Source organism: Pinus tabuliformis, chromosome 6 (assembly GCF_031772625.1).
Source record: "Pinus tabuliformis cultivar Carrire ecotype Pingquan chromosome 6, CPIR1, whole genome shotgun sequence".
Classification (NCBI taxonomy): domain Eukaryota; kingdom Viridiplantae; phylum Streptophyta; class Pinopsida; order Pinales; family Pinaceae; genus Pinus; species Pinus tabuliformis.
This window is the reverse complement of record NC_142292.1, coordinates 736,469,074-736,541,162: the sequence shown is the minus strand read 5'-3', so window position 1 is coordinate 736,541,162 and position 72,089 is coordinate 736,469,074.

The following is a 72,089-nucleotide window of genomic DNA, read 5'->3' as shown; positions in this document are numbered from 1 at the left end:
ATTGATATTGGGAGTGACTAGTAGCTCATATGGTACTATTATCTATGTCTGAATTCATTCTTTTCATATGAATTGTTATTTGATTTCCTTTGCTATTATCGAATATATGTATGTGTTTTAACAGCATTTCTTTATTCCTTCCACAATTGGATGTTTATGGGATGCTTTTCTTTTGATCGTATATGTATCGATGATATATAAGTGTAGCAATATTGCGCTAATCCCTTTGTTTAATGATTTAAGCAAAGTAATCCTTGAATGAATAAAAGTCCATGTTTATTAAATAGAGTCATCTACATGCCTGTTTATAAACATGGATCATTAAGCGCTACACTTTAAAGTACAATAGTTCTCGGGATTAGTAATAGTTCTTTTATTTCGCTGATAAATTAAGTTATTCGCCTATCATTAGATTAGTTAATCAATCATTCATTCATCCCGTTTACTCATTGCTGGGAAACTGGTCCCATTATCCCCAGTCGGAGCCACCATTCCAAACGGAAAAGGAGCTGTATTAAGGTCCGGACCGGGTGGTTATCCCCCAATGTTGATACAACGATTTTCGGGGCATCAACAGACATATATTACACATTTCATGAAGATGACGATAGATAGAGAAAAGGTGTAGTGGTTCTTTTCTTATTGTGCACCACTTAAATCATGCGCAACACTTAGCTATGGGCCTACACACACCCATAAATCATCTAACCTTACTACTCCAAATGTGAGAAGTAACTGCTACTATTATAGGCATGTTATTCTTCAACAAGTTTTGAGGTTGAACTTTGTCCTACATAAATCATCCAAATTTATCTCTAACTCTTATTCTAAATCAAACTTCTTTTCTTAGGAGTTGTTGTCCCTAATAGTTTCCTTGGTGGTGGAAGAAAATTATGCACTAAATTTGTACTAAGGTGTACTACAGTTACTGTCATCTTAATCTAATTCAACAAAGTTCGAAGGTTTCTAGTCTTGTAACAAATTCATTGTGCTCATGAGTTATGTATTATTTAACCTTTATATGCCAATTTCTATAATAAAATATTTAGAAGAAAATACAATGGATTCTTCTTCATCATCACATTTCATCATTAAGGTTTGTAAAGCTTTAAAATATTTACATTGAAAAATTAATAAATACTCATATTGTTAGAAAATACAAAGATAATGAACAAATTTGGATAATCATGTGATGTATTCTTATTTACAAGATATACATATAATAAATTTCATTGACCCTTGATTTTCATCTTCCAAGAGGGTCCTTAGAATTCTCATGACTGTTAATGTTCACTTGAGTCTTTTCACCTTCCTCTCAAGTAAATAAGTTAAATTTATATAACCCAAGAGGATTATGTTTCAAACGTTCACCCCTTTAATAAGAAGGGGTGTATATGAATCCAAGAAGAGAGATGGAATGCACAAGTTTATAGTAGCCAATCGCTGGATTGGTCTTTGAAATGGTGATTTAAGGAAGAACACAAACCAAATGAGTAGCAGAAGCTGAAACCTTCTTCCGGTGGTGGTTTTAAGTTGATCACCAACTTTGGAACTTGGATTGAAGTAGTTCCTGGAAAGATTATGACTCTAGCTATAAGATGAAGTTTTGTGCAAAATGGAATTTCTCTCTAAATATGGTTTAAAGATGACTATAAACTGATGAAATGGGTAGCAGAAGGAAAAGTATTCTACCAATGGTGGTTTAAGGATAACCACCAACCAGATCATGCTCATGGAACATGAGTTTATCTCTAGCTCTAACTCTAACTTTGGCTCCATTAGGGTCCTATAATAATAGGATTCATAATTTTGAATTGGCTATGGTTAGTCTTGTAATATTGTACATACTTTTGCTTTCTGCAAAATGTTTTCCATATTAAAAATTAAAAAATGTAAAGATGGTATGTCCTAAAAGAATAATCAAAGGACAAAAAGAAAGAGAAAATATCAAAAAAGTGAAAAATATGAACCCCAAACAGAAATAAAATAGATCATGAAAGTGTGCAAATTCAAATGCCACTACTTCTTACTTTACTATGAAAAATAAGGTTGTGTGCAACTTGTCATAAATGCCACAGTCCATGATGGTCAAATAGCTTAATCTTGACTCATCCATGCTTTAAATTTCATGTTGACAGATATAGAATAAAGATCTAGCCAAACTGTTTAACCTTGGAAGATCAGTAGTTAGGTAGAGAAATAAAAATTTGCTCATCAGCTTAATCTAAACCATCGGAAGTTATAAGGTTATAATTAGATAGTTTTCTTGTCAAAAGAAAAGGAGATAAAGGGCCAGCAAGCTCAAATGCACCCAATAAAGTGAAGAAAAAATGTTAGGATAAATAAAGGGTAGGTAGAAGAAAGGTTGCAGATGCACAAGGTTGTTGAATCAAAAGCACATTTATCATGCTTAATCCTATGTTTCATGTGCAAGAGCATTTATGAGAGTGAAAAGATATTCACAAGCTTGTTTGACTAATTTCCCCTCATTTCATTGCACCCCCACATACTTACTTACTAATTTCCCTATTATCCCATCATTTCTTATAAAATAACCTTTCCCCCCTTGTTTTGACCCTTACCCCTTGGTTTCACACATTTCCCTAATAATTACCCAACAAAAATCATCCCCCTACCCAAAACCCCTTTTCCCTAGTGTGAAATCCATTCCCCATTGCAAATATTACCTTCCCCCCTTATTATTTTCCCTGTTTTCCCTTCAAAAACCCATAAAAGCCCCCTTATCCTAATTTTTTATCCCCCCACATTATTTAATTAACTCCTCGCTTCATATTTCCCCGACAAACCCTTTTAACCCACCAACCTTTGGTGAAGTTAAAAACCCGTCACATAACCCCTGGTCCCACTTTATTAAACCCGCTTCTTATATTTAATCCCGACATTATATACTAATTAATTACAATTATTTGTAATTAAACCCCGGGCCCTGCGAATCCTTTTCCCAATTCCCTTTGTGCATCTTAACCACGTGACAATCGTCCGATCTCCTACCCCGAGATCTGACGGTGCACATCCATATCGCACGGGTCCATTGTCCAACTGATAGCAACCCGAGAGCATGTGAGATTCGCGGTTTTGCCTAGGCACTATTCTGCTACGTGGCAGCCCCAGGCTAGATCGCGTGCTCATGGAAAATACTAATTGCCCTCCAAAAGTGGTGCGATGGCCTAGAAAACCACCTCCCTGCCCAGACCAAAAAACTGCCCATTGTTCATTTGTAGTTCTCGCGCCAAAATGTGACCATTACTGGTTAAAAGGCTGGAAAACCCCTAATTCACTCTTTTCTCTCACTTTCATTGTAACTATTGCTCAAGCCATTCTGTGACACCCTAAACCTTTGTGACCAAATTCACCACTATCTGCTGCCCGAAGAAGCTCCGGACACCCAATTCGAGCAACCAGTTTACAATCGAAGCCACTATACCCTCTGCATTCACCATTGGACTCAGTTTGCAAGCCAAACCATTGATTTCTAGGTATTCTTGGGAAAACCAAAAGGACCATTCAATTTGAAAACGTACAATCCAATTAAAAGCTTAATTAATTGAAATTAATTAATATATTTGCCTAAATTGAAGAGTAATTTACTTGTATACCCCAAACCCTTATTTTATAACTGTAATTACCCTCTCATTATACCAGAACTCCTAAACCTCATTTCTAGAACGTCTACAAGCCTAATTCATATCCATAAACTCAGTCATGGCTTCCCAAACCTCTTTGGATGTGAGACCTGTGTCAAACCCTCACCTGGATATCGACCACCTAGCATTAGCAGACAAAGATTTTCAAATACAGGATACTACTTCACCAGCTTACCTTCTAAAGCTCCACTGCTGGAGTAAGGACCAGTTCCTAAACCAAAGCGATGACATCCACCTTTGGGAATCTAATTTACCCAAATATTTGTTTCCAGAAGTACACCCTTTCCCAGACATCATCCATTTCTGTCATGTCTGCTATATTCCTAGACAAAGAGTTGTTGTCACCCCTAACCAGAAATTTTTATTCACTATCACTGCAAAATCCATCAACCAAATTGTGCAGGTCCAACCCAGCCCTAATGAGACCCCACTGTCTATTGGTGACTTGTTGGACCTATATGTCAAGTTAGAACTGGCCAAAATAGCCCAAATATTCCAGACTTTCATCATAGAATACCACCATACTCCCACATGTTAGTGTCAGTCTTTGAAGCCTTCCACCAATGATCAAACATGCTCTTACAAAGTGGTCTTAGGGTGTCAAAGTCAAATTTTGTCATTTCAGTGAGTCTTCAAATAAAATTTGGTCACTAGGTATTAGGTCTAGGATTTGTTTTCACTCCTTTCAAAGTTTTTCAAATGTCGGTTTATGTCACCATTCAACTGAGTGTACCATCATTCAGAGAGTTTTCATCATCATTTCAGGTTCCAATGGGTCATTTTACACCTTGTTCGTGCTTCAGTTGTACTTGGGTAAGGCTCATTTCCCTCTCCTAGGGTTTTTGTTTCTGAGCAAGAAAAAATGAATTTGGAAAAATTGAGAGAGGCTTTTGTCCATAACAGACCAAGAAAGAAAAACCTCCTTCACTTTTTACACAGGTGTCAATTTTTTAGAGAAATTTCAAAAATATAGTTTCCTCAGGAGGATTGCTGCACCTCTGGAGTGACCTTGGGAAAATCAAGATTTCTCCTAGCCTAGTTAGCCAAATGAATTTCTTGATGAGTAAAATGGTAACTAGATATAGAGATATTTCCAATGAGCTATCATGAGCTCAATTTGGAGTTTAGGAAGACCTTCAAAAGTTGACTGCAACAGCACTCTGCATTCAAGCAACCTCATTATGCACATTTTTTTACCAGTCTTGGGAGATTTGACTTTTGACAGGGCAAATGAACTCCAAATTGAAAATTTCAAGATGTTCTGGAAAGTAGACTCGATAAGATTTCCAACGAGCTATCACACGCCCAATTTGGACACCGGGAAGGCCTCCAAAAGTTGTCTGCAAAAAGGCGTTGCGCATGAGGGAGGCACTGCACATCAGAGCCAGTTCTCCTTCATTAATTTACACTGGCACTGCGCATCAGGCAGGCGTTGCACATTGGGCTCAGTGCGCTGCACATTGGCCACTGAGGCTTCAAAACCAAACAAATTCATCTCAAATCCTCCCAAATGCTTCATTTGCCTTCTTAACAAGTAAGTACACTCACTTTGGAGCCTAGGTAGGGTTTTTATGCTTCAATTATATTTTTATCTCCTAAGACTCAAAACCGTAGTGTGTTTTCCTATCTTATTTTTCACCACTGCAAAATATCCTTCCTTGTCTCAATATTCCTATTTTCACTTGCCCTAAACCTACCCTTTAATCCTATCTCACTTCACTCATATTCCCTTTCCCCTTTTCCCTATTAAAATTAACCCCTTTATCAAACCCTAAGTCCCTCATACATCAAAACCCTAGCTCCCCAAATCCTTCCCTTCATTCCCCTACCTCATCTCATTACTATTGTTCCATTTACAAAATCTCTTCATACTCACCATTTTGTTCCCACCTATTATCCATTATTCACCATATCATCACCACATTATCTCATAGAGACAAGCATGGAAAGAGGCAGTGAATCAGATTTTGAAGAGGACACACTTAGTGATAGCTCAAGAGAAAGAAATTTGCAGCAGAGGAAGCCTCAAAAAGGTGGCAAGATTATCAGGGAGGAGCCCATCAATATGAGTGAACTACTTGCTTTCCAATTAAGCACCTCATGCTTCAGACATCAGTCATGTTTTGATTTTTGTGAAATGATAGAGTAGCATCCGGTTCCCTTGATTCCAGTTGAACAAGAAGTGGTTAATGAGAGAGAAATATGGCTTGAGAGGGTAAATATCCACCTTGAGGGTCTTCTAAAGAAAGCCAATAGAGACAAAAAGATGCTTAGGCATATGGCCTACCATTACTTGACCCAGAATAGGATAGGTAACATGAGAATTAAGCACCTTAAGGCAAGATTAAGGAGGGCCTTAAGAAGCAAAAAGAGGGGTGACAAACTTGAGATCTTGGCTGATGTTACACTTGCCCAACAAAGTAACCAATGAAGTACATTTGAGCCAAAACTGGGCAGATTTTGGAAAATTTGTGTAAATTTTTTTATTTTTTGAATTAGGCAACACAGGAAATTCTGGTGGATGCGGCACTGCACATTGGATTGGCTCACTCTTTTGCCAAATGGCTTGTAGTTTTGGATTCAACATGAAAAAACAACCAAACCTAGAAAATTTCATCAAATTTGGAGGAGATCTTGGCCACCAAAAGGGCAAAAAACACTTAAAAAATGCCCTCTCTGCCACTTTTTGTACCCACAAGAACCAGTCTTGGGAGAAATAATCTTTTAAGGGGCAAAGCAACTCCAAATTAGAAAATTCAAAGTGTTCCAGAAACTAGACAGGCAGAGCTTTCCAACAAGCTATCTTGGGCCTGATTTGGTGAAGTGGAAGGCCTCCAAAATCATCCCTTAAGCTGCGTTGTGCATCAGGCTCAGGGCACTGCGCATCAAGCTCAAGGCGCTGCGCATCAGGCAAATTTTTGCCAATTTTGCCTAAAACTCAGAATTTCGCCCAATTTGACTATCAGTTGAATTTTTCTCTTCTCCTTGGTAAATTTTTTATGGTAAATGATGTAATATGATGTAAATTTGATGAAAAATGACTTGAGGGGTTAGATACATTAGTTAGAGGTGGTTTGAGGTTGAAGGAATCAGTTTCCATAGTTTTAGAGGCAAGCTGTTCCACTGCCTGTTTTCTAGTTCCTAGTTTAGATGTTGTTGAAAAATATCCTTGACTCATGGATTCGACCCCAGATGGCTATCATAGGTGGTTTGATGCCTATATTATGTACTTTCTTAGTCATTTGTAAAGGTTGGACTCTTGTGGATGCTTTGAGCTTTATTGTAAATCACTTCTGCAGTTTGGCAAGGAAATGAACCAGGCTTTTGCAACATTTTGTGGGATTCTTGTGGTAATGTGTCTTGGCATTCTTTCCTCCTTTTTTATTTAGTTTATCTTATGTGTATATGTGCCAGCATCTATTTCTTTCTTCATAACTAAATGAATCAAGATAAATAGGTGGAATCCATTGATATTTAGTACTCTGCCTTGAGGATACATTTAGTTTTTAATGTTTTATGCTGTTTGAAGAGGACTCATGAACTGTGCATGCCCTCTCCAACTCCTCACTGGTCTTATACTTACCATCACACCCAATTCAAAGTGCCAAAACACTTACCTACCTTGCCCCATAGAACCTCCTGCAAATCTGAGTTGATTTCACGGACCCAAAGCTATCTTCTTCATTTGATCCAGCAACAACCCATCAAAATCAAACAAAATCCTCTGACCTAATATACCTAGCCTAAAATCAGCATTTATTTTCAGTCATCTCAAGCCCTAGTTTCCATATTCTAATTAAGATTGACAAGGAGAGAGCCCTCTCCCGACCTGGTAGGGCTAGCTACCAGGTTAAGCGTGGTTTGATGTTACCCTAGACCTGCCTTCCTTCAGCCTGAGGTAGATTTAGGCCCTAACACCACAGATAGTCCCCCTTATGCTACTACCATTTTTTCATAAAGACGCAGACAGATTATTACCATGCTCTCTTGCATCTTAGGATGTACCTCAAATGAGCATGTGGATGAGGTTGTCTTGGCATTTCTTTCCATATTTAGCCCAGGCAAGCCTCCTTCTGTTATTCACAACTATGCTCAGTTCATTTTAGACAGGATGCATGAACAATTCACAAGACTACCAACCGAGAGAGTCTTTAAGTACTCTTCATTATTATTTCATATGTTTTTGTATTATCAATTAGATAAATTCCTTGTCAGCATCCAGAAATTGGATACCAAGGGAAATCAAAGGTCAGTTATCTATTGGACACCCTTGATCCAGAAATACTCCACTGCATTCACCTATAAGGACTTCATTGATTCATTTTTCCATCCAGTCATGAACATGTTGACCAGTAGCCCTCAACCCAGAATTAGCCAAGAGATCAAGAGGGTGTTACAGTTGGCCAAGAACAACAAGGTGGGAGATTGTTATCTGTACCAGAACCACATAGAAATTAGTGTTTATGGATACCAACTTGCCCCTTATAAACTGCCCAAATACCTCCTTATGAGGATATTTGCACTGGAATATTTTAGGCAGATCATCAATTCTGATGAAGTCAACTTCCTAGCAGCTAGGAAGAAAACCCAATTTAAAATGAAAAATCAATTGGGCCCCTTCATTTGTAATAACAGAGAAGTTGGACTAGAGGCTGAGAAGATGTTGCAGGAAATGAAGTTCAAAAACTGTTTCATGTGGCAGTGTGAACCTCATGTGGTCATAAATAAGTTGAGAATCAAGTTCAAATTGGGACCTTTCATCCACCATCCTAGACCTGATATTAAGAGGTTTTCCAACCAAATAAAATGGTTGGAAAACACATTAATTGACATGGATAGCACAGTAGTGGATGTAGAAAATACATTGTTTGATGTAGAAAAACAAATTTATTAAAGGTATTTCCTGCGGGTTCCAGAACTAGGGGAACCCATGAATATTCCTCCTATTTTACAGACCCCAGAAAATGAGGAGAGAAACCCAAAAAGAAACAGGGAGGAGGGTTCCAGTTCTGCTATGGAAACCACAGATGAACATTTTGAGCTCAGGTTAAGGCCTAAGCTGAATCTTGTAACTGAACAGGAAGAAACCATTGAATCAGTGGAAATCACTGACACTGATACAATGGTGGAAAGAAGCAAAGGCACAACTGCTTCAGGAAAAACACAACAACCATCGACATCTAAAACTCAACTGATTGGGAGACAACTCAGTGTTGAGGTTTCTTCTTTCACCAGGCTAGCAGATAAAGAAAAGGACATTAAGGACAGGTATAAGGGGATCAAGCTAAGAAATGAGAAGTTGAAGGCTAAAACATATGCCCAATAATTCAAGCACACACCAGCTAATCAATGCAGGTTGATGTCAACTTTTGACATCAAAGCAGGAAAAATGCAGGTGTCTTTCATGCAGCCAACTGTCCAACAGCCAAATACATCAGTGGACTACAGAAAAATCAACTTCAAGGTGTTGGCCAGGGATGTTCATCCCATCAACCAGATTGAATTCCACAAGCAGGCTGGAGAGATTATCTACTCCACCCTAACAGGAAAGGCCATGGTTGCACATAAGCTGCAGAGTTCACTAGATAACATTACATCCTAATATAAATTGGAAAAGACCTCCTCACAGGCTAAAGACAACAAGATCAAGTCATTGGAGGACTTGGTAATTGAGCTGGGCCATGATCCAAATGACATCAAAGCTGCTGAAAGGTTGATCAAGAAGAAGAATGAGGACATTGTAGCTCTCAAAAAGCAACTAAAGCTTCCTCATTCAGAGCACCCACAGACAAAATAGGTCTTGGAGAGCCAAACAAATCGCGAGGAGATGATGGACCTGGTGCTACAATTGAATGATCAGCTAAAGGACTGACTACAAGCTTGCCTAGATTATGCACAAGGAAGAAGTGCAGAAATCCACCAGGATGAATGAAAGAATAAAAAGCTTGGAGAAGGAATTAACTTTGAAGGAACCCCTAGGCCAGGCTAAGGAACAATTGTGGGCCAATATCATTGACTTTGTCAATGATATTTGGCCATCCATCCAAGTAATTTTTTAGAGGATTGACTTAGTAAAAGAGGTTGCAGAAGCCATACAGAGAGTAAAAGCAGAAATGGGAGACATGCCGGAGGAAGCTACAAGGATCATTCACTTCCTCAACTCCAAAAATAAGTATGAATTACGGGAATTAGAGATACCTGACAGAACAGGTACAATACTGGAAGTAAAAAGGGTCCTCACCAAGAGGAATTTAATGTTAAACCTTGATGATAAGTTCCAAACCATGCAACTGGCCATAGGCAGATTCATGGTTAAGTTTGAAATTTTGAGGAAAAAGGGTTTACCAAATCCCTTAGTAATAATTGATAAGTTAATGCCACGGGAGGACTACAATAGAAAAATCAGAGAAGTGGTCAAAGATCAAGTAAATACTTCATCCATGAAAGGGGTGCCAACTAGCAAGGTCCTATACTATACTTTTGAAAACTTGTTTTACCTCTAGCATGAGGTAAAACACCTTTTTGTGAATAAGCCTACTTTTACCAAGTACATGGAGGCAGATGAGATTTACAGGAAGATGATAAATATCCAATTACCAGACGCTGAAACATGGGAGAAATTAAACGACTTACTGTAGAAATACACAATCAAAATGTAAAAATGTACAGTAAGATTAAAAAGCACAGTAAAAGGATAATGACAGGCCAGCCAGATGAAAGTGTATCAGGTGAAAGGTCAGAGTGAATAGAACATCCAACGTGAAGACCAAACAGAAAAGCAGATATTAAAAGACAAAATATCAAAGCTTAAAGACAACACAGCCTAATAAATAGGGACAACAAACAACAATTCAGTATCTGTCTCTATCTTCTTGCATGAAGATATTTCTTTCTCCTAGATTAATTCCCAAGATAGTTTGGGATATTTTGTAAATTATTTTTTTATAAATAGTTCATAATTCGAAGTATTGAGTGTGGATTTCTATACATTTGTAGAGTTATTTTGATCATAAACCTAAGGGTTATTTTACCACTTTTCAAGTCAGCATACTGGAGCAAGTAATAAAGAGATTGCATTATAGGATTCATGTGTTGAGCTATTGCAGTGAAGTATTTTCTTTGTCAAATTTTTTTATGTTCTCATGTATTTCACAAACTTAAATGTTATCTAAAGTTGAATGAATTAACTAGAAATTTATCTCAGAATTTGTTTAAGTACACTCTATTTTGAACAGTTGATCATTTCTATGTTTTCCTCTGATATCCGGATTTTAGAATCCTTAACTGCTCTCCCATCCCGGTTGACCTCTTTTACTTTCTTCATAATCCTACCTAAGGAACCCTTAATTGCTCCCTGGATCCGCTTGAAAACCACTTCACCATCCAGCCTTTGAGATCTGTAGTAACTCAGCTATCTTGCCCTGTAGACACTGTTTTTAGAACTTGATCCAGTCCTGTTTGTTTGACATTTGACCCCATAGCTTAATGGTAAAAACATCTCTCTATTCATCTAAGTAAGTGATCCCACCACCAAATCCAAATCAAAAACCACATACAATCATGACTATCCTAAAATCAACTAACTAAAACAAAGTTAAATCATAAAGAGAGAGCCCTCTCTGAGCATTAGGAAGGCTAGATCCTAATATCCAAAGTAGGTTTGTGGTTTCCGCTATCATTTCTCTCTAACAACTCTAAAGAAATTTTGGAGTGATAACAGGCTCTAGGCTATGGCTACAAGCTCTGGTGTTGGTTGTGGCTCAGGCTTTGCTTGATATAACTTTGACTCTAGTAGTTTACTATAAATTCCACCCTTGTGTGAAACAAGGTGAGAAGATGAAAATATATACACTGTAAGATTTGTCAATACACGAGAATGAACTCTATAGTCTGACTGATGTAACTTTTTGGTTGTTGAAGACCATTTCCAAGAATCAATCCATTTAAGGTGAATATTTTCTCTTGCAGGACTCTTGTGTTAGGAACATCTATATAAATGATGTGTATGTTTTCCATAATGCTCATAAGAGTGAGGACCAAAGCACTAATCTTTCATGTGGCCAACTCGATCATAACGTTGGCATTTGATAATCTGAAGTGGCTATGGATTAGGTGAAGATAAATTGTCCTAAAGAAACCCAACACTATGAAACTGGATTGGTTTAGAGTATTTTGGAATGTGAAAGGTCACATCCTTTTCATATCCAAGACCGATTCTATGCTTGCTATTGGTGACTTCTTCCCAAGGTATGATGATGGGCTTGGGAAGTGAAAGTGAAACTTCTTCATTTTATTTTTAATATGCTCCAAAAGTACCATCATCAAACTTATCATGTGTTGGATGTTATTGGGAACCAATCTCAAACAAAGAGTTGTTTTGAACAAGAACTAGCTGGGAATGTTGATTCTTATGTTTTAGTTAATGATATTGAAGTTGTCATTTGAGCCAAAGAGACTTGATATTTTCCTATGAATCTTGTAAACAAGTTCAAATATCTGAAATTTTCATAGTGACCACAAGTAGTTTCTCTTCAAGTTGCTTCTTCTCTATCATAAGTGGAGTTAGATGTTCTTTCTCACATCTAGTTTTTTTCTCCTCTTGCCTCTATTGTATTGCTTCATGCAATTCAAACTTTATGTTGGCCATTTCCTATTCTATTTCTCTCAAATGTTCCATAGTAACAAAAGATGATGGGATGCCACTAATCTCATGACGTTCTTCTTGTCATTGTAGCATATTTAGTTATGCTATCAAAGCAACTGCATCTTCTTCAAAATTATATTGTTTTTCCTCCATTTCCCCTAGATTCCTTTTTGCTAATCAAATATGTGCTAATAGATCCTCCCTTGTTATAATTGCAACTGTTGAAAAATGTAACAAGAAAGGCTCAATTTGACTTTAGCCTTAGTCAAATTGAGTAAATCAAATTTCCACATCATCTGGACAACTTGGAGGCAGTTAACTAGTGTGACATGGCTCTTGTCACTCAATTAGCTCAGTAAATTTGAGTTAGAGGGCTTGGAGTTTAGTTATGCATGTCTGATTTCTAAATTTTAATAATCTAGTTTTGAGTGTACATGTTTTTCATGTAGTCAGTGATCAATCCTTGAGAATTGCGCAAGAAATTAGGGGGAAATTCCAATCTTTTAGGAGCTAATTTTCTCAGGAATTGTGCAAGGAAATAGGAGGTTGATGGAGGCATAAAGTGGTTAAGTGATATGAACTTAAACAAGAACACAAAAGTTACAAATATAACCATAAATATATAGATGCAGCAGAATTAACACTTCATTTAATTAATATCAAAATACTGAAATATGCTGACAAACAGAATGGAAATAAACTAGCTCGGGCGATGTTAGCTTATCTCTGAGGAGAGATGTGGTGGCTACCATCCTCTTAACTGTGTTACAATAAGGCTCAAGGGTCTATTTCTTATTGAACAACAAGGGAAATCCTTAACAACTAAAACCCTAACCCTAGGAGATGGAACACCAAGAGTTTGTGGACCCCGTTGGGGTTAGCTGGGAAACCAACTTCCTAGGGTCATAACTTGGTCATATGATCTCTGTTTGGCACGTACGATACCTTATTGGAAAGGTCTCTTTGAGTACTACAATATTTGAGGCAAGCCCCTACCTATGAATATGGGCTTATTGCAAACCTAAAAATACACCGTTTAGGGGGTCAAAACTGCTCTGGAAGTTTAGGACCCAAAAAGCTGCTAAAAATAGTAAATGTTGAAATAAACAAGGAAATAGATGAAATCGACTAGAGTTATAGGTGGAATGGATGAGTGGCCACCAATGTCCACCTGGATCAGTCCTCCTTCCTTAGGAAGCAATGGTCCCCATTGTGTGTAGAGCCTCCATGAGGTGAGGAAATTTTTGTTGAACCTATTCCCTGGTGAACCACTTGCCATGGTGAAGGAGTTGGCCTGCTTTGACAACTCGATATAGCTGAATCCTTTGTTGGAAAGTGTTATTGATCTATGTGTCCATGAGCTGATAAGTTGTGGCATGTTCCATGCAGTCCCAGTTTAGCTCTATTGGTGTGAGTTGTTCTGCAATGTCGGATGTGTCCAACAATGTTGGAAAGTATGGTCGAAGGTGGTCTACATTGAATACTGGTTGCAGACCAAGGAATAGTGGGATGTTGAGCTCGAAGGCATTGTCCCCTACAACGTTGTTGATGGTGTATGGCCCATATCGGAATGGGCGAAGCTTGTGGTGGCATCCAGTGAGGCACTCCTTCTATAAATGTAGCCAAACTTTGTCGCCCACCTAGAACTTGTGCGACACTCAATGTTGATCATTGCGCTGCTTGTAATCAACATTGGATTTGTACAATATATCATCGACCTTCTGGCGGATGTGTTTAATGTGCTCAATGAATTTGTTAGATCTATCGGCATTGGACTAGATGTGAGCCAAATCTGCTTGAGTAGTTTCAAATGGTATGACCACATCAATGGGACATAATGGCTGAAATCCCTACCCTACCTGAAAGGGGATATGGCTCGTTGAGCTATGGAGAGATCTGTTGTAGGTGTGTTGGACATAGAGGAGGCTTTCATCCCATGTTGGTGGATGCTTCGAGTTGTACATGTGCAGAATGTGTACAATCATCCTGTTGACGACATCTGTTTGGCCATCAGTTTGGGGGTGGAACATCATGGAATTAGTAAGTTTGGTATCCCACATCGACCACAGACTTGACCAAAATGAACTTAGGAATCTGTTGTCCTAATCTAAGATAATGGAATGTGGGATCCCAAAGTGTACCTACACTTGCTCAAAGAAGAGCTTAGCAGTGGCCTCTATTATGATACTCTTCTTTCAAGCCGCCATGATGGCCATCTTAGAGAATTTTTCGATGACCATGAAAACACAGCAGTTGTCATGCTTAGTAGAAGGAAGGCCCAACATGCAATCCATGGATATGGATTCCCAAGGTTGACTAAGAGTAGGTATAGGAGTATATAAGCCTTACTTCTTGATGGTTGGTTTGGAAATGGTGCAGGTGGTGTGGGATCTAATGTACTTCGCAATATCCTAACGAAGTTTTGGCCAATAAAAATGCTTTTGCAGTACCACCACTATTTTCTCCACTCTGAAATTTCAAGCGACCAGACTGTAGTGCGCCTCCCAAATCATCTTGGCACACTTGCTTGAAGGAACACAAATGTGTCCCAGATGGTATAATAGTGCATCTTGGAGGAGAAAATTTGGAACTTGCTTCCCTCCCAAGAGTGTCTGGTATGTGCTATCGAATTCTAGATTGCTCTTGTAAAAATGCGGCCACCCTGAAGTATCGTTCCCCCAGGAGTCAGGCACGGTGAACAACACCATGACTAGTGGTCGGATAAGGAAATTTGCAACGTCATTGGTGTTGCCCTTCATGTACTTAATGTTCAAATGAAACTTTTGCAGGTATGTGGACCCTTTCTGATGGCGACCATTCCGCAACTTCCCTTGTGTCTGTATGAACTGCAGGGGTCCGTGGTCTATGTGGATGACTGTTTCCTTCCCAAAAATGTAATGCTTCCATTGACAGTATTCCTACACAATGGAATACATTTCTTTATTGTAAGTGGGATACTTTCATACTGTGTCTGAAAGTGTCTCACTGTGGTAAGCCACTGGATGCCCCTGCTGAGTAAGAACTGCACCAATAGCATAGTCGGAGGCATTTGTCTCAATCTCAAATGGGTGTTGCAAGTCTGGTAATGTGAGCACTAGTGCAAAGTAGAGGTGATTCTTCAACTAGGAAAACACATTATGTTGGGTTTCAAACCAAAAAAGCTTTGCGTTTGCTCCACCCTTGGTGACTTGACTTAAAGGGCAATTGATATGAGAGAACCCCAACACAAACCTATGGTAGAAATAGGCAAGACCCAAAAAGATGTGGAGCTCTGTTAAGGTGGTTGGGGCTAGCCAATCTCAAATGACATGTATCTTGGTTGGGTCCACATGCACACTCTGCTCATCAATGATGTACCCCATATATTGAACCTAGGTCATGCCAAAAGTGCATTTCTCCAAATTGGCACACAACTTGTGTTGTTGCAGAGTTTGAAGGATTTGTCGAATATGGTGGAGGTGCTCTTCCCAACTCTGGTTGAAGATCAAGATGTCATCTAAATACACCACCATGAATGCATTGGTGAAGGGTCACAAGATGTCGTCCATCAATTTCATGGAGGTTGCAGGGGCATTCGTCAACCCGAAAGGCATGACCAGCCATTTGAAAAGGCCCTCCTTGGATTTGAGGGCAGTCTTCCACACATCAAAGGGTTCAATAGGCACCTGGTGATAACTGGACTTCAAGTCAATCTTGTTGAAATATTTTGCCCCCTTGAGCTAGTCAAGAACGACATTAGTTTGCGGGATTGGTTACCTATTCCGGACAGTGATCTTGTTCAACGCCCGATAGTTAATACAAAGTCTCTAGGTCCTATCCTTCTTCTGTACCAATACAATTGGGCTCCCACATGGTGATGAGGTTGGCCTGATTTTCCCTTTCTTCAACAACTCATGAATCTGCCTCTTGATCTCATCGTTCTCCAGAACATAGCATCAATAGATTAGTCCATTGGGTAGCAACGCTCCCGGGTTCATATCGATGGAATGCTTGACTTGACAATGCAGAGGTACCCCTGTAGATGAGGCGAAAATGTCCCTATACTCCTCCACAACCTTGTCCATCTGTTGTTGCTGTGAGGAGGAGCCCTGTCTAGAAGTTGTGGCCACAACCTTGTTCATTCCCTGAGGGAGAATCATAAGGAAACCAAATTTCCTGGTTTGGGAAATGATTTTACTGCATTGTTTTGCAGTGATCAAAGAGATGGTGATATGTGGGGCTACCTCCGGTATCCTATACAACTTATTTCCCAAAGTAATAATCATAGAGCGAGGTCTAGACTCATATACAACATTCCACTTCCACAATTATGGTTGTCCAAATAATACATCACAAACTTCAAGAGGAGAAACATCACACAATACCTCATCCATGAAGGGCTTGATGTTGTAGGGAAGGCATCATTACTGGCTGACGCGTAGATCCCGTCCTTAGTGAGGCCACCCGATGGTGTACAGCTATGGATGTGTTGTTGTCGGTACGCCCAGTCGCTTCATTACCTCTATTGAAATGAGGTTCTTTTTCCTCCCGTTGTCGACAATGAACTGCAATGGAGAACCCTTCACCCACATCTGTGAGTGGAAGAGGTGTTCCCCCTCCTATGGATCTTCAGGCTCATTCTTCTGGACCTTGGTGGTAGTTGCGGTGGCATTGGACTCCATGTCAATGATCTACTTCCCTTTCTCATTCCCCTTGTCAGGTTTTGACTCAGAGTCGAAACATGCGTCTGATTCAGAAGCCTTTAGCTCAACCATTAATGACTACTTGGCCCAAAACTCACTGGTGTTGTGAGTGGAGCTCTTATGGAACTCACACCATTTTCCCACGTCCTTATTTGTCTTCTTGGTGTTGTTATTTTCTTGCAGCTTCAACGGGTTGTCCTGGGTCACGCCACCTTGGATTTGGCCTTTTCTTTGTGGTTTGGGGCACCTTTTCATTGTTTTGGATTCACAGATCCAAAGTCTCACTTCTTCTGTTTAAACTTCTACTCAATCTTGACAGTGTATCAGTTTGTCGTGCTAAGCGAGGAGATGTCCAGGAACCCCATCTCATCCTATATGTACTTGTGTAGACAACCATGGTACTTGAGTACCAAATACGGCTCAAAATACTTGATACCCAACTTCGTGTGGAGGGTATGGAAAGCATTTGTGAACTCTGACACATCTTGGTCCCTTCCCTGCCATAGTGTGGTCCACTTTATGTATTTATCTTCATAGCTTCCGACAAGGTAATATTGTTCCTTGATGGCATCTCGGAAAGAATCCCAAGTGGGTGTGGCTCAAAAACAATGAGGATTCTCTCTCATCCTTTTATTCATAGTAGGTTTCCCACCAGTCCTTGATGTGTGAGGCGGCTTTGTGAAGTGAAAAAGTAATATTTTCCCGATTGGAAAAGTCATGAATTGAAAAATATCCTCCCAAAAAATTCAACCATTTATCTATGGCGTCTACATCTATTTGGAGCTTAAATATGGGAATTTAAAAGTTAACTTGTACCTTAAAAGGAGTGGCACCTCTAGAGTGGATGTTGGAAGAAGATGCGTCACCTGTGGGTAGTCGTCGAAGGATTTGGGAAAAGTTATCCATCATCGTGTTCTTCTGTCGTTCGAGGGCTTCTTTGAGAAATATTTTGAAAGGATCTTCTACCCCCTCGTCTTTCTTTTCTTTCACAATGAGAGGTTGTCAGGGTTTGCGAGGCTGGTCTTACAAAGGTTCAACCAGTTCAAGCCCTGACTCCTTATACCTTGACCTCGTTAGGGACATGCAAAGAAAAATAGAGAAAGAGAAGACTGCTATGATACCACTGATCTGAACTTAAACATGAATGCAATAAATTAGAGATATAACCATAAATACAAATATTTCGCAAAATTAATACTTCATTTCATTAATATCAAAATACTGAAATATGCTTACAAACAGAATGGAAATACACTAGCTCGAGCGATGGTAGCTTATCTCTGAGAATAGATGTGGTGGCTAAATTCCTCTAAACTGTGTTACAATGAGGCTCAAGAGCCTATTTATTATTGAAAAACAAGGGAAAACCTTAAACAACCAAAAAACCCTAATCCTAGGAGATGGAACACCAAGAGTTTGTGGGCCCCATTGGGGTTAGTTGGGCAGCCAACTTCTCGAGGTTGTAACTTGGTCATATTATCTCCATTTGGCGTGTACAATACCTTGTTGGAAAGGTCTCTCCGAGTAATAAAGGATTTGCGGAAAGCCCTTTCCCATGGCCATGGGCCTGCTGCGAGCCTCAAAAAAATGTCATTTAGGTGGTCAAAACATCTCCGGAAGTCTAGGACCCAAAAAACTCCTAAAAATAGTAAATGCCGAAATAAACAAGGAAATAGATGAAATCGATTGGAGTTCTGGGTGGAATAGGCGGATGGCCACCAATATCCACCTGGATCACTATGTGTTGGCCAGTGGTCCTTAGTCAGTAGGAGAACCATTATTCTTTTGCATGGTGTGCTCAGTGTTGGAGCAAGCAATTGTAATAGTTTCTCAATTCAATTGATTAATGCAAAGAGGCTTGAGGGGGTTTTCCCAGTTGGATTCCCCTAGAAATCACTGTGTATTTGTGTTTTTTTCTTATTGCATGTCTATGCATATTGTTCTAAATTGTGATTTCCATTCCACAGATTTGTAGAGTAGATTTGTGTCTCTTGTTTTTCAGTTTGAAACCTTGAGCAGTTATAATTTCTATCAAATTTATACATGGTATCAGAGCCTTGAAATCACATTAGAACCAATATTTAAAACTTGTCTCTTTGGAATTTCAAATTGGAGCTTCAATGTAGCAGTTTTTCTTTAGATTTGGGAGAATGTCTTTCAACTGACTGAGATTGGAGTATGCCCTGGAGGGTAGCTCGAATTTCATAACCTAGAATGACAACATGGAAGCAATTCTTGATAATAATGGTGTGTTAGAATATGTGAAAACTGATATTGCAAAACCCCAACAGTGTGACGCACAAAAGTTATCCCAATGGAAGAAGGATGTTGCTAGAGCTAGGAGGATCATCTTGGAAGGTGTGAGAGACCATGTGGTCTCAAATATCCATAGCAAAAAGACACCATTTACTATGTGGAAGGCACTGACGGAGCTATTCAAAAATAATAGTGACCATAGAAAATTGGCCCTAAAATACAAACTTTGAAACATTAAGATGCAAAAGAATGATAGTGTTATGAAATATCTCTCCATATTTACACAAGTTTGAAATGAGGTTAAATGGTTTGGGGTGAATGTTAGAGAAGAGAACCTAGTGAACCTAGCTCTTCTAGGCCTTCCAAAATTCTGGCACAACTACTAGGACTCCGTGAATGGAAGGGAAAAATTACAAAATTGGGAAAATTTGTGGTCCAATTTGGTTAAAGAAGAATTCAGGAGACATACCAGAGATGGAGTAACATCCAAAGAAGAGGATGAGGACTTTGCTCTAGCTGGAAAAGTAATGGAGGCTAAGAAAAATAAGTCCCAAGGTGAAGATGATTCTAGCTAGAACAATGGAAAGAAGAAGAATTTAAGTAACATAAAATGTTTTCATTGCCATGAATTTAGACATAATGCAACAAAGTGTCCACAAAGTAAATCTAGCAAGGAGCCTGTAGAAGGATCAAGAGGAGATGCCTTGGATTCTCAATTTGAGCTAGATTTCACCCTCCTTGCTTGCTTGGCCAACACAAGAATAGGGAGTGATTGGTACCTAGATTATGGTGCCTCTTACCATATAACAGGAAACAAGGAATTTTTCAGTACCATAGAGGAGAAGGATCTCTAGATGCATATTGACTTCGGGGATGATGGGAGGTACAATTCTATAGGAATTGGTACCGTAACCTTTAAGAGGGAGTCTGGCTCCCATATTTTCCTTAAAGATGTTATGCTTGTACTTGGGTTGAAGAAGAATTTGATCCCTGTAGCAGTATTGGAGGATAAAGGCTATGATGTTATTTCTAGTAATGGGAAGACCTTCTTGAAACATGTAGCTACTAGGAAAGTGAAGTAGATTAGAGTTAGAGTGACAAACCTCTACAAGCTAGATAGATTTTTCCATGCATGAAACTATACCTCCAAGAGTGAGGTGGGGTGATGTAGATCCTTAGTCCCAAAGTTACGGAAATTTGGGCAGGGTCCATTGAGGTGCTTTCCTCATGGATAATTACCTTGCTACAGGGGACCACCATATTCAATAGCAAGAGGATAGATGTCAGTTAGATACTGAGGAGTGTAGAGTAGTGTTGACAACAGAGTAGTAGGCTTAGTAGTAGAGTCAACCACATAACAATTTTCCTAGTAGAAAATTGCAAACACAATTTATTCAGTATTTTTGGATGCTTCTCAGTTGTAGTTGTTGCAGTAGCAGCAACAACACTGAGAAGTAGTGCTACAGTACATTCCACAGGTGCTGGATAGGGGTGGTGAGAGAAATCCCTTTCGTGCTAAGAGGGAGTGTTGAAAAATGTAGCAAGAAAGGCTCAATTTGACTTTAGCCTTAGTCAAATTGAGTAAATCAAATTTTCACATCAGTAGGAAAACTTGGAGGTAGTTAACTAGTGTGACATGGCTCGTCACTCAGTTAGCTCACTAAATTCTAGTTAGGGGGCTTGGAGTTCAGTTATGAATGTATGATTGCTAAATTTTAGTAATCAGGTTCAGTTATTTTCAGTTGTATTCAGTTAACTAGCCTCTAACTCTTGTTAGAGTCAATTGAAGGTCAGTTGTGTAGTTGGGAAACAATCTAACTTAGAGATATGTTAGTTAACTGATCAATCAACCCAAAATTTCTAATGCATGCATGAAATTTGAATTCCTCAGCTGAAGTGGAGATGACAAGGCAGTGTAACAAGACTTGTATACTAGTTATGAGTGTACAAGTGGTGCATGCAGTCAATGATTGATCCTTGGGAATTGAACAAGTAATTAGGAGGAAATTCTTGTATTTTAGAGGTTGATTTCCTCATAAATTCTACAAGGAAATAGGAGATTGATAGAGGCATGAAGTGGCTAAATGTTGGCGAGAGGTTCTCACTCAGTAGGAACAATTGTTCTTTTGCAGGTTGTGCTTAGAGAAGGAGCAAGCAATTGTAATAGTTTCTCAGTTCAACTGATTAATGAAAAGAGGCTTGAGGTGTTTTTCCCAGTTGGGTTCCCTAATAAATAAATGTGTATTTTTTCTTTTTTCTTATTGCATGTCTATGCATGTTGTTCTAAATTGTGATTTTCATTCCGCATAATTATAGAGTAGAATTGTGTCTCTTGTTTTTTAGTTTGAAATCTTGAGAAATTGCAATTTCTATCAAAGCTCTATAGCAACATCCTTCTCTTGAGAGGATTCCTGTAAATATTTATTTAATGATGGAAACTCGTTTTCTTCCATGTTATTTACTTGTTTCTCAAATGTATCCCACTCTATTTCTAGTGTATCCAACTTTGAGGCAAATCTTTTATTTTGTTGTTGTTTCTCTCTAATATCAAATTCTAATTTCCTTGTAGATGTAAATAAAGCTTGGAATTCATTCTCAATGGATTTATTACTAATCCAATGTATAGTTTCATCTACCCGACTACTAGTTTTCAGGAGCCTTGATATGTTCGAGTTCCTAGGATGCACTCCTGTAGAAGCTTTCTGAGATCTATCCGTTACCGTATTTGACCAAAATTCTTCCAACTTTTTGTGACTAAGGGAGGCATAAAAGTATTCCATATTCAAATTGGTTGAGCATTTTTTTATTTATGTGAGTCCTATATATTGTAAGATTGGTACTTTTGTGGCCTGTAATGGGCACAATTCATTATTTTATGAAGCCAATGAGCGAAGAAGAGTATCTCCTCTTTAGATTGATATAAACTTTCAGGTATTTATGACAAGAATACCTTCAAGACTCGGGACCTTATGTTTCTGAAGCCAAATATCCCATAGATAAGGTTGGAAATGACTCATGACTCATGATTTGTAGAACCTTGTTGCATTATCAGTTTTCTCTCGATCTCCATATGTTGAATCTACTTCAAAGTTTCAACTTCGAGGAGACAAGTTCAAAGGTGGTGACTGGGACAATGAAAAATTCGACACATATATTCTTGTGATTCAGCGAAAGCCATCATCTTTGTTCACCAAATGGTTTGAATTCATCTTCCAAATTTCCTATTAATCCCCTTCATTCACTTATGAGGTCATTGAGGAGCGAGAGAGAGAGAGAAAGAGGTTTTCCAATCCAATTTTTCCATTGAATCAGATGGGATCCCTCACCTTATGATAGCGCTAACCCTAGGGTCTCTCTAAAATATGTTCAATAATATAAGCAATTCCTCCCTAAAATTTGAGAACTCCATTAGTTGCACACCCACACTTTCATTAATAAAATCATTCATGTGCTTGAGTATAGGTGACATTGTGGCAAATGAAAAGCCATTTTTAACCTTTCATTAGCTCTTGTGATTCGGGAGGGGCCATGGTCTTGTCTCAGAAGTGAAAATGTTTGGCCATTAGTAGTATGTTTGTTGATATTCCTCTAGATGATCGTTCATGAAGGAAGTATGGGAAGAAACCCATCAAGGGCTCCCCTCATTGTAGGGGATATTGTAAATGTAGTAGTGTGAGAAGTTTTCCTACTAGGAAACGTGTGGAATGTTGCTTAGAAGACCCTAACAGGAAAGAAATTGGTATAACTAGCTTCAATTATTGGTGTGAAAAATACTTTCTGCAGTGCTCACCAATATGCCAAGAAACACAACTACGCGTTCGATTTCAAGGACATCGGTAGTGAGGCCATTATTAAGGCCAATCTTGTTTTTAAGGTGTTCCAACTAGAAATGAGCCAAAGTTAGGCACAAGGGTCTTCTAAAATGGGTGCTAAAGAAAGAAAAGGTAATATGAGAAGCCATATTGATAGAGCAAAGAATTGGTGGGTCTAACATGCAAAACAAACCCGCAGAAAAAGGGGCATGATTATGGTGAGGTCATCTAATTAGAGACCACAAAACTAGTGGTTTAAACTATTAAGTAAGGTAGGTATATGCTTCCTCTGATACCACTGTTAGAACACACAAAGATGATAGAAAAATTTAAATAATCATGTGATACATTCTTATTCAAAAGATATAGATATAAATACATTTCACTGATCTTGGTTTTGATTTTCCAAAAAAGCTCTTGGACTTCTCATGACTATTGGTGTTCACTTGAGGATTCTCGCCTCCTCTCAAATGAATAAGCCAAATTTACATAACCCAAAAAATTATATTTCCAACCCATACAAGTTCACAAATCTAACTTAAATATATCTCTTTCATCTTCTTAAAAATAAAATAAAACCCATATCTAAACAATTTGGTTTTCTTCTTTTTCTCTTTAAAAAAATTCCCATTAAAAATTAACCTACATTTTACTAATCTAAAAATACGTCTCCATGTTAAAATTTGTGTTTCTACTCACTTTCAAAGTTTTTAAAACTTAATCATATTATTATTTTCAACATGGTAACCAAATTATTTTAAAAAAATTAAAGAAAATAATTTAAAATACTAGGTTATACCTATAAAATATTCAAATTCTATTTGAATGTTTCTTATTTATATAGAACAATTAAGCGTCTTAATGTTTCTCAATTATATAAAACAACTAATCATTATTATAATTAACTACTTCTATGTGACCACATCCATATTTTACCTTGCATGTTCTCCATAAAATTGAAAGAAAACATTGTATACCACTGAGTACATAAACGGAGTCACAAATTTAATCGTCATATGAAATAAATAAAGAGCATGAACATATAATAAAGAACATGTAATCATTATTGAAAGCTTCACAAAAAGATGATATAGTATGAAAGCTAAATGATGATATAGTATGAAAGCTAAATGAAAGACAATAAAGGTAGATTAATTTTCTCAATGAAATGTCTATGATAAAATTTATAGATTTGATCATTTTGTTGTTACTCGATCATCCACGTCTCAAAAGTTTTAAAATCTAGTAGTAAGACTTCCTTCGAGACCAATGTTGAGTTCTTTATTATAGAAATTCCTTGTAGATTCAAACTGCTAATTGTAATTTAATAAAACAATAGACTTGAATCTACTCTACTCATCAACGAAAATAATTAAACGATCACAAAATCACGAAGCATACCAGAGAAAGAATTCAATCAACACATTACACAATTATTTCCTAGGGAATGCCACAGCTAAAAGCCCTTGCTATATGTATATTGCATTAGTCAGAAAATATGAGAAGATTAAAATTCCTTGCTCAAACCTGAGGAAACTCTGCATTATCTCTTTCTGTCTCACAACTTCCTAGACAAACCTTGGCCAATACTTAACCAGTTTTGTGCTTTCCCAAGTCCCTATTTCCTTGTGTTGTTCAATGAATTAGACCCCTATTTAATAGGAATTTTCCTCCATTGGATTGTGCAGTCCCTTTAGCTCTTCCTCTGACTACATGCACCATCTGTATAATTTGAATGATTATACAACTGATAGTACATTGCCCTTGAACTCCAATATCAACTGGGTAAATCTCAGATCTAACATGCATCAGTTATTTATGAGTGAATCATCAGTTAACTGGTTGAACACATGAACCTCCTACTAGTTCCTCCATCAGTTGGAACTAGTTTAACTTACTTTAACACAGTTAAACTGAATTAACTAATTACAACTCAAAATAAACTCAACCAGGACTCCAATAAGGTAGGAGACACTCTACATGACTCTAGTTAGACCGTCAACTTGAATTAACTCAATCAACTAAGTCAAATTAACTTAGTTAACTCCTACAAGTGGTCTTGTAATGTGGAATTACAGTTTTATTCCTAATTTAATTCAAGGATAAAATTAATTTAGGAATTTCTTGTTGCATTTTCAAATTGTCTTGTAACGTGGAATTACAATTTTATTCCTAATTTAATTTAAAGATAAAATTAATTTAGAAATTTATTGTTGCATTTTCAACACTTATAAACATGAAACATTGAAAAATGAGTAATATAATCCTTTAACTATGAAATTTCTTCTAATAAAAGTAATAATCTCATGTTGTGGCATTTGTAAAATCTTTTAACCCAATTTATAATCAACATAAAGTCTCCAAAGACCTCTAAGTAATCCACTCATTTCTCAATTGCAAACATACACAACAATTTTTAGAGAAAAAAAATAAGTCTCTTAAAGATGAAAAACAACTCCTTCACCACATTTGAGAAACCCCATTAAAAAAACCATAGATGTGTTCTATCAATGTCTAACGCATTGAGAATTCTATTATTATTAACCTTTTGGTATCAATGTCTAACGCATTGAGAATTCTATTATTATTAACCTTTTGGTCCTTTGGGAGAGGTCATAAATAACTAAGATTTGTGTCACCGAAACCTCAATAGGCATGAAACAATCTTCGAAGATAGCTTTATTTCTAACAAGCAAATATTGTTAATAGGTACTATTGTTTGTTCTCTCTCAGTGAAAACCATTGAAACCATGCCTCTATTAACTCGTCCTCACATAAAAAGTGTCGTACCATTCAATTCATCAATTTTTTGCTCTCAAATTAATAATATTTAAAAAAAATATTTTTTCTCCCTCGTTTAAATTAATTAAAAAAAAAATACAAAACTTTTTAACATAATAATATAAACTATTAAATTATTTTTTTTTATAAATATTAAATCCGTAAACTAACATAGCAATTTGCAATCCCAATCAAGCGGTTTAATCCACCAGCTTTATGTAAACAATTATAAATATACGTAATTAGGTAATTAAATTACATTATTTTTTTTCGAAGGTACATTATCTTTTTATCATAAATATTAAAACTTGTCAAGTAACATCACAAGTTGTAACATAGGGGTCAATGTTTATCCTCCACCCTTTTATGGAATGTCAACATTTTGAGCATATTAATCGCCTCTCCTAAATGGAATCACAATATTTAAAAAAAATATTAGTATAATCAACAATGTGCAAAATTATTGAGTGTATAAGATTTTTCATATACTATCACTAATTTATAATTAATTAACTAGATACTTAATTATATAAATTTAAAATAATATTATATATCTAATTAATTTTTTTTTTTTTTTTTATAAAGTTAATTTTGATTCATATTAATTAAATACGTTACTTTATAATAATAGATATTAAACTAAAATTTAATTAACCATTAATATATATGGGTTTAATATTAAATTTTTTAATTAAATATAATTAAAACTAACTTACATTTAACAGTTAATTAAATAACTCTGTCTATATAACTTTTATATAAGTTTAATATCAATAAATTTGATTCATTTCATTTTTATATATAATAGATATTAAACTAACTCTTAAATTAACTAACTTAGTATTTATATATATAACTTTTATATAGTCTAATTAATTCCTATATACACATTCCTTATTTAAATATGGTAATAGGCATATAACCAACTCTTTTATTATTTAACCAATTTTGTTTTCCTATCCTTATCCCTTGATCCAGTCCAGTCCAGCCAAGTCACTGTTTCCCAGTCAAATATAGTCATTAGCAAGTCTGGTTGCCTAGGTCAATATAGTTGTTGCGGTCAAATTTAGCCGTTGGATGTTCTCCTCTATCTATTTATCATGCAACCAGGATCTGATTCTTCAACTTGTCCTGATGATGATTCTTCAACTTATTCTTCAACTTATCCTGATGATGAACCACACTCGTTTGTTCGAAACGCCTCAACAAATCTATTCTAATGTGATTTACATCCAAAAATCTTCCCAAAACTTGATATGGATCACAGAAGCCTCAATTCCACAATTTTTCATATATGATGATAATAAACTATATTAGTTTTTCATAAATATTATATAATTAAAATTATTTTTTATTTATAAATATATTTATAATAATAATAATATTTTATCATTATTATTATAAACTTCAAAATCAAAATAATATTTTAATAATAATAAAAAATTAAAAATTCAACTGAAATATTCTTGTCCATTTTAAATCACTGCCATTTTAAATTAAAACTTCAACTTAAATAGTTTCACTAAAATTACCTAACTTTAATATAAAATGTTTTCATTTCACATTAAAAAAAACAAGGAGCCACTGTTGTGGCGCTAGTCCCTGCCGGTTAATAGAAGAGTTTGGTGAGTTATTATTATGAGATTTAATATGTGTTTAATTTGCATTATCATCAGAGCTGGTTTGCATTACTAGTGTGTTGTAGGCATGCTTATTTGTATTAAGATTTAGTGAATTGGATAGCGAATTGTTGTATGGACTTTTTGACTTTATGCAAAGAGTGAAATATAATGAACTTTGCGTTTGTTAAGTAAGAATTGTGATAAATGTAAGATTAGTTTTAGACGTAATTTTCCAATGTGTCATGATTTAGAAAATGTTTAGATTAATAATTAAAATGTAATAAAATTTAAGAGTGAATCATGGAAACCTCGACGGAAAAAAACTATAAAAGGTAATAATAATGCATTATAATGTATGAAGAATTAGAGAGTGTTAAAGTTATGTATTTTAATAAGCATGGGGTATAAAATATATTTAAATGCATAATAATGAATTCATGGTGCATAAAAGATAGAATTTTGTTATTTTTTTACATTTGAATATTATGGAAATATTCATAAAATGATAATGACCAAATAAACATTATTATGAATATAAATTTGTTAATTAAATGCGTGGTGGAGAGTGTTCAATATTTAGATAAATGATTGTCGAAAGTCAAAGAAGAACTTAAGCATTTAAAAATTATGGAGTCTTGAACCCATAATTGAAAGATTAGATATCTAGTAACATGTTTGGACATAAGTGATTCCATTCGGGTTAATGTCAATGATTGGGGAATTATTCCATGGTCAAAAGAACAAAAGATATATTTATTTAAAAATATTGTTTATCATAACTTTAGTGTGAACTTTAAATTTGTCCAATTACTAATTAGCAAAGAAAATAAACCCTGCATCTAATTTCTAATTAGTAATTTGTTGCATTTAATTAGTAATTTGTTGTGATGCAAAAGGACATGACTTTTGGTTTTTTTTTATAGTTTTGGGTTAGTAAATATAGTATCTAACTACAATAGCAAAGTAATTTTGATAAGTTTATTTTATAAATTTAAAACTAAAATAAACAGATTAAAATTAAAAAACATCTAAACTCTACGAGTTGAAATGTAAATTGATCATGACCTGCAAGAAAAAATTCATTATAATACTCTTGCTTTCTGCAATATCTGTGTTCCATTTAAGCAAGTTAGTTTTTTTATTGAAATTTTTTCAAAGTATAATGAAGGCACTTACATCACAGATAAACAGATGCCATTAAACATAGTTGTTTTTCTATTTTGTGATTATCTTAATTAGGGAGTATAGTTTAATATAATTCATTTATTTGGCATAACATAAGCATAGTAGATATGATGACATATAGAATGACGAAATTTGGGATAATTGAAAATAATAAAAGAATGGAGATTGACTATACCACTTCAAATTACTCTATTTATTAGTTAGAAATAATGTTTTGACACTTCAAATTACTCTATTTATTAGTTAGAAACTATTTATTAGTTAGAAATAATGTTTTGACACTTCAAATTACTCTTTATTAGTTAGAAATAATGTTTTGACAGCTTGATTTTTTAAAAGTTATTATGTTATTAAACTTTATACCTGGTGACAAGAAAGGCTTGCCTTGCCATAAGCTAATTATTGCAGGTTAATACAACTGGGAGAAATGATATTACATGTTATAAATTATGAAAGTCATATTCAATTAATACTGTTTTAAATAAAAAATAGATAACAGTTCATTTCAATGTGGGAATCTTTTTATTCAAGGAATTTTATTTCTTTGTGATTGGAAGTGTAATCTTTCCATTATGAATACTGAATAATAAAAATATTATAGGAAATTTATACTTAGTTAAAACTATAAATAATTTAATAGTTATAATTAAATATGAATGGATAAGCAGTATTTAATATTATATGGGTAATTTAAATCATAAAATGCATTATTTATTTAAACAATGCAAGATAGAGTGTGATATTACAATTAAATAAAAATAAATAATAATAATATTTTTAAATAAAAATAAATAATAATAATATTTTTATATTAGATCAGAGATATTGAAATTTAATTAAACATTAGCATAATGAATCAAGAGCCATAGAGACAAAATAAAAACTGCCAATGCAATTTTTATTAACTAATAATTAATGCATTAAACATTAGCATAATGAAAAAATATTGGACCAGAGATATTGAAATTTAATTAAACATTAGCATAATGAATCAAGAGCCATAGAGACAAAATAAAAACTGCCAATGCAATTTTTATTAACTAATAATTAATGCATTAAACATTAGCATAATGAATCAAGAGCCATACAGACAAAATAAAAACTGCCAATGCCAATTTTTATTAACTAATAATTAATGCAACATTCGACTAGATGAATGTTCAGATACAAGATGATCATTTAAGAACATAGGATTTGTGCTGTAACATTTTGCCATTCTGTCAATACAATGTCATTTTGTCAGCAATGACAACACTTCATTCCAAGTCTGCATGTTTCAAAAATTTCAGTTGAAGGGGATCCCATGGAATTTGCAGATATTTATGCTTCTTTATACTAGCTTAACTGCTGAATTTTAACAAGATCATTTCCAGACTTTCCTAGAATGGCTGCAACTGTGCGTTCAGATGTTACAACTTCAACTGTAGTTTTTGTGATAAGCTGACCAGCTGCTGTCACACTGCCAAAGGTGATATACAATGCCAAGGACATTAGTACAGAAATACTGATCAGCAAAAGCACTATGATAGTAGCAATTGACAAAATTTTGCAAATGTTGTGTACCTTTCAAATCTGGCAGAAGTCTGTTGACAAAGAATTGGGTCCTCAAACTCAGAGAAATTGCCAATACTGTTTATATTGCGATTTGACTGAATTTTGAAACAAAGCATATAGTTAGTACTGTAGGGGTTCGTGTTTGCAGATAGATTTATGGTTAATTATGTTAAATAGAAATTTAATTGAATCAACGAATCTGCTTTTGTTCTAAGAAATCAAAATCAAAAAGTAGAAACAGAGGGACAGTAGACGAATTGTTGGCAAATGTTGGAAAATGTCGGAGGGAGATCAAGAACTGCATACAAAATTGGTGCACTTGTTTGCTGTGGATTGCCTGAAATTTCAATCAGTGATTCAGATTTTCCTGGTCTAACTTCAAGAAGATTAACTTTGGCATGAGAAATCTGACCATACAAAGAAAACATGATCAGTAAATAAAGTGTGTTCATAGCAAGGCATCAACAATTGAGCTTGTTATTTGAGCATGCAAGAGTCCATGGTTATTTGAGCATTATAAGTTAATGGAATTGTGGTTGAATACTGAGGGTTTGTCTTAGCTGTGGTCGGCATGCGCTGTGGTGGTCTGATTGACGGCCAGCTGTTCCTCCTCGAGATGCTGGAAAGTTCGGCTTGGGTTTTACTGTCTTCGTGGCCTTTGGGTTTTACTATCTTTGCGGCCTTTGGGTTGGTAATGTTACTTGCTTGTTTAGCTCTGCAGTCTGTGTGATTTTTCGTCTGTGGTGGAGTTCCTGGTTGCTCGGATATTGTTACTTGCTTGTTTAGCTCTGCAGTCTGTGCGATTTTTCGTCTGTGGTGGTCTTGTGGGCGGACAACTGTCCCTCGTCGAGATCCTGGAAAGTTACTCGACTTGGGTTTTACCGTGTTCGCGCCCTTTGGGTTATTATTGTTACTTGGTTGTTTAACTGTGCAGTCTTGCCTGCTTCGTAGGTCCAGCAGTATTGTCTCTTCGTTTCCCTCAAGAGTCCATGGCTATTTGAGCATTATAAGTTAATGGCATTCTGGTTAAATACTGAGGGTTTCTCTTACCTGCATGGCTTTTATGAGTGATATAAGCTAAGTCGAACCAAGGTTTTGGAGGTTGGAAAGGTTGGTTTTGGGGGTGGAAAGGTTTTGGGGTGTTATTGGGGGCCTAGCATCGTTGGAGGTGAAGGGCATGTGGTCCGGTGACTCCCAAGGCATTGTGTAACGTTGGTATGAATCGGACCGTGTTCGCGCCCTTTGGGTTATTATTGTTACTTGGTTGTTTAGCTCTGCAATCTCTGCGATTTTTCGTTTGTATTTGTTGTATTGTCTGCGGTGAAAACACAATGCGGTTTCTGCCGGCCGTGATGCTATGGACTTGTCTTAGCTACATGGGTTTTATGGAAATTTCTGTAAATGTCGGTTTCGACCGGCATTTGGAACGAGACGACCTGAGTCAAGCTATGGAGTGTATTCAAGGTTTTTCGGTTGTATAATTTATGTGTATGTTTACTTTGGTGCATAATGTTTTTTTAAGTTTGTAATTCTGTTATGGATCTATGGATATTCGACTTTGATATTACTCCTAGAACGGAAGGTTGCTTTGTTGACTAAAGCTGTATAAGACTAAAACACATGCCTAAGATGGCTTGTTGGAGCTTTGCAATGTTGACGAGATTTGTTTTGATTTGCAAAAACAATTTATTAGAAAGTGAGTATTGTACATACCTCAACCAATTGATCAGTTTCGAAAGCACACCGAGGAAGTTGTTCTCTTTGTAATATTCTAATATTGGCAGCTGTTGTGTGCCTCATATCAGAAGTCAGTACAGCACCCCTGCCAATTAGACAACACAATTTCAAAATAAGATCAAGTTGCTGAAACGTACTTTATCATATGCAATCCTATTACTGGTTACAGAACTGTATCTGCGATCAAACTTCAGATTCACGCTAACTAGCTAAACATGAGAATGCAGAAGGAGAGATCAAAAGTGTGAGGCTACAAAGCCATAAACTTTTGGAACAAGGCCTGTGGCATGTGCTTTTCAATGAGGTCTAATAGAAACATTGGCTGAAAATATTGCACAATGCTGAGGATGTAGGCAATTAAATGCAAACAACCGACTAGAAATTTTAGGCACGGGTTTCATAAAAAGTTTTAAGTCCCCTTGCCGAAGTACTCCAAAGGTAGCTTCTGCATACACAACACTGTGTCTGAAGTGCACTTCAAATGATATAAAAAATGAAATGGGTTGAGGTAAACTTACTGCTTGGACATTCTTTATCATGCTTATTTTAAAAGCTTGCGTCATTCTATTTATTATTTCTAAATAACTATGTGTCATGATCTTTCTTTTTTTATTCTCGAGTCAAATGAATGCAATTAAACTAAAACAGAATGCACACAGAATCCAGACTAGCACGTAGCAAAGTTTTAGAGACATATATGTAAAACCAAGTGAAGCAGAAAATAAACGTAGTTTCACGTTGAACTCTGAGCGGTTCTGTTTTAGAAGATAAATAATTGCAAAAATGTCATTTCTATCTATATCTGAATCCAACAGAATTTGATGCGGTGCTCCATGCGATGGAAAAATTTGACAACTTAGGTAAGCTAACAGAAATATTTGGGAAAGAATAAACACATGTAACATCATCATGATTCTCTGTGACGAGTTGCACTTTATATCATCAACTGCACTTGCTCATGCAAATAAACTAGTTGAGTCAAAACAACAGTCAAATTATGCAAGACTGAAATAACATGGAAGTGTAACCTAAAACATCTCAACTCAATTTTGCATCTAATAATATATTGACCCATAAATAAAACAAAGATGTCTGGATAAGGTATTTGCAAAAAAACCTGAAATACTTGCAAACAGAAAGAAGCATCAAATAGTTGCAGATTGCACTTGCCTTATGTGAGTAGGGAACAACACAATTTCAAAATAAGATCAAGCTGCTGAAAGGTGTTTTATCGTATGCAATGCTATTGCTGGTTACAGAATTGTATCTGCGATCAAACTTCAGATTCACGCTAACTTGAGCCTCCTTTTACCCTGATTGAAGCTGTTTTTCTTCTGATGCACCACCAAGTAAAACAGAACGTCAACAATGCAGCAGAAGATTCAAACTGATATAAAGTGGTTTCCAACATTGATGCAATTGATATATCTAGCCATTTAGCTAACCAACGTATGCAAAAGGTATCACCCCATAAACCTTGTTCAGACTCCTTTATATTTGTAGATGCAAAATAACGCATTTTATGAAGATATGTACCAATATCATTAACACCATGTAACTCGTATAGGAACTCAGGTGCTAGTTCATATTGATATGACTGTATTGCTTCAACGTCATTGTTCTTTAAGCAAAAAAGAAAGTGGTCTATTAACCCATTTCGCAATTCATTTGAAGTATAACGAAAATGTAGAAGCATTTCGAACGAGTCAAATAGACAATCTGCTACAGTATATGAAAATGCATTTAGTCTAAAAAGACCATTTCTTTTTAATACAATAGCAATGTTCTCAGGCAAAATGCATTGCAATCTGAATTTGTAATTGTCAACATCTATTATTTCTTCCATCATTTGCAATTGCTTACCAGAGTTGGCTTTTGCAATTGTCTTGTACAGCTTTGCAAAAAATATTAATGAAGTTAGCAAAAACTGAACATGACTGTCATCGATAGGCCACCAAACCCCCCTGAAGCTTCTCAACACCAAAGTGTTTTCCAAATAACGATGTCCCTTTTTCAACAAAACTGCCAATGCAAACATTGGCAGTTTCGTTGAAAAAGGGAGATCGTTGTTTGGGAAACACTTTGGCGTTGAGAAGCTTCAGGGGGGTTTGGTGGCCTAATCTGACATATATACATTTAAATATAGATATGTAAAAAGAGGAGATATATATAGTAAACATTAATATTTTAAATAGCAAATAGCATATTTGTATAGTTGCCATACATACCTTTTCAAAGAAAGTGGTTGGTTTGCCTTTCCTAATTGAGTTATGTGGTCTATTTCTTCAGTTGTTTGTTTTCCTTTTTCAGGATTTATGCTATGTTATAGAATAGCAACATATATTTAGTTCAATTTCAAAGAGCATATAGAAGTAAACAGTTAACAAGGAACATTAAAACCATAGAACCATACATATGTAAAGATAGAATGGATATATACTAAACATTAACATTCTAAATACAAATTGGCATATTTGTATAGTTGTCATAGACATACCTTGCTGAACATTATTATTCTAAATACAAATTAGCATATTTGTATAGTTGTCATAGACATACCTTTGCAAAACAAGTGGTTGGCTTCCCCTTTCTAATTGCGTTATGGATTCTATTTCTTCAATTGTTTCGTTTCGTCTCTGAAGATTTAGGCTATGTTATAAAATAGTAACATATATTTAGTGCAAACTAGAAGTAAAAACTGAACAAGAACATTAAAACCATAGAACCATACATATGTAAAAATAAAAATAGAATGCATATATAGTAGACATTAATATTCTAAATACAAATTACCATTTTTGTGTAGTTCTCATAGACATACCTTTGCAAAACAAGTGGTTCGTTTGCGCTTTCTAATTGGCTTATGCATTCTATTTCTTCAATTGTTTCATTTCCTTTTTCAAGTTTTATGCTATGTTATAGAATAGCAAGACATATTTAGTACAAGTCAAAAGAACATATAAAAGTAAAACTTGAACAAGAAGACAAGATCCATAGAAAAGGAAAGGCAAAAAGAATATACTGTGTTTGTTTATGTTGCATGTTGTTGTTCTTTTTTCTTGGTCGTTGTGTTCAATTGAAAAGGGTTTTACTAGCAGAATGTGCATGCATAAATAGATGAGGTCATATCTGCAAATTTATAATAGGATAGTTCTGTTGATTAATTGAAAAGGCTGTCTCTGGCATAAGTTGCATTGATCAATACAGAACGCCATATATGTAAATGTAGAATAGAATGCATAGTATGTATGCTGTTATCACTTCGTTTAAAAAGATATTGTAGTATGCTTTAGTAAAATAGATATGGTAAAAGCAATGAGATATTGCAAAAATGTCAAAATTTGGAATTTTGTAAACTGTTTCATGTGTATATCATAGGTCAAGGACAAGAGATATTATATCATGGTCAGACCAATATGCATCCAATACGAAAATTCTATACTTTATATTGCCTAGATTTGCCCAAACATGGTCAATCAATGATTTGTGCATGCTATTAGTTTTGTCAACTAGGAAATGAAGATTGTAGTTTTGCATGTAGGTTTCTAGCTGCTTTGTTTTTTGATTGCAATGCATCATATCAATATTGAAGTCCCCTAGTATAACTATGATATTGTTTAGATCTAACTGGTATAAGGATTTTGCAATGACGTTGAGGATATTGTTTAGGTTTGCATGTGGCAATGCATATATATTGAGTATTGCAATTTCTAATGTGTCAACTTTTATTTTTGCAAACAATGCTTCTACAAAGCAGTGTTCAAAATGGGTATGTTCAAGGATAATGATATTTTCCTTTATCAGTATGATTACTTCATGCTTAATGCAACTTGAGATGCAATTGAAAATTTTGAAGTATTCATTTAAGTCGAACTAAGGTTTACGGGGTGGAAAGGGTTGGGGGTCTTATTACGCGCTTTGCATGGTTCGAGGCGAATGGCACGTGGCGCGCGTGGGGGGCACGTGGTTGCATGTGGTCTGGTGGTCTGATCGGCGGCCAGGTGTCCGTCCTCGAGATGCTGGAATGTTCAGCTTGTGTTTTACTGTCTTCGCGGCATTTGGGTTGGTATTGTTACTTGCTTATTTAGCTCTGCAGTCTGTGCGATGTTTGGTCTGCGGTAGAGTTCCTGCGGTAAATGTCTGCGTGAAGCTATGATTCTTAGTTGTATTGTTTAGAGGTTAAGTTCGGCTACTGCATTATAAGTTAATGGCATTTGGATATGGTTATACTATATGGATCTAAACAGAATTCAAGGATCAAGGAACCCAAACAGGGCATTGAGAACCAGATACGAGTAGTGCATAAGCATAAATCCATAACGCTTCTCAAGAAGATCCATCATTATGGGACACTGCAAGTATGATCCATATAAATGATGAACATGTAATATATTCAAAGGGCAGGTTTGGCAAACACAACAACAATCTGCCTAAGCAAATTGTCCCAAGACTGTTGGCAATTGTCGCATGTGAAAGAAGATGCCCAAAAATTACAGATCTTTGATGATTCACAAATTGTGGTGAATTCGATGAATGGAACAAATTGATTGGATAATTATAAACTTCAACCTATATTTCAGGAGATTCGACTTGCTTAAACAGAGTATTTAACACATTATGTTTGAACATGTTTACAAAGACAGGAACATGGAAACTGATGGACTGTCAAAAGCAAGATTACACTTGGTAGCATGAGCTTGGCTCATTCAACAGAGAGTGGAAGGAGAGCTGATGGAATGTCTTTTAAATGTCAATATCTATATGTATAATTTTTTATGTCACTGTTTATGAACATATCTAGGACCTGATTCTTCATGAGACAAAACTGGTTTCAAATCTCTGATGTATGTCAGAATGACCATGACAGGGCTGTCATATTGACATTTTTGAAAACTGGTTATGAAGCAACATATCTTCTCAGCCATACTTTTATCACTTCCTATGCTTAAGCATATCTCTATATCTATATTTTTTTATGGGACTGTTTATGGACATATCTAGCAACTAATTTCTTATGAGATAAAACTCGCTTCAAAGCTCCGATATATGTTAGAATGACTATGATAGGGCTGTCATATTGACATTTTTGGAAACTGTTTATGAAACAAGATATGTTCCCAGCAATAATTTTATCACTTCCTATGCTTAAGGATATCTGTGAAATGCAGGAACATATATAATAAATGTAATTTTGTTTTCATAATAAAATAATTTTTTCTCTCTGAGCAGAATAAGGTAGTTGAACATCATATGAGAACCAATCTGGTTATAACTAGCTAACATGACATTTTAATCTAAGGTTTAAATAGGCAAAATGTCTTGATTCATCATTATACGGAGCTAGTTGCATGCATTACTCAACTTCTACTTGTTGGTATCATCTCAAATAATATTGTTGTTATGATTATAACAATTGATAATATTAATATTAATATTAATGTAAACACAGAATAAACAATGACAATTTCATATTTGAATTCCAATATAATTGAATGACAGAAAAGATATAAATGACTGAATACAGCTTAAATATCTATGTTTTTTAAAACAATCACAGAGTAACTCGACTATAAATCTAGAGTAACTGAACCATAAACCTACACAATGCAAAAATTAAAAGCCTAACAAATTCACAAAAAGCAATTAATAGAAAAATTGACAAAAAGCAATTAGTCGAATAACACCGTACCTGGAACAAAGCCGACTATTCAAATTGCTTCTCGTCTAGACCATATTCATGCACAACAGAGCCTGTACCAAGAACCACAGCTTCACCTAGGTCATCTCGGCCCAAATGACAAGGAAGTCACATGGTGCTCGAAACTGACATTTACGGGAATTTCCATAAAACCCATGCAGGTAAGAGAAACCCTCAGTATCACAGAAAAGCTTATAATTTTCGCAAACGAAACATTTCATCCAATATAAAAGCAACAGCAAATGAACAACATCTAGTACCAATATAGCAAACCTTCAATTCAGCACTTCTTAACAAAGCAAATGAACTTAACACTAACTAAATGAACTTAACAAAGTTGTTAACAAAGCAACCTTCCGTTCTAGGACTAATATCAGAGTCGAATATTCATACATCCATAACAGAATTACAAACTTGAACAAACATTATGGACCAAAGTAAACATATACATAAATTATACGAGCGAAAAACGTTGAATACACGCCTAAGATAGGAAACCGTGCAGTTAGAAAACATACTGCAATCTTCAATATTTTAACATTTCAAACAGTTCAAAATCCCCAATTTATTTAGATCTTCATGTGCAAAAACAGTTCAAACTACAAAAGACTGCGACTCAATCTGTACCAAGAACCATAGCTTCGCCCAGGTCCACTCGGCTCAAATGATAACGAAGTCACATCGTGGCTGAAACCCACATTTACAGAATTTTCCATAAAACCTATGCAGGTAACAGAAACCCAGAGTATCACGGCAGCGAACAACCGCATCGGTCAACCCAAAGTCAGCGATCTATCAATCGCATATAGTCCCCAGCAGGGATCACGGAGTAACTGGACTATAAGCCTAGAGTAACTGGACCATAAACCTACACAATGCAAAAATTAAAACCCTAATAAATTGACAAAAAGCAAGTAATACAAAAATTGACAAAAAGCAATTAGTAGAATAACACCGTACCTGCAACGAAGCCGAGCGTTCGAATTCCTTCTCGTCTAGACCATATGCATGCATAACGCAACCTATGCCAGTACCATGAGAAAATGTGCAAATGACGAAATTGGTTAACGAAGTCTGCACACAAAACCCTCAGTATTCAACCAGAATGCCATTAACTTATAATGCTCAAATAACCATGGACTGTTGCATGCAGGTAACAGAAACCTTCACTATTTAACCAGAATTCCATTAACTTATAATGCAGTAGCCGAACTTAACCTCTAAACAATACAACCAAGAATCACAGCTTCACGTAGACATTTACCCAAATTTCCATAAAACCCATGCAACTAAGAAAAACCCTCAGTATTCAACCAGAATGCCATTAACTTATAATGCTGAAATAACCATGGACTCTTGCATCCAAGTAACAGAAACCCTCAGTATTTAACCAGAATGCCATTAACTTATAATGCAGTAGCTGAACTTACCAAAGCGACAGCACACAGTCGAGCGATACAAGCTGCACCTGGAACAACAGAACTGCAACCAAACGTTTGCGATAGAGTTAACCGAGCAGCCAGGAACCGCATTGTGTTTTCACCGTAGACAATACAACAAATACAAAGGAAAAATCGCAGAGACCGCAGAGCTAAACAACCAAGCAAAATAATAATCGAAATGCCATTAACTTATAATGCAGTAATCGAACTTAACCTGTAAACAATACAACTAAGAATCACAGCTTCACGCAGACATTTACCGAAATTTCCATAAAACCCATGCAGCTAAGACAAGCCCTCAGTATTCAACCAGAATGCCATTAACTTATAATGCTCAAATAACCATGGACTCTTGCATGCAGGTAACAGCAATCCTCAGAGCAGGCAGGAACCGCATTGTGTTTTTAGCGCAGACAATACAACAAATAGAAAAGAAAAATCGCACAGACCGCAGAGCTAAAGAACCAAGTAACAATAACAACCCAAAGGCCGCGAACAGGGTAAAAGCCAAATAAGCATGAACTCTTGCATGCAGGTAACAGAAATCCTCAGTATTTAACCAGAATGCCATACAGTAGCCGAACTTACGAAAGCCACACCTAGCAGGCAGGAACCCCAGCGCAGATGAAAAATCGCATAGAATGCAGAGCTAAACAAGCAAGGAACAATATCCGAGCAGGCAGGAACTCCACCGCAGACGAAAAATCGCACAGACTGCAAAGCTAAACAAGCAACTAACAATACCAATCCAAAGGCCGCGAAGACAATAAAACCCAAAGGCCGCGAAGACACTAAAACCCAAGCCGAACTTTCCAGCATCTCGAGGAGCAACAGCTGGCCGCTGATGAGAGCACCACAGCGCATGCCGACCACAGCTAAGACAAACCCTCAGTATTCAACCAGAATGCCATTAACTTATAATGCTCAAATAACCATGGACACTTGCATGCACGTAAGACAAAACCTCAGTATTCAACCAGAAGACAAACCCTCAGTATTCACAATAATAATCCAAATGCCATTAACTTATAATGCAGTAGCCGAACTTAACCTCTAAACAATACAACTAAGAATCATAGCTTCACGCAGACATTTACCGCAGGAACTCTACCGCAGACCAAACATCGCACAGACTGCAGAGCTAAACAAGCAAGTAACAATACCAACCCAAATGCCGCGAAGACAGTAAAACACAAGCCGAACATACCAGCATCTCGAGGACGGACACCTGGCCGCCGATCAGACCACCAGACCGCATGCAACCACGTGCCCCTCACGCGCGCCACGTGCCATTCGCCTCGAACCATGCGAAGCGCGTAATAAGACCCCCAACCCTTTCCGCCCCGTAAACCTTAGTTCGACTTAGGAAAATATGCCAAATATTTGCAAAAATCGCGTCCGTCAACCCATGGACAAACCCTCAGTATTCAACCAGAATGCCATTAACTTATAATGCTCAAATAACCATGGACACTTGCATGCACGTAAGACAAAACCTCAGTATTCAACCAGAGGACAAACCCTCAGTATTCACAATAATAATCCAAATGCCATTAACTTATAATGCAGTGGTCGAACTTAACCTCTAAACAATACAACTAAGAATCATAGCTTCACGCAGACATTTACCCAAATTTGCATAAAGCCCATGCAGCTAAGACAAACCCTCAGTATTCAACCAGAATGCCATTAACTTATAATGCTCAAATAACCATGGACTCTTGCATGCAGCTAACACAGCAGGCAGTAACCGCATTGTGTTTTCACCGTAGACAATAGAACAAATAGAAAGGAAAAATCGCACAGACCGCGCAGCTAAACAACCAAGTAACCATAATAACCCAAAGGCCGCGAATAGGGTAAAACCCAAATAGCAATGGACTCTTGCATGCAGGTAACAGAAACCCTCAGTATTTAACCAGAATGCCATACAGTAGCCGAACTTACCAAAGTCACACGGAGCAGACAGGAACCCCACCGCAGACGAAAAATCGCACAGACTGCAAAGCTAAACAAGCAACTAACAATACCCGAGCAGGCAGGAACTCCACCGCAGACGAAAAATCGCACAGACTGCAGAGCTAAACAAGCAAGTAACAATACCAACCCAAAGGCCGCGAAGACAGTAAAACCCAAAGGCCGCGAAGACAGTAAAACCCAAGCCGAACTTTCCAGCATGTCGAGCAGGAACAGCTGGCCGCCGATGAGACCACCATAGCGCATGCCGACCACAGCTAAGACAAACCCTCAGTATTCAACCATAATGCCATTAACTTATAATGTTCAACTAACCATGGACTCTTGCATGCACGTAAGAGAAACCCTCAGTATCTAACCAGAAGACAAACCCTCAGTATTCAACCAGAATCCCATTAACTTATAATGCTCAACTAACCATCGACTCTTGCATGCAGGCCACAGAGTAGCCGAACTCACCAAAGCCACACCGAGCAGGCAGGAACTCCACCGCAGATGAAAAATCGCACAGACTGCAACTAACAATACCCGGGCAGGCAGGAACTCTACCGCAGACCAAACATCGCACAGACTGCAGAGCTACACAAGCAAGTAACAATACCAACCCAAATGCCGCGAAGACAGTAAAACAGAAGCCGAACGTTCCAGCATCTCGAGGACGGACACCTGGCCGCCGATCACACCACCAGACCGCATGCAACCACGTGCCCCTCACGCGCGCCACGTGCCATTTGCCTCGAACCATGCGAAGCGCGTAATAAGACCCCCAACCCTTTCCGCCCCGTAAACCTTAATTCGACTTAGGAAAAATGCGAAATATTTCCAAATATCGCCGCGGTCAACCCAAAGTCAGTGATCTATCGATCGCTTATAGTCCCCAGCAGGGACTAATAAAAACACTCTCCACTTTTCCATTAAAAGCATTTAATATTTTATATATAATAAAAAACTAAAAGTTCAACGGATCAAATCGCGATTTTTTAAATTAAAAATCGACTTAAATAGTTTCATTAAAATTAACTAATATCAGATATTTTCATTTCACATTAAAAAAATATAAACAATTTCCACGTTTTCATTAAAACCATTTAATAATTTATATATTTGAATGATGATAAATGGAGTTGTCTATAATGCGACTTTTTGGAGATTCCGGTGACGGAATCCGGCGGAAGAAATTGAGGTTAAATCTTGATTTGTTGCAGTTAAAATGGTTTTTTAACTGCATATTTGGATTCAGCACCCTGAAAAACCCCTGGGACGCTTTGATTGTGCAGAAACTAGCTATCAAACTTGCGATTCCAATAAATTGCTGCCGGATTTTGACCGTAAAAACCCGCCGGAAAAGCTTTCAAAAAGTCGCGTTATAGACAACTGCATGATAAATACCCCTAAACACTCGCCATTCAGAACAGTTCAACATTTTCACAATACTGTAGCTCTACCGCATTTGTAAATGTGGCATCTTGGAAATCATAATCTCTCCCGGAAAATACTCTGTTTCTCTGCGAAGAGATCCACAATACTAAAATTTACATTAAAAGGGACCAGAGTTAGGAACTGTTTTTACTGTGATTTTTTGGAATTTTTGGTTGGAATCTGGCGCAAAAAAATGTGGTGAATCTTTATTTTTGTTATTTAAACTAGTTTTTTCATTGTACATATGGCTTCAACGCCCTGAAAAATTTTAGGGCGCTTCTATTTTGTAGGGGTTACCCATAAAACTTGTGATTTCAATGAATTCTTGCCGGATTTTAGAGAAATTAGACTGGAAAAATCCACCAGAAAAACTTCTAAAAAATCACACTAAACACTACTCACAAAAATTACACTGTTCCTAATGTTCCAATGGTTCAACACTGAAGGAATCAATAAAAGTTATGGAAGCGCTGAACCTACTCTAACTAAGGTTGGAATTTCAAAACAGACTCACTTGTCAAATTTGACCCCAACCCATATTCACAATTTCAACAAAAAACCTTAATAATTTTGTAAAATTTCAAACTGTATTTGATTAGCAAATCACCCTGTAATAATCATTTTAGCCATTAAATTCTATAATATCTAACTTATAACAATTAAATTAGAATTCAACAACAAAAAAATAAAATACATAATTAATTGTTGATTTTTCTTCCTATTTAGTGAGGCAGTAAGCATCCAACGAAATGCTAGACCTACTCTAATCTAGGACAATTAAATGAGAATTCACCGACCAGAATTAATAATTGTTGATTTCTCTTTCTATTTATTGAAGTCGTAAGTATCCAACGAAACACTCTCTCTTTTGACAGATACAGTCATATTTTCACTATCCTATGAATATGTATCCGTCATGGGAACTGTTATATTTCTTATATAATACAATACAGCTTTTTTCGTTCTGAAAAAAGCATCCAATGAAACGCTGGACGCTGGACTTACTCTAATTGAGAGCAATTAAATTAGAATTCACCGACAAGAAATAAATACTACTAGTAATTGCCCCAAAAGGTGGAAGGAGAGGTAGATTATTTAAATTGGAAAAATGGTCTGAGGGTAATATTTGTAGATATGTATGTAGCTACAACGAACATTTTTGCAATTCCATCTTAGATTGCTTTTCAAAGTGTTGGTACACTAATTATATTTCCCAGTAATGTTACCATATTTTTCAAAAGCTATTGAATGGTTGTGCTCAGGATATTTAAAAGCTATTCTATTCCTTCTCAAATAAACTGAAGAGTTATTCAGTGTGCATGGAAAAAACACTTGAATGACCAGTTATGAGTGATGTACACTACCGGCCAATTGGATAAAACAATTATTTAATTGGCAAACAAGAAAACTGATAAGAGGAACAAATTAGCCACTGCAACCAGCGACTGCGAGAACAGCACATTAAGAAAAAGAAAATGATGAAGTAAAGAAATGTTGGTGTCGGATAATTCTTAGAAAGAATCTCAAATCTGTTTAAGCTTAGTGTCCAGCATTTCAAGTTGGTAAATTACTCATGTATATCCATCCATAAATGCATGCCTCCTCGAGGAAGCTAGAAGTGAAACATCTGAACCTTCATTGAGTAAAGGTAACCCCTCATTTCCAGACTAGTATACCCAAAAATAGTCTAATACTTATATTTTTCTAAAGAATAATGTAGAATTTATACAACCAAAAACCAGTTTAGTCACTGACATCACCTTATATCTTGCACAAGGTTCAATAAAAAATGGATGGCAGAAACACTTATACAGAAACAGATAAGGATGATTTTATAGCACCCTTGTACCCTTGACATAAATAGTTCATTAGCTAATAAGATGCCACAAGTTGAGAATCAACTTGCTTATGGTGACTTCAGCTTAAACAAAATATATATAAGTATGCAAGCAAGCTCACTGGGTTATCTGACTAAAGCATATGCATATATATGACTAACATTGCAGCCTACAAGCAGTTCGTTCAGCTGCCAAGGAAAATGCTCAAAGATGTATTTGTGCTTTGAGAGATTTCAGTGTCTCAAAATGTGAGTGTGATCAATAAACGATCTTGAATATCAAAATCAGCATTAAATATTAATAAGCAAATGTCTTGACAACATCCATTGCACCGACATAGCGAGGATGCTGGCCAGGAAGAGGCAATGGCTGACTTTGGAGCTTCATCTCAATTGTGTCAAAGGGATACCCAGATAATAGCTCTCACTACAACAAAACCCTATGATTAGCGTCCCTTTTTTCTTCCTTTTTTGCATCTAGAGCCCATTTTTGGTGCTATTTGTGTCCATTTATCAAATATGGTGCAAAAATTGATGCAAAGTTTGCACCGATTTTTTCACCAAGTCTTACACCAAGTTTAGCACCAGGTATTGTAATAGGTTTTGCATCAGGTTTTACACCAGGTTTTACGCCAGGTTTTATGCAAATTTTTGTGCCATCCTTTGCACCATGTTTTGCATCAAGTTTGGCACCTAATTTTGTTTCCCCAACTTTTGTATCATTTATTGCATCCACTTTTTGTGCCTACACTTGCATCAACTTTTTCATAATCTCTTGCATCCTCTTTTGCATCTTTTTTTAAATCATTTTTTCATCCATTTTTACAACATTTTTTGCATCCCCTTTGCGTCAAGATTTCCATCAAATTTTGTGTCTCATATTGCATCCACTTTTCCATAGAATTTTTTTGCATCATATTTTTCATCCATTGTTGCACCCGTGTTTATGTCTACTTTTGCATCCCTTTTTGTATCTTATTTTTCATCTTCATTTGCTTCGTTTTTTGCATCTATCATTACATCCACTTTTTTTGTGACACTATTTGTACCATGTTTTGTACTTACTGTTGTACCCACGTTTGCTTCCAATTTTGCATCCACTTTTGCATCAAAATATTGCATCTATTTTTGCATCCACTTTTGTGTTGGTTTTTGCATCTCATTTTGTATCATCTTTTGCATCTACTTCCATTGCATCCACATTTTTCTTCTAATTTTGTTTCTGCTATTGCACCCATGTTTGCATCCACTTTTGCATCCCTTATTGCATATTGTCTTGCATCCAAGTTTGCATCTTTTTTTTGTGTTTTTTATTCCATCCACTTTCTCATCCACTTTTGTTGCACCATATCTTGTGCCTATCATTGAAACCCACATTTTCTTCTAGTTTTGCATCCAAATTTGCATCCTCTTTTGTGTCCAAGTTTGCATCAAATAATTTTTATGTTTTTTGCATCCCATTTTGCATCTACTTTTACATCGACTTCTGATGCATCCAATTTTGAATCTAATTTTGTGTCCACTATTGCACCCATGTTTGGTCCATGTTTACATCCATTTTAAAATCCAATTTTGCCTCCTTTTTGCATCCAAGTTTGTGTTTTTTTTTTTTTTTGTTCATTGTTGTATCCACATTTATTTTACAACAATTCATGCTAAGTTTTATGCCTACTATTACACCCATGTTTTCTTCCACTTTTTCGTCCATGTTTGCATCCAATTTTGTGTCCAATTTTGCATCAACTATTGCATCTACTTTTTCATCCACTTTTGTGTCAATTTTTCTGTCTTGTTTTGCATCTACTTATGTTGTGTCCACTCTTCATCCAATTTTACGTCTATTGTTGACCCCATTTTTGTTTTGACTTTTTCATCCATTTTCAAACACTCATATATTTTTTGCATTGATGATATTTCTTATGACATTAACAATTATGAACATCTGATGACAATGTCAATAATTATGACGATGATGATAATGAAGATGATGACGATGACATGAATTGTGATTATTATGATAATCAAAATGATGATAAAGATGATGGGGGTCATAATGACAATGATGATGATGACAATGATGATGGCGATGCTAATGACCTTGGACAATCTTCCCAATTTTTAAATGTTTTCATGGTCATAATCATAATCATTATCTTTAGAGTCATCTTCGAAGTCATCATCATTTGATCATCATTATCATTATTCTCATCTTGAGTTGATGATATTTCTTATGACACTTATATTTATGAACAATTGATTACAATGTCCATAACCATGATGATGATGATGACGACATGAATGATGATTATGGCGATAATGCAATGATGAGATTGATGGTGGTGATGATGATGATAATGAAGATGATGACACTCCCTCTAAACTAGGGAGATACTCATAATGAGACAAAAAAGTACTCTCAAGTTGAAATATTCATATAAGAAGGGATCTGGATTGATAAGAATCAATGATAATTTACATCATCATAGCCAACATTGTCAAAATAGAAAGGCCTTGAATAAAAAGTTATATCTCTCCATTAGATCATAACACAATGTTGGGAGGCATAAATTTGGACACCACTACCTCTTTAGGCACTCACTGTACTAGGATGTTCATCAGGCATGTCCTCGCATGTTCATTTCCTAATCCACTGTCATAATATTTGACACCAGGAAATGTCGATCCTCATGACTATTCTTATCTTGGATTAATGTACTTGACTTATGGCAGTTAGTCCTAGTCAAAGCACAAATTCTCAAAGAATATTGGTCCCAGATGTTTATCTAATCCACCATTCTCCCTACTGGTGTCTTTAGTAGGCTTACGACTATTAGTCTCAGCCATAGTACATGACAAATGGATAATATGGTGTCAATGCTCACTCCCTCTCAACCAGGGAGGAGACATCCACAAGCATAAACGTTTCTCAAGAATACCCATCATTTTCATAGGGAATAACATCATTAATTTGTTTTCATCGCATGACGCCTTTATGATTAAGCATTCATAGATTTGTGGCAAAATATTTCCCCTTTTGTCATTTGTGATGAAAGAAAATCAAAAAGTGAAAGCCAAAAACATTAATGATATACTATAATGATTTATCTAAGTCTAAAATCTAAGGTTAAAGTGAAAATTTATGTAAATATTATATCTATGAGTTGTTCAAAACTTATGAAAACCTTATTCCTTAAGTCCTATATATAAGAAAAATCAAAAGAAAGAAAAATAAGGCCCAATGAATGGTAACTCATGTATTCGCACCCTCTTTGGAAAACATATGAATATATACACTCCTAGTCACACTTGATCACATGTTTGTGATGGTTAAATCATGAAGTCCTCTTTTCCCCTTTCATTTTAACTTCATCATTTAAGCACCTAATTGAGGATCTAGAGAATTTTTCTTGCCTAAGGGTTTCATGTCTACTCTTGGTTTACTTTTGTCACACTACAGTCAATCATGTGACGGAGTGAAACACTTAAGTTTGTGGAGTTATTAGAACAGTGTATTAAGTTAGTCACCACACACAAATGTATTACATGTCATTGATCCACATGTGTGGGTTTGAAACTCATTGCTTGAGAACTTTAATGGATACCACTTTAGGGCCTTGATGGTATATCTTACAAAATCTCTTGGTAAACATTGTGATTCATCCTTTCTTTTCCTCGAGACACTTGATAATATTGAAGTCACTCCCAATAATCCACGGAGATGGGGAGTATAAATTACTTGTGTTGGAAATAGAATTGAGAAATAGAGGTTTTCCATTTGCAATATTGGAGTCATAGACATTGGATACATGGTAGTAGTCCTCAATGTCAATTAACTAAAATTATATTGTCATAATGCGAAAAGAGGTAAACATTTTGGTAACCACCTTGATGTCCTGATCATTCCAAATAATAGCCATTCCGCCCAAGTATATCTAATCATCAATCTCTACTACTTGGAAATTCCTCTCCCATTTTCTAATTATATGAGGTAGAACCTCACTTAATATTTGCATTGCTTATATCAACATTATTGATGGGCGCTTTGCGTACCATTTTTCTTTTAGGAGTATTTGTTTTCCTATACTATTGAGGTCCCTCATGTTCCATGAGACTATTTTCATGGAGAATTCACACAGAAAGGAAGTATAATGTGACTAAAAAAAAATGTTCCAAGATTTAAGTTATTGGACAATGCCACTTGTGACTTCATGACTCCTATATTTCCTTAACCTAGGACTGAATGGTGAACTTGATAGTCTTAAGGGAAATATAACAATGAAAATCTCAAAAAGAGGTGAATTTTGACTTTATCACATACAAGTTAATATACTAAAAAAAATATCCATAAAAATTTCATCAATCAATGAATCTTTTAAAAAAAATATCCAAAACAATTTCATCAAGCAATGAAGCATTACATTATAAATTACAATCTATAAAACTTTGGGAACTTTTTGATAAACCATGTTCAAAACCAACATATTCAATATTAATATTTAACAATAATATGGAAAATAACACATTTTCATGAATTAAATAACATGTTATCAATCCTAAGAAATGCCACTAACATAAAGCTAAAAAGCATGCAACTAATGGGAGTGACCACTCAAGGCCACCATAAGAAAATTAATCTATTAAGACAAGGATTAATGGAGAAAGAAATCTACAAAGGACAAAGGCAAACCTATTTTAACTTTATTGTTTTATTAGGTGCAAGTTGAACATCTCAAGATATAATAAAGAGAAGAATTAATTTTATTTCATTAAGAAAACCCAAGCACATTCTATAACTTAGCAAGGAAGAGATGTATAATACCCATCTCAGTGACACAACGCATGGCATTAAGTTACTTTTTTATATATAATTTAAACTTATATCATAAAATCACAAATTTAGAATAAATGGATGTTTAAAATCCATTTTTATAAAAAGAAAATATAATTTTTGTTATATTAAAAAAAAAAAAACAGAAACTAAATATATTTTTTTAGAAAATAAAAAATACTAAACTGAATATATATTTAAAAAAAAACTAAACTTAAGCAAATAATTATTATTATTTTTTTTAAAATATTTTTTAGAATTTTTTTAAACACTTCCCTCCATTCCAAGAAGCAAAAATATAGAAATAAGGACAGACCAAAAATATTCCTTTCCTTGGTAAGTGTTTCCCACCATTCATTCCACTCACTCGAGCTATTTCATAAAACAGAGATAAGTGTTATTTCACACTCTTTTGTCAAAGCCTATTGAGCTTCTCTTATGATATATCTATTCCTTGATGGAGTCCTTGATATATTGATCAAGTTTTGATTCCTTGGAGATTAATTAAAGCAAAGAAAACATGAGTACTCTTAATTTGAAGTTCAATGCCTCTAATGGTGGACACAAGGCAAGGGAGGGGTTGTTATCGTGGTCATAACTCCAAGTTCATTATCTCTGATGGTGGACGAGGCAAGGGAGGGGGTTGCAGTCATGCTCGTGGTCGTGGAGTTTTCTCTTTTACATTATATTTAGGGAGTTCAAAGCAATTTGAATGGAATCATTGTCGTCACTAGGTATAATGGATTAAGTGTGATAATGGATAAAATGAAGTAATTATTTGTGAGCATTTGTTCTTGAACGAACATTAGGATCCATCTTATTATAGAAAAAAGTACATGCATTAAAAACAACTCAATATTTCGTGTGACATTCATATTGTATGCGACTTATTTTTCATTAAAAACAATTTACTTTTTCATGTGACATTCTTTTTTTTTTTAATTTCTTCTATTTCTAATCTGAATTACAATTGTAATTTGAAATAAAGCTTCCAGTAAATATTAATTTACCAATTCTGCATGGAAATCATAAGAAACATTCACAACATAATATGAAGAACAAATGGGTACCTACTTCATATGGATTCAAAAATGCTTTTACTACTTAAAGTGAATTACAAGTGTAACCTTAGTCAGATCTCCAGTATATCTTAAGCCATATTTTCATTTTATTTTTAGTACTATTAAATTTTATTATGTCCTACCTCATTTTATTGTTAGCACTGCAATAAAAATATGCATTTTTCTATAGAATTAGTACTAACATGTAATATTGAATTTTTTTTTCTAGAACACTATACATAATGACCACGAAGATGATGATATAAACTATGTTTAGATTACATCGTATATCAGAGATGATGATGATGAGGATGGTGATGTCATTGGTGATGATTATGTGGATGATATTATCAGGATGGTCAGGATGATGATCATGGAAATGATCATGAGGATGAGCATGACTATGATTTTCGTGGTGCTAGCTAGCCATGCGTTATTTTTTATATTTAGTTGGATGTCTTAATATGGTAATCATACATTTGAATTTTATTTTATTTGAATAATGATGATGATACTATCAGTACTATCTTGTTACCTTATGAATATGTTGAAAATTGTTTACAATTTTTTTATGAAGAATTATTGTGTATGATGAGATTCCTATTTTTTATGGATGTTGTGAATTTACCTTAGCATAATGATATCTATGAAACATTTTTATTTGGTAATCTTACATTGACTTTTAGTTGATTTGATTAAATATGATGATGATATTATCATTTTTATCTTGTTATTTTATGTATATATTGAAAATTATCAACATTATTTTGATGGAGAATTATTATGTATGATGATATTACTATCTTTTGATGGATGTTGTGAATTTACCTTAGAATAATGGTGTTCATGAAATATTTTGATATGATAATCACACATTTGAATCTTAGGTGATTTGATTAAAGATGATGAGGATATTATTAGTATTATCTTGTTACTTTATGTATGTGTTGAAACCTGTCAATATTTTTTTATGGAAAATGATTATGTATGATGATATTACTATTTTTGGATGTAATGTTGTGAATTTACCTTGGAATAATGATATTTGCGATAAATTTTGATTTAGTAGTAATATATGTATATTGAAAATTGTCAATGAATTTTTTATGGACAATTGTTATATATGAGGACACTGCAATATTTTTTATGAATGTTGTCAATTACCCTTAAATTTGTTTACAAATACTAAGTTATGAATTTGAATTGTGAAATATTCTTAAATGTGTTATACATGAAAATACCTCTTCATCATCTTGGAGGAGAATACTATGTTGTTGGTTGACATACCCCTTTCTCCTAAACTATATAATTCTATAATACAAGTTATGTAGCATGAAGACCATGGTATCCTAGTCTATAACAAGTTGTCCCCTTCATCTAACATTTGTTACCAAAATTCTCACATTAGAGGAATTTTCAACTCAAAAAATAACCACCTAAGAAAAAATTAAGAAACTAATAAAATAATGCCATGTATACAATTTTTTAATATATCATTTTTATTATTCTTTTACCAAAATTACCCAAATAAATCTCACATTTATCAAAATAACTGTATATGTATTTTATATTTAAATTAATATATTAGCACAAGATTTAATAAAATTTAAATTAAAAAAGTAAATTTAAATTAAAAAAGCAAATTTAAATTAAAAAAACAAATTCAAAATTTAAAGGAAATTTAAATTTAAATTTAAATTACCCAAATAAACGTCACTTTTATCAAAAATAACCATCTACATCTATTTTATATTGAAATTAATTAATTAACACAAGATTTAAGAAAATTTAAATTTAAAAGGAAAATTTAAAATATAAATTTAAGTTAAATTTAAATTTAAGTTACTCAAATAAATGCACTTTTATCAAAATAACAATATATTTATATTTTATATTTAAATTAATTTATCAATACAACATTTAATAAAATTTAAATTAAGAAAGTAAATTTAAAATTTAAATTAAATTAAATTTAGGATTTAGGATTTTATATTAAATCTATTTATTTAACATGCCATGATTTACCCTTCATTAAAAATATTCTCAATATTCTAACTTTTATAGATTAAGATATTAATTTTATTTTTAATATTTAATATAGTTTTGGGTCACTTGGGCACCATTCACAGTTAAATTAGGTAAGTTATATTATTAAAAAAAATGCACTGCCTAGTCACACCTATATGTCTTTTAAATTTTAAAGGATTTTGATTGGCTTACACATTATGACATGGAAATTCAATGTTAACATTTTAAAATGAAAATTCCTCTAATGCGAGGAAAAAAGCTCGAGTTAACTAGAATTTGACACTCTTGTTCACTTTCGGATACTCATATGGTGGAATGTGATCTCTTTATCTTCATCTTTAGATTTTTCGTAAAAAAATAAAAGCATACAAAAGTGGGAAAGAACCATAAATCATGGGGAAGCTTTTTCTTAAGCACAAAAGCATCTAAAAAGTGGAAAATGCCATTTTTATATGAGGAAACATTATTCACCCAAAAGATTTTGCCAAAATTGAACTAATTAGGAATTTGGGAAATCTTCATAGCTTTCACTTTCCTATATATTGGAGGCTTGGTCATTGAGGAAATGATGGGAATTCGTGTATTGTCTCGCTGCTGAGATCTATCTTGAGAGGGAGAGTTTTGCAGCTAAGAGTTGGGGGAGGTTGTTGGAAATAATACTGAGAGGGGGGGTGAATCAGTATTATCAGAAAAACTTTTCCATTTTATGCTCAGAAACATATACGCTACATCAGTTAAGTGAAACAGCGTGTACACGCAACTTTGTCTAAAGCAACCAGCGTATAACAATAAAACTTATGATTCAGTAGCTTATCTTCAGTAAATGCATCAGGACATTATTAACCATGATAGTAAAATAGGTGCAGTATAACAGAACAGATCATCACACAGAAAACACACACATGAACACCATGATATAAGGTGGAAACCCAATGTGGGTGAAAACCACCTGCTGCAAGTCGTCTCTATCTTTCTTTAATATGAAACTTCAGTTTACAATCTTTTGTACTGGTGCAGCCTTATACCAGTACATAGGCTACAACCTGCTGAAGGCTTCAACCTTCTCTCGTTCTCCAAACTTTCTTGGAAGGGAGCTCCAACCCCCTTTGCTCTTGTACTAGCTAAGATACTAGTACGTAGGAGCTGGCCTACAATCTTCTTTCCTTCAGGTACCACCTTTCATGCATTTTTAGACTGGATATTCCTGAAGCACAACATTACAATCTGAAGACCACAATTCATTCAACTTTCATAGCAGATTACAAAACAACCAACAATCACTAAACCACTGAAACCCTGTCAAACCCAGTCATCAGAACACAGAGCAGACTACAGAACTCTGCAATAACAGTCAGACCCAACTGCAACCCAAAAATCAAGCTCCAAAAGATATACGCTACTTCAATGAAGGCAACTCGCGTATACACGCGGTTTTACCGAAGACAACCTGCGTACAGATCTAAAAATAATTTTTCATAACTTGCAGCTGTACCAAACATCAGTTATACCCAGAACATAACATTGCGTCAGTATGCAGATCTAGAAATACGCATAATCAACCATATAAAGATAGTTCATTTCAAACCATTTGATCCTGATCTCTCCTTAGATCTTGTTCTCCATCAACCGATGAGATCTCTCCTTAGCTCAGATCAAGTAATACATCATCAACCAATAACCTGCATACTGGATCTAATACTTCATCAGATATTCAAGACTTTTCAGATACATTTGCCTAATGATTTCCTTCTCTTTATATAGCCTTAGGCCTTGTTCAATACCAAGGGCCAAAACCATAGAAATCTAATACCATCAACTTCAAAACTAGGGATCAACACGTCCGTCGAGACACCAAGGTCCAAAACCATAGGCACAACTTCCAAGGAATAACCGCCGTGGACCAAAGATAAGTTTTCCACTTACACGCGCTTTTACTGAAGCCAACCTGCGTGTACACGCGACTTGGTATATAGAGAACCTGCGTATACGCGACTTGGTATATAGTGAACCTGCTTGTATACGCGACTTGGTATATAGTAAACCAGCGTGTATATATTTTTCTTCATATTTGTAGACTGATCATCAATTCCTTGCTGCTATCCTTCTGCACTATGATTTGTTATCAGTGTGATTTGCCATCAAGGACAATACTTGTCTCATAATGCCAACAATCTCCCCCTTTGGACTTGATGGCAACAACACCAAATCAAATCACTCTCCCCCTTTGTCATCAAGGGAAAAGGGCTGTGCTCCCCCTGAGTACATGCTGATATCTTTGCTTGGCTGTGCTGAAACATGCTCCCCCTGACTATAGGCAAGATCTGCAAAATATGTTCTTCAAAAGAACCAAGACTTATACACCATAAGGGACCTTCCTATCACAAAAAGACTCAATCCATACTCCCAACCAAGAGGGGATACATCAGAAACAACCAATTATATTACATCATTCATCCCAGGCATAGTGGGGAAACCAACATAGGCCGTTACATGACCTTGACACCATAAAAGAGATATCACAAAAAAATACATGACATAGAGACAACAGATCTAGACCAAGATTTATGAAGGTCACAAGCAGCATCTGATAAACATCTTTTTAGATCAGCAACCAAGATTTCCTTCTGAGCTCCTTCTCCTGAAACCAACAATAGTTGTGTACTAGAACCAAAAGCATCTAAATGCCAACAATGCTTTATGAGACTTTAAACTGTTCCCCCTGAACCTGTGCCTGCTGCATTCTGGCATACCCATCTTAGACCTTCTCCAACCAGAGTCTGCCCTTGCTGTTCAGAACTCCATATATGCGACTTCTCCTGCATAAAACAGCGTATGCACGCGGATATGCTTTCTGAAACACGCGTACACCATACACGCGACTTTCCCAGCATAGATCGGCGTATATACGCGGATATTCCTTACGTAACTTGCGTATACCAACTTTTCTGTAGAACAGACAAGCTTCAACAGCAGGATGAAGCATCAACTACTCCCAACTTTTGTCTGAGATATTCAAAAGTTTCCCTGGGCAGTGGTTTTGTGAGAATGTTAGCAACTTGTTCCTTAGAAGGAACATACTCCAACTTGACCTTCTGCTCAAGCACTTGTTCCCGAAGAAAATGGTACTTGATTGGTATGTGCTTGGTCTTTGAGTGCATGACTGGATTCTTTGAAATACTGATTGCACTTGTATTATCACATAAGATAGAGACTGGTGAAGTGCAGGTGAATTGAAAATCCTGCAAGGTCTGCATCATCCAAAGAAGTTGTGTGCAACAAGATGCCGCAGCCACATATTCTGCTTCAGCTGTAGATAAGGCAATCGAGCTCTGTTTCTTGCTGAACCAAGATACTAATCTGGAGCCCATAAAGAATGCACCACCACTTGTGTTCTTCCTGTCATCCACGCTTCCGGCCCAATCTGCATCTGTATAAGCATGAAGTGTGAGATCTGTATCTCTAGGATACCATAAGCCATAATTTTGTGTCCCTTGAAGATACTTGAAAATTCTCTTCACTGCCTGAAGATGAGTCTCCTTCGGATTTGCTTGAAATCTTCCAACTATTCCGACTGCATGCATGATGTCTGGTCGGGTACCTGTCAAATAAAGCAAACTCCCAATCATGGATCTATAAGTTGGTTGATGAACTGCTGCTGATTCATCATTTGCACTGAGGCTGCATCCTGTAACCATGGGTGTACATACTGGCTTTGACTCTTCCATGCCATACTTCTTCAAGATCTGCTTGAGGTACTTGGTTTGAGACAAGAAGATGCATCCTTCATTTTGTTGGATTTGCAATCCAAGGAAGTATGTCAATTCTCCAAGTAGTGACATTTCGAATTCTTTCTGCATAACCAAGGCAAAGTTTTGACTCATAGTCTCTTCATTGCTGCCAAAGATAATATCATCTACATAAACAACAAGTATTAGCAATTTGTTATTTTCAACTTTTATATAGAGATTGCTATCTGCTGATCCTTTTGAAAAGCCTTGTTGGTGAAGATATTTGTCCAACCGATAGTACCAAGCCCTTGGAGCTTGTTTGAGACCATAGAGAGCCTTTTTCAATCTGCATACAAGGTTTGGATCATTCCCAAGAATGAAACCATTTGGCTGCTCAATATATACTTCTTCTTCTAAGTCTCCATTCAGAAAGGCTGATTTCACGTCCATTTGGAATACCTTGAAGTTTTGAAAGCTTGAGAGAGCAAGGAACATTCGGATGGCCTCAAGTCTTGCAACAGGAGCAAAGGTCTCTTCAAAATCTATTCCTTCTTGCTGCGCATACCCTTTACAAACAAGTCTGGCCTTGTTTCTAATTACTTCTCCATTTTCATTCAATTTATTTTTGAAGACCCATTTAGTCCCTATGACATTTTTATCTTTTGTTCTAGGAACCAATTCCCAAGTATTGTTCTTTTCGATCTGCTCAAGTTCTTCATCCATTACTTTGACCCAACATTCATCTTTGCATGCCTCTTTCACATTTTGTGGTTCAGTGGAAGAGAGTAATGCCAAATAGCTTGAAGCTTCTGCAATTCTTCTTCTTGTTTGTATTTCTGCTTCTTTCTGCCCCACAATCTGAGATTCTGGATGATTCTTTTGAACATATCTGGATGGAGTCTTCTCTTCTATTCTTGTCTGCTCCTCTGGTTCTTCTTGAGGTTCTTCTTCTTCTTGAGGTTCTTCTTGAGGTTCTTTTTCTTCATCATTCTGCCTTTGAGGGTAGCCTTCATCTTCTTCAATGTCTTCATGATGAACTTGCCTAGGAATATATCCCTTCTCATCAACCACTACATCAATGCTGTCAACAATTCTGCCAAGTCTTTTGTTGTAGCACTTGTATGCTTTGCTATGTGGAGAATAACCAAGAAGAATGCCTTCATCTGCTCTTGGTTCAAGTTTTCCAAGTTGCTCATCAGTATTCTTAATATAACATTTGCTCCCAAAGATTTTGAAATGCTTTACCGAAGGAGTCTCACCACTCCAGAGCTCATGAGGTGTTTGAGTGCTGTTTACTCGGACATTTGTTTTGTTAAGAATAATAACCGCAGCATGTGCAGCCTCACCCCAGAAAGTTGCGGGTGTACCTGATTCATCAAGCATAGCACGAGCCATTTGTTGGATTGTTCTGTTCATTCTTTCCACAACCCCATTTTGCTGAGGAGTTCTAGCTGTAGAGAATTCTCTTCTTATCCCATGTTCTTCACAGAAATCGAAAAATTCGTTTGAGGTAAACTCCCCACCTCTGTCAGATCTGAGGCACTTAATTTTGTGTCCTGATTCATTTTCAACCAAGGCCTTGAAGGATTTGAATTTTTCGAATGCTTCATCTTTGTGCTTCATAAGCCCTAACCAGACAAACCTGGAGAAATCGTCAATGAATAATATCAAATATTCTTCTCCTCGAGGTGTCCTTTTCCTAAATGGACCACATACATCTGTATGGACTAGCTCAAGAGGTATGCTGGCTGATCCTTCCTTCTTTGGAAAGTTAGTTCTGGTTTGCTTTCCAAACTGACAAGATTTGCATATAGTGTTGTCTGGAATTCTGATATCTGGAAGACCACGAACTGCCTGATATTTGCATGCTTTCCTTATTTGTGAAAAGCTTAGATGCCCCAACCTCAGATGCCATAGCCAGTGTTCATCATCCTTGCTCAAATAGCATTGTTGTGGTCCTTCTTCAAATATGTATAGATTATTTGGAGTCCTTCTTCCTTTGATCACTGTTTTACCTGTATCAAGGTCACGAACACAACATCCATTTGATCTAAATATTACCTCTGTTCCTTGATCACACATCTGACTGACGCTCAGAAGATTATGCTTCAATCCATCAACATCCAAAACATTTCCAGCTTTGACCTTCTCTTTCAATGGAGCAACACCTTTTCCTTTTATGGCTGCAGAGATATCGTTTCCAAAAGAAACTTTCTTCCCCTTTTCTAATGCGGTATATGACTCAAGCTTTTCTTTGTCCCCTGTCATATGCTTCGAACATCCGCTGTCAATGTACCATAGACTTTCTTGACCTTCTGCATAAAAGGCTATCCCACATCTTTCTGGTTGCGGTTCCTTTATTCTCCATGTTCTGACATTTGAGGTTTGTTCCTTCTGAGTTGTCTTCCGGAACCTGCTCCTGCATTCAGAGTCTTCATGACCAAAGTTATTACAAATAGAGCATTCAACTTCATTTTCAAGAACCGAAAAGTTGTTATAAGTCCTTTTCATGGTTCCAGTCATTCTCCCTTGCTTTTGAGCTTCTCTAGTCATGATTGTCTTGTAGGCAACACATTGAGCTGCTTTGTGACCGAAGTTATGGCAAGAAAAGCATTGGCCATTAAAGAAACTTCTGCGATAATCAGATCTATCATCCAACCGATTGTAGCTTCTATTCACATTCATTCTTGGAGCAAATTGGGAAGATTTTACCTGAGGCTGATTGTAACTTTTGTTTGTCCTTAAGGCAGTTTGTCCCCGAATTTCTTGATGGTCTTTATTTATTCTTGAGGTAAACTGTCCCTGATTCACTTGATGACTTTTATTTGGCATTTTCTCGCTTCTCCTTGCTGCATCAAGATAGCTTTTAGAGGTAGAGGCTTGAGATGTTTCTCCATTATATCCAAGACCTGTCTTGATCAGAGGAGATCGCTGCACATTGATAATCTCATCCAAGGTTTCAGATCCTTTAACAAATTTAAGATTAATCGCTTTTTTTTTCTCAATCTCCTTTCTAAGACAAACAATCTCACATTCCAATTTTTCAAGATGTTTTTCCTTTTCAGCTAGTTGACATTGTAGAGAATCAATAATAGCACTCTTCTCTTCTAAGCAAACTTTGAGATCTTTCATTTCTTCACAAAAGCCTTCTACATCTATAGCATCCATATAGTCATCATCTTCAAAAGCCATTAAAAGTTTATATCTATTACCTTGTTCATCTTCATCACTATTTGAAAGACCATCACTATCTTCATGAGTGTAATAGCTTTTCTTCTTTTCATTTTGTTTCTTGTTCCATTTAACAGGTTCCTTTCCCTTGTCATTCTTATCTTTGTGAGGACATCTGGTAGCATAATGACCTACTCTTCCACAAGCAAAGCATTTAAAAGGTAACTTACCTCTGAACCTTCCAGAACCCCTTTGAAGATTTCTGACAAAATTTGATTCCTCTTCTTCATCTTCTGGCACGTGACTTGCTTCATAATAATCTTCCTTGCCTGAAGCCTTGAAGGCAGCTTCTCTTCTGTCTGATGGGCCTCCCTTTCTCATTTCATAAGCGGTTAGAATTCCGTGAAGCTGAGACATAGTAAGAATTTGCAGATTTTCCTTTTCTTCTATGGCAGACACTTTAGATTCAAACTTGAGGGACAAAGATCTTAGAACCTTTTCAACCACAATAGCCTATTTTATTTCTTCACCCAAGTTTTTCATGCAATTAACAATCTCATCTACCCTAAGGAAATAGTTAGCCACACTTTCATCATTATACATTCTGAGAGTCTCATACTTAATCCTGAGAGTTTGAAGTTCAGCACGCTTTACCTGTTCGTCTCCTTCATAGCTCGTGACAATTTTGTCCCATATTTCTTTTGCAGATTTATAGTGCATTACCTTCATGAATTCTGATTGAGATATACATCCTAATAGAGTATTGACTGCTTTCGCATTTGTTTCATATTTCTTTTTCTCGGCTGCATCTGTAGGAGTAGCTGAAGGAAAAGTGTAGCCTGTCTCTACGATGTCCCAAACTTCTGTACCAAGAGATTGAAGATAGGCAGTAACTCTTACCTTCCAATAATTGAAGTTTGTCCCATCAAAAACCGGTGGCCTGATTGATGCCTCTCTCTCATAGTTGCTCATGATGACCGATCTACCTTCAAGCGATCAAGCTTCTCTGAAGGACCTGCTCTGATACCAATTGTTGGAAATAATACTGAGAGGGGGGGTGAATCAGTATTATCAGAAAAACTTTTCCATTTTATGCTCAGAAACATATACGCTACATCAGTTAAGTGAAACAGCGTGTACACGCAACTTTTTCTAAAGCAACCAGCGTATAACAATAAAACTTATGATTCAGTAGCTTATCTTCAGTAAATGCATCAGGACATTATTAACCATGATAGTAAAATAGGTGCAGTATAACAGAACAGATCATCACACAGAAAACACACACATGAACACCATGATATAAGGTGGAAACCCAATGTGGGTGAAAACCACCTGCTGCAAGTCGTCTCTATCTTTCTTTAATATGAAACTTCAGTTTACAATCTTTTGTACTGGTGCAGCCTTATACCAGTACGCAGGCTACAACCTGCTGAAGGCTTCAACCTTCTCTCGTTCTCCAAACTTTCTTGGAAGGGAGCTCCAACCCCCTTTGCTCTTGTACTAGCTAAGATACTAGTACGTAGGTGCTGGCCTACAATCTTCTTTCCTTCAGGTACCACCTTTCATGCATTTTTAGACTGGATATTCCTGAAGCACAACATTACAATCTGAAGACCACAATTCATTCAACTTTCATAGCAGATTACAAAACAACCAACAATCACTAAACCACTGAAACCCTGTCAAACCCAGTCATCAGAACACAGAGCAGACTACAGAACTCTGCAATAACAGTTAGACCCAACTGCAACCCAAAAATCAAGCTCCAAAAGATATACGCTACTTCAATGAAGGCAACCCGCGTATACACGCGGTTTTACCGAAGACAACTTGCGTACAGATCTAAAAATAATTTTTCATAACTTGCAGCTGTACCAGACATCAGTTATACCCAGAACATAACATTGCGTCAGTATGTAGATCTAGAAATACGCATAATCAACCATATAAAGATAGTTCATTTCAAACCATTTGATCCCGATCTCTCCTTAGATCTTGTTCTCCATCAACCGATGAGATCTCTCCTTAGCTCAGATCAAGCAATACATCATCAACCAATAACCTACATACTGGATCTAATACTTCATCAGATATTCAAGACTTTTCAGATACATTTGCCTAATGATTTCCTTCTCTTTATATAGCCTTAGGCCTTGTTCAATACCAAGGGCCAAAACCATAGAAATCCAATACCATCAACTTCAAAACTAGGGATCAACACGTCCGTCGAGACACCAAGGTCCAAAACCATAGGCACAACTTCCAAGGAATAACCGTCGTGGACCAAAGATAAGTTTTCCACATACACGCGCTTTTACTGAAGCCAACCTGCGTGTACACGCGACTTGGTATATAGCGAACCTGCGTATACGCGACTTGGTATATAGTGAACCTGCTTGTATACGCGACTTGGTATATAGTAAACCAGCGTGTATATATTTTTCTTCATATTTGTAGACTGATCATCAATTCCTTGCTGCTATCCTTCTGCACTATGATTTGTTATCAGTGTGATTTGCCATCAAGGACAATACTTGTCTCATAATGCCAACAGAGGTGTTGTTGCAACTGCATCTGATGGTTGTAACTTTCCTCCAACTCCTTTATTAATATAGATTAGTTTTTCTTCCTTCCATATGCTACTTTTCATTCTTTATTTATCCTATTTAACTAATAAATGTATGGGATTTTGACTTTTATTTATTTATTCTGTAATATTTATATGTTTATGATAGTTTCAACTATCAAGATATTATGTTGTGAAGTTTTCTTTGTTCTCTCTCTTATGTGTAGGACCAATATTTGGAGCTATCCAGGAGCGCTTCCCAACTACACTAAAAGCTCCAACAAGACCTGCATGCGAGGACTCACATGAATTCATTCTTCTTTTCTTAATCTATGCTCTACATCTTGATCTACTAAGAATCCTGAGCCTTAGAGCAACCTATCTATTAACCAATCTATCTTAGGTTTCTGGGATAAACTGAGAGGGTTTTATGTTCATCTAATTGTGCATTAAATCCTACAGTAAAATGATATTTATAAACTATAATATATTTCACTATGTAATAAAATTCGTAAAATGGAAGTAAAAGTAAAACTCTAAACAAGAAGCCGAAAGTGGATGTAACCATTGATGCAAAATTGGAAGTAGAATTGAATGTTAAACTAGCCATCAAAGGAAAACAATGAGACAAAAAGGGTTTTAAAGTCGAATTAAAAAAGGGTGCAAAACTAGACACAAAGAAGGGAACAAAATAGGGCATACAAAAAGATACCAAATTGGGTGCAAACAAGGATGCAAAAATGGGCACCAAAATGAGGATGCAAAGAATGGTGTAAAATTAAGATGCAAAATTGGGTGCAAAAAGGATGTAAGAAAAGACACAAAGCAAGAAGAAAAATGGGACTAAAAAATGGTGAAACTAAGGATGCCAAAAATGATGCATAACTAGATGAAAATTCAAACTAAAATCTAGGTGCAAAATGAGATGCAAATGTGGACACAAAATGTGGCAGAAAAAAATGATTCAAATTTGGATTCCAAAAAGGATTCAAAATTAGACACCAAAAAGGATGCAAAATTGGACATAAAAAATGGTGAAAAATTAGACACAAAAGTAGAAAAAATGGTGCGAAAATGGGCATAAAAATGGCTCAAATTTAGATGCAACATTGGATGTAGAATGAGGTGCAACAAATGATTCAAAACTTGGTGCAAAAACAAATGCAAAAGTAGACAAAAAAAAACTCAAAATTGAACGTAACATTAGACACAAAATGGGATTCAAAGGTGGACGCAACACATGGTCCAACATAGGGTGAAAATTTAGATGCTCAAAAGGATGCAAAATTGGATGCAAGACATGTTGTTAAAAATGATGGTAAATTGGATGCAACAAATGATGCAAAATTAGGTGCAAAATAGGATGCAATGAAATAAAAAAAGTGGATGAAAAAAATGGCGCAAAAATGGATGAAAATTTTGGCACTAAATCAGATTCAACATATGGTGAAAAATTAGATGAAAAAATGGTGTAAAAAAAGGCAGAAAAATTGGTGCAAAAATAGATGTAAAAATAAGTACAAAATTAGAAGCAAAAAATGGCATAAGACTAGATGCAAAAAGTGGCACAAACTCGATGCAAAAAAAGGCACTAAATTAGATGAAAACAATGGTGTAAAACTCGATGCAAATTACGACACAAAAATAGAAGCAAAGAATGGCACAAAATAGGAAGCAAAAAATGATGCAAAAATATATGCAAAAAATGGCACAAAACTAGAAGCAAAACCTATTGTAAAACATGTTGTAAAACCAAATGCAAATCTTGGTGCAAAAAATGATGCAAAATTTGGCACAAAAAAAAGACGCTTTAAAAATTGTACAATAGAGCCAGATTTAGCGCCAGGCTACTCATCCCAATGGAGAGAAAAATGCACTAAAATCTGGTGCTAAATCTGGCGTAAATTGCCTGTTTTGTTGTAGTGTCTGTCGCTCCCCAACAGTGCTACAAATTGGATCTGTTGCTACATCGGTTACCATAATTGGTAGCAACTAATCCTAAACCGGTTACGACCAAAAAGAATTGGTTTTGCATTACAGTGTTCACATAAAGAATCCGAAAATTTAAAAGATTCACTGTTACGATTTAATAACTCAGTTATTAGTAATCACTGTCCAATCTACAAAGCAGTGATTTGGTCATTTGAGATCAGAACCACTGCTTAAAGTGTAGGTAGTTGTATTTTGTATAGAATCTAATTGGGTACTGATCATTAGAAGGATTGTAAACGTGAGATTAATTGTTTCCCATCATTGTGAAATACTTTAAATAGAATTCCACAAGTATAAATGGGAGCAGAATTTTATAAATAAAGAAATGAAAAGGCATGGTAAAATGTGTACATTGTAATATTTATTTTGTTTTTCCTTTAATATATTTTCGAAAGGACAGAAACAACACTTAGAGTCTTTCATCAATGAAATATATATAGCACATCTTGTTTCTTCACACCATACATATCAGCTATTGGAATTTAACCCATTACACATAGTGATCACAATCCATCTGGCTACAAGAACAATACCCTGGTAGATGTAACAACCATGATAAGTCCTACATGTACTCTGGAACATATAACTTGCATGCCTAGTCGTTATCCATTTTTAGCAAATTTCGTAGATGCACAACAGGAGGGCATTGTTTCTTTAAAAATAATTATTTTAAAGGTGGAAGCCCACTTCTCCCTTTATTTTCTAGGATTGTTGAAAGCACAAGCATAGATTAAACTTCCTTAGCTACAACACGAATTTAAAGTTAAAGAAATACTTACAAAGATGGGCATGGTGTTTGAGACCTTGCATAGGTAGACATGAGGGGTCTTCTTGTTTCTTTTCATATTCTTACTTTTCCCCATGTCATTCCTGTTCTTAGTCTACAACTTCTATAACAATAATGGTTACCTGAACTTGACATTTTGGTCAGTCCGAAGATTAGCCCAATTCTGACGTTTCTAGACAAGTTTCTAGACATGAATACTTTGCTTGCAGCCCAATTCATCATTTACAGAAATTTGTGAGTTCCATAAGAAAACACTGAATGCTGAATTTATCACTCTGAGAGGAAGACCTCGATGTTACTTTGGCCCTGCTGCTAGATGCAGAGAGAAGATGAATGTATCTCTCTAAGGTTTCGTTGCCTGATTCCATCTCAGTTCTTGATCTTCATTATCAAAATTATCTCTTTACTGCGTACCCATTCTACTATTATTTTAATAGATGGGCTCCCTGAAATCTATGCAACCTCTTGCAAACACTCAGTTTTATGATAGAAGTATTCATATATATTATAACAAAAGTAGAAGTCGATCAAATTTAAGTAGATCCAATCTTGGTTCAGGAAGTCGAAACAGTGCAAGCCAGGAGAATAATGATATAGGTGTATCTCTCAATTTGCTTGCAGATTTTACCTAGCTATTAGTAGATCACGGATTTCACAAGTATAGGCATACAGATTTAGGAAAAACGTTTTTAATCCTTGTTTTCCCCATTACTGTCCTCAGACATACTGATGTGACAAACCTAGTTTGCAGAAACATCAATATTTGGTTGAGGATCATGGTTTGGATTCTGCAAGAGATATGGCATTCAATAAGGTTAGACAATCTGGGGTTGGCCAACATATTTCCAACAATATTGCAGCTCAAGATTGCATACCCCAAGTCCCAATATCTGATATGTTAGTCATTTGCATGAACTTGAGATATGCATCTTTGATCTTCCCAACCTTGGGGTGAATAATCAAACCTGTGTTTTGATGGGTGCAAATCAGATCTGTGCTTTGATGAGTTTAAACCTAGTGTCCATATTCACTGTAGGCAATTCACAAATCTAGATTCATTGCAACGTTATAATAAGAATTGATAAATCACCCCATCACACCTGGGCTGGAAGAATGATAGACCACCCCACCACACCTGGGCTGGAATAATTGATAGTTCATCCCACCACACCCGGGCTAGAGATTCTATATTGCACCTCTCTTATAATTGTGCAATCATGATATTTACTTCAGATATTTTTGCATTTCATAAACCACATTTTTCTATCTTGCAACATGACATACCTCCACCGGAATGCTTTGGGGACACAGATATCCTTGGATCAAACTCTGAATGAGTTCCTGCTGTCAAGGGACATCATTTGCTCCTCTGATGAGGATTTTTTATTATCTAGAATAAAAAATGGAAAACCAGGCTAAATGTTTGTTTCAAAAATATCAATTCTTTAACATGTATAATTGAAAGTTGGTAGTATTCTTGATTTTGCAAAAAGAATTGTAAAAGAGGAGTGCTTGATATGATGAACAGGCCTAACTGCAAAATTCCATTATTGAAGGAATCCACTTGGTTGGGTACTCAACTTATTTTTCCATTAGATGAATAAGGTAATTCAACGTACCTCGCAAAGGCATTGACCACCAAATTTCCAGACTCTATACTGCACCCACAAAAGAAGGTTTTGGAGGAAGGAATTTGACTATTCAAGCTAACCTCCTTTTGCTTTCACATTTAACCTTTGTTTTTTTCCTATTTGTCATTTAATCTAGTGTTCCTGTCATCTTTGTACATACAACACTAGTAACAGAGCATTTTTAAGCAAAAGTAACTATTCTTGTTTGCACAGAACATCCCCTGGTGTTGAATGTTGTCAGTGGGTGCAATGTTGTGGCTATGGTTTGAAATGTTAGAAATTTGTGGAACTGCGTAATGGCATGCATTCATTGTGGGAGACAAGGTACAACATATAGCTAAGAAAATATGTACAATGTTGAACAGCTTTCTCCACGATCTCCAAACCAACAAGTTGCAACAATTCATGCATCACCACTTTCAGTATCACTTTCACCTCCAAGTACAGATTGTAGACCTGTTTTTGCAGTGCCAGGAATGCAAAATTCGGAAGGTGTGAGGGAAAAGCAGTCATCACCTTTAAGATCACCCTCAATAAGTGATGATGAAAGGGGGCCTATCAATCGAGCACATACAGTAAATGACTCGAAGTCAGCTATCGCCTAGAAGATCACCATCGAGTAAAGATCTTGATGATAGACCTTTTTTGGGAGCAGTTGCATCCAGATAAGATCATTTAACTGTACTATGGGTTTTCTACATTCTTTGGCCAATTTTCCTTTGATACTTGTTTGCGACAAATCATAAACACTTTAACTAAAATGCATTTTATTCATAGAAATGGTAACAATCTCCAAGTCACTTTGCACTCTTAAAGTTTTCTCCCCTAGGATTCCCAAACTTAGCGCACCTCTAACTTTGGTTGAACCCTTCCTCCTCTGACTCCAGTTAACAGATTCCACCCTAGTTAGTAATCTTTCTTTATTTTCTGTTCTGTTTTAGAAAGCAGGGAAGCTATCGATCCGGAAGATATCCAAGCTTGGTGGCAGATAAGTTTATGTAGGAAAGTACTTTAAAATCTCTATTTGTAACCAATATATCACAATCGATCATGGTTAGCAATTTTTACTAGTAAATTCTAAAAATATGCCCAGTCTTATCTTTAACCTTGACAGTGATGAATCAAAAAAACAATGATGTGCTTCGATTCTAATTTCAAAACATTGTTTCTAGTCAGATAAAAGGGCAAAATCGCTTTCAACTACAACTTACATTAAAATGGCACTAGTCAGATAAACTGGAAAAATCGCTTTCAACTACAACTTACATTAAAATGGCAATATATTCTAAACTGAAGCTGAAACATACCTGCAAAGCTTACAGATTTGAGGCAGAGCACTGATTTATTCGACGCAGAAAATTGATTTAACTTGTACCTGCCATAAAAAACCCACAACAAACCCCTGGATTGAGATTAAAATGTTGTAAGCAAAAAGAGACAAAATGGGATTAGAAAAGCCAGTCTGAACTAACCACTAAGCTTTGAACAGAAGAACCATAGAACTCTGAGCAGCTGAACGAACAACATCTGAATGAAAAGCGCATTTTGCTGAAATGAATAGCACATTTGATACCTCCGATAACCCTGATGGAATTACCAAGTTTTTCAAATACCTTCGATAACCTTGTGAATAACTCCGATAACCCTGTGAATAACGGAGAGCTAGCCAGCAACACAGGTCGTGCAGAGTAGGGTGAACAGCAGAAATGGTAAACATTACTGCAGCAGGTCGTGGAAGAGCCCGGAAACATCATTGCAGCCGGTTGTGGAAGAGAAAGCGGAAAGCAGGAGGAGCAGAAATCGGAAAGCAGGTGAGGGAGGAATAGTCCGAAAACATATGCCATTTGCCAAGTAAACCCTACGCTAGTTGTCAAGGTAACTAGATGCCAATTGGACGCTAGAGAATGAAAAGGTAGACGAAAAAACTCAACCAAAGGAAGGCCTATCGGCATAATAACTGAAATGCATAACTAATGGTTGATTTTTCTTTTTATTTATTGAAGCGCTAGTTTAACAAGAAAATAATTTTTTTTTTTAAATAATGGAAATTCTGGCAGGATTTTGAATTTTTTTTTTTGAAACTTTAGTTACTAGTCTAGTTTTAGGATTTTGGGTGTCCTAAAAGTTTTTGATAGTAGTGCTGAATCTATTTCCACCATAAAAAATCAAATACCCTCAAGAATTTTTTTTTTACTAAATTTTTCTCTGAAAACAATCCCTTTATTAAATACAACCAAATCTATTATCTATATGAAAATTTTTAGAACTAATCTCTGAAATAAACTGGAGAACTCTCCAAACAGTCACACTTAAAAAGTACTAGAGCTATTTATATCTTAAATAAAAGAAAATCAAAGAAAAGTAAAACTGCTTTTGATTTAAGTTAACTGCGAATTACCTAAAAACATTTGGAGTGAGTGAAATGCTGCCCCTTACTGACTTGCTAGTAGTTTCAGATAACCTAGTTTTTAAATAAAACTGATAAGTGCACCTACTGGTTTGACAACAAATTATGATAAGTTTTCCTTCTCTATATTATATTGCAAATGAATAAAAAGCCGAACAAAAAACCATATTGTGCGGAGAATGACCACCCATAAGAATATAGGAGGCGAAGGAAGAAAAGAACACGTAAGAAAATTGGCGGAAGCAGAGACAGCTGGAAAGAATTTGTCCAGCAGCCTTCAAAAATCTGTTTCCTCTGTAGAGAGAACGTGCCCTTAGCAGAGCAGATTCGAGGCAATTTTTTGTGTTTTGTAGCATTTTTCAAAACCGAGAAAATTTCAGTTTGAGAACAGAGTGGGCCATGCAGCTGTGCCTGCCGGATACCCCACAACACGATAAACGTACCCATCGAAATGGGTGCATCTATTAAATCATTAAGAAGACAAGAAATTAAATGGCGGTATTTCAATACAAGGTGGTTTAAATGATTGATTTCACTGCAAGACTGGTTTTGGGATTTTTTTTTGCAAAGAAATGCTTCAGGTTTTAGGTTGAAATATTATAGTATGTTAAAATATTATATTATGTAGAGGAAATATTATGGGAGGAATTGAGGGCAGGAGTGTACAGAAAAAGTGTTATTTTATTTGAAGTATAAAATTACATTTTGTAACTACATTGCACGTATGTATTTTTAGTATATGGATCCACCCAAACAGGCCAAAAGGGTCATATAGCCTATCAAGACAGTATTACATATATTGCTGTTCATAAGATTGAAAGAAACCACTGTATACAACTGAGTACATAAACAAAGTCACACATTTAATCATCATATGAAATAAATAAAAGAACATGTAATTAGTATAAAGCTTCAAAGGAAAGACAATCAAGGCAGATTAGTTCTCTCAATGAAATTTCTATGATAAACTTCAATTTTATAACTATTTTATTGGGATTTTATTTAATGAATTTATGGTATATTATATGTCTTCATGGTATATTAAATAATATTTATAATTTAATTATATATTAGAAAATGTTTCTATAAATCACATTATTTAACTTCCTACTAATTAATTTAAAAAATCCTTAATTTTACTAGATATTGTGGGTATTTATTTTTTCATTAACATTTTTTATATCTCTTTATATTTTTTCACTGAGTTTGAGATCCATTTTTTATACCTTGCCAATATAAAACCCCTTTACCCCTAATATATGGTCAATATATTATGTCATTTTTTCCTCAATATAAATCCCCCAATATGAATGCACGTGTTATGGTATTGCTCCCCAATAAAGTCCCCATGGACCATCCTTGAGTTCTTTATAAACATGAAACATTGAAAAAGAGTAAATCAATATTTTAATCATGAAATTTGTAAAGTTAGTAATTTCATGTTATGGCATTTGTAAAATCTTTTGATGCAATTTATAATCAGCATAGAGTGTCCAAAGACTTGCAAGTGATCCACTCATTTCTCAATTGCAAACATACATAACAATTTAAGAGATAGGAGCTCAACATAGTTGTTTGAGTGTGCTACCAATCCCAATTTTAAAGAGGAAAAATGACTCTTTGAAAGATGAAAAACAATTGCTTAACCACATTCTGGAGGGTCTCCCTGAATAGCCCCATCAAAAATATCCCATGGATGTGTTCTAGCAATGTCTAAAGCATTGAGAATTTGATTATTATTAACTTTTTGGTCTTTTGAAAAAAATTCATAAACAACTCAGATATGTGCCATAAAAATCTCAAGACTCATGAAACCATATTTGAAAATAGTCCTATTTCTTGCAAGCCAAATGTCCTAAATTATTAAAAAAATTAGTCCTCAATACAATTTGTCCTTTCCGTGAAAACCATTAAAACCATGCCTCCATTAACTCTTCACCTGACAAGATACATGCAATTCTGAGCTTCATCCTAACATAAAAATTATCTTAAAATTAATAATATCCGACTAAATAATGTTAAAATCAATTTTTTAACCTAATATAAACTATTAAATAATTATATTAATTTTTTTATAAATATTAAAATCTGTAAACTAACATAGCAATTTCCAATCAAGCAGGTTTATCCGGTTATCCACCAGCTTTATGTAAACAATTTTAAATATACTTAATTACGTAATTAAATTAGATTATTTTAGTATTATCAATTTTAAAACGTATCAAAGTAACATCACAAGTTGCAAACTAGGGGACTATGTTTATTCTCCACCCTTTTATGGATTGTCAACATTTTGAGCACGTTAATCGTTTCTTCTAAATGGAATCCCAATATTCTAAAACAATATTAGTATAATAAATAGGAATCTCAATATTTTAAAACAATATGAGTATAATAAATGATGCTCAATATTATTGAGCGTATAGGATTTTTCATATATAATGATAATGGGCTAGGCTTTTCATAAAATGTTATATAATTAAAATTATTTTTGATTGAGTGGATATATTTTGTTATTTATCTGTTATTAAAATTGAAATGAAATTTTATTCATGTTTATGAAATTTAAAAATCTAAAATTAAATAATTGTATAAAATATTTAAATAATATTAATTTATAAAAGAATCAATAAAATTATAATAATTATATATTATTATTATTATATATATATAGATAAATCTAAATATTTACGATTTAATATTTAAAAAATAAAATTAGAAATTTCCTAATTATTTTAGATAATAAATTTTGTTTATTATCAATACTAAGCTAATAATTTTCAGTTTTATTAATATTTGTCTATTAATTTTTTTAAATCTAAATGAATTAGCAATAGCAAGTAGCCACGGTTTGAATGAAGTTTTTATGATTTTTTTATGATTTTAATTTTATTATACATGTTTGTAGAAAATATTATAAATCATTTTCTCAACTACTTAAATTAAACATAAAAATAAAATTATAACTATAAAACATATATTTTTCCAAACAAAAATAAAAAGATCAATTAAAAAAAAGGTGAAATAATATTTTCCGAGATGAAACAAGACAAAAAACGTCAACATATATGAAACAGAAGGGAACAAGATTGTTCAAGAAATCCTACTTATTTTGGGAGAACGGGACAGATTGTTTTTTAATACTATTTTTTATTGTTTATTCAGGGAAAGTTTGATGGACGGTGCAATTGTGATATATATATATATATATATATATATATATAATATTTTTAATTAATATTTATGTAATTTTATTTTTTATAAATAAAATGGTGTTTTTATATATATTATATAATTTTAAATAAAGTAATTTTTAAAATAAATTAATTTTAAGTTTATAAAATAAAAATAATTATTATTTTATTTTTAATAAATAATTTATATATGAAAAGAGATAAATAACAAGATTGTTTTTTAATTTTTTTATTTGTTTATTTATTTTTATTTTGGAAAATTTTAAGCAAAAATTTAAGAGAATATATGTAATGCTCTCACACCCATCGATGCATGAGTATGCTTTAGCATGTTGGAGATGATTACTTTGATTTGGTTATTTGCACATATTTTGGGGTTTTT